Consider the following 66,104-nt stretch of genomic DNA (forward strand, 5'->3'; position numbering starts at 1 on the left):
TAAAATACAAAGTATTTCATCTTATTAAAGTGGAGTAATTTGTCCAAATTCAAAAATTTCATAAAGACCATTTCAAAATGTAAATTTAAAAGGAAGGAAAGAGATATAAGGTTGAGAATGGAAAGAGATATAAGAAGGATCTAGGCAGGGTAATGCAAACAGTAGAAGGCAAAACATCTTTGTTTTGTGTGAGGAACAAGAAGGTCAAATAGTAGTGTACTGATATAAACCAAAGTTCAACCCTCTCTGTGTTAAAGTATAAGGATTTCTTAAAACATTAATCTGCTCTTCCCCGTCAAGGTAATTCTTAGCTCTTACACCTCCTGGTAAAAAATAAAAGGTTGCTGGTCTCATCGTCCCGTGGGGTTACTCATTCTGTTACCCTCTCCCAGCGCGCGGGTCTTCTGTTGCTCTCACAGAAGCCCCGCCTCCCTGATGACGTCACAGCTGGTTCTTTCCAAACCAGACTCTGGCCCTGGACCCCTGGCCGGCCAAAAGCTGCTGGACCCGGTCTCCCCCACTCAGCCTGAAGCAGCCAGGCGGTCATCGCCCACTTCCCTAACAGCACGAGGGTTCCCTCACCAGAGGGAAAGGTTCCGACACTCAGAGTAAATACACTGATCATATTTAAAAATAAAAATGGGGAGATGTGCAGAGCGGAGATTTGAATCGTGGTCTGAGTCTCCCGTGGCTGCATTTGCACTGGGCACTGCCCGTGTGAAGGCGCAGGTCAAGATGGCCCAGTTGCTATGGAGACACCAGCCCCAGGAGGCCACATGCAAAGGCACACGGTAGTCCTCAGGCGGGACCTTGAGTTCAGACACCAACTCCCAGGGATAAAAGAATTCTGAGCATAACAAGAGGACCCTCATGTCTCGCCAGCCCTGTGTCCTTCGAATTGCGCGAGGTTTTGCAGGAGGCCTGAGGTTTTGGCCACTGGAGAAGTGGCTTTGCCCAGGTCACTGCAGGTTGCTGTCTCAGGGCTTGGGGATTTTTGTGGGTGGCGGGTGGTGGCTCTTTCTCACCCACAGGTCTGTTTCCTTGGTCCCCAGGCTGCTTTCTTGCCCCATGAGGCTCCTCACCTCACCTGCACTTTGCCCTGCAGTTCCTGAGGTGGGGAACAACACACGACCTTGGGTGCTTCCTCCATCCCTCAGTCCCTCTGTCCTTTGTGATCCCTTGAAGTTTCCAGAAGTATCTCACCTGGTCCCTGATGACTGCTCAGCTGCCTCCTGAGATCAGAGTCCTCCTTTATTCCGCCCCATTCTATGGAAGGAGGGACCCAGGCACTGGCCCCCTAGGCAGGGCTGCTTCCCCAGCTGGGGAGGGGCCCCGACTCCTGTCACCAACCCTAAGGGTGGCTTTTCCCAGGGGGCATACAGGGAAGGTCAGCTGAACTGGTCAGCAGAGTTAATGCCGTAGCAGCTTCTAAATCTGCCCAAACCTCACTATCAACTGGGGGCTGGTTAAAAAGACCCTTGCTGGGGTCCCTCTCAGGGGACTCCCAGGTGGAGGAGATTCTGTGTGCTGTCAGCCAGGGGCTCGAAGGCCTGGACACGGCTGTTTTCTCTCCCCCAGAAGCCTCCCCGCAAGGCAGCCTCAGCATCCAGTCCCCCTCCTGCCCGAGGAGCAGGCGTCCCTTTTCTGCCCCCGCCCCAGGGCAGCCTGTGAGGCCATCCGGGGCCCGCACGTGCATCAGCCCAGGCTGCGGGCACAACTCTTACGCAGCGTGTCCCCGAGGCTCCGGGGCTGGAAGTCCAGGGGCTGGACCAGAACCAGAGGCTCCCTCTCGGCCTGTGGCACCTCACAGGGACACCAAGCACCCAGGAAGGCTGCCCCTCCCTGTCCCACTCCGCACACTGGCCAGCGTCCACACGCTCTCCTTCCAGTGCCCCCAGTTGTTGCCCACGGGCACCCCTGAAACCCCCTGCCAGCCACCACCTGCTCTGTCTCCACAGCAACGGAAGTCCTTGGAAGAGCCACCTGGGTCAGTGGTTCTCCACGGGGGGATGCTGGCCCCAGGGGACATTTGGCAAGGTCTGTGGGGTGTGACTGGCCCAGGGGGTGTGCTCACACCCTGTGAAGTGCGGGACAGCTGGGCACACGCAGGGTCCCGATGCTGCCGGTGGGTCTGGCTCCCGACTGCTGTACCTGGGAGTGAGCTGAGGACCCCGGCCTGCTCTGTCCAAGTGGCAGCCCCGGTTCTGGGTCCACTTGCCCTCCACTGGGTCCAGCGTGGCCTGTCTTGGTGGACCTGTCCGTCTCAGCAACACTTTGCTGGTGAGATGTCCCCTCGCCGTGTCCCTGGCTGCCCTGGTCGCTGTCCATGTCCTCTCCCAGCTGCTGGGCTGTGATCCTCGGAACTCCTTCCCGGCACCCAGGTGACCTCCTCCAGGCCTGTGGGTTTAGAGCCTGTGGGGTGAGGGCCCCGGATTCACACCCCAGCTGGCCCTGGCCCTGAGCCCCTGACACAGTCCAGCTGTCCTGGCGACACCCTGTCCAGACGGGACTCGGGGACCCAGCCACGCAGCACAGCCGTGTCTCAGGAAGGGGCATCCCCGTGCACCTCAGACACCTGCAGAGCCCCCGCTCTCCCCATCCTCGGCCCCTAACCACAGCCTCCAATCCAGAACAATCCTTGGTGTTCTGCCAGGAAGGGCCCTGCCCAGTCCCGTCCAGGCCAACGGCTTGCCCAGCCCTGCTCAGCTCCCACCTGGGTGGCCAGTAGGCTCTCGCGGGTGCCCCCCAACAGCCCATCAAAGGTCTCCCAAGCGGGGACTCTGAGGGTGCCACCCCCTGGGAACCCCCGCCCCGTCCCCATGGTTTCCCTGAGCCGGGGCAGGAATGCTAACTCTTCACCCCGCAGCAGGGTGCTCCCGGCTGCCTGCCCGGCCCCAGCCATGGGGTTCCCTCCGACCAAGACCTTTGCCGGCGTCCACCTGCCCGAACCCGCCTCTCTTGCTGGCACTTGCAAACGTCCGCCCACTCCGACCCTCCGGCTCTGCCCAGATGTCACGTCCTCAGTGTGCTCTCCCTCTGTGCCGGCTGCGTTGGTCGGTGGCGTATTGTGCTGCCACCCTCTGGCCTGGGCGCTGGGAAGCAGACAAGTGCCACTCAGCAGGTGCTTAGCAAACATCTCTTGACATTTGAATACAATTTTTGAGAAGTCATGGTCCAATATTCCCCCAGGGTGACAAGGCAAGTGGCTTTTGTTCCCTGTGATAGGTAATGGCTCTGAGACCACCTCTGGACCCCTAGGGCCTGTCACCAGGAGCCAGCCCAGCAACTCAGTTCTGAAGGGTGGGTGGAGTCGGCAGAGGAACGGCCTGAACCCCTGGAGCAACGGGAAGCAAGAGCAGCTCAGATTTATTTTATTTACAGTATTAAGTAAAGCAGGATTAAACAAGATATAAGGTATAGAGAAATCACCAGCAGATTTGTCATTAACCTCACTCTCCAGCAGGTGCCTAACACAGAGCGGGTACATTAAGGCCAACTTAATGTTCACGTCAAGTTACTCACGTAAGCAAGTTACAGTGAAAGGCATTTCCCTCTTTTCATCCTGCTGGCCTTTGTTCACCCTTCGGTGTCAGACCTATTGCCAGCGTAGTGACTCTTTTCTTTTAAGCTAAATTTACTGAACTGTTAAGCAAAACATGCACTTACTCTTTAGCTCATATTATGTTTTTGATTTAACCTTAAAGGTCTACTCTATTACCTAAACAAACTCAGTTAAGACTAAGTCATGTTATTTACTGCCAAACAATCAGTGTGAGTACCTAATTTTATCCTGTTATTTTTTATGTCGTTGATTTATCCTCTACTGATTGTAATACATACGTGAGACCTAAGCCAGCGTGAACTACTCATAACCAGTTAACAGGCAGTGAGGGCATTTGATCTTAAGATACTATTTTTCTAGTTGTTTGTATATGTTGTTTCTTTGTTCTTTAGTCCTAGAGTTCCAGGGTGGCCCTTGACATCCAAGCTTTTGAAGGAAGGACAAATATTGGACATTTGTTCATTTACCATTAATATTACTTGTTCATTCACTATTTTCATTGCACACTCCTGTTTAGGGAAGAGGTGGCTCTGTGGGAGGTGGGTCCTCATACTTATTCACTTGTTTCCCTCCAGGTGGATACCACAAATGACCCCCAATCTTGTAAGCTAAGTCGGGCGGTCCTAGTACTGTGGGGACAACAAGTCTCCTGTTCTGTTTCTTAGGCTATTCGCCGGTAAAGCATTAACTGGGGCAGGTGTGCCACCCTTCCTGAACTGTGGTTTTCTGAAGAACGCCTCAATCTCTGTACTTTCAGACTTGTGTGTGATATTGGTACAGTTTTTAAAGTATCCCCCATCCTCCCCCAAGCTCCGCAGACTCATTGAGGTTAAATTCTCGTCACAACGATCCAGGGAATATGATTTGCAGTTGCGTAGTTATAAGCATGATACTGACAAGAAAACACCCAATTCCCAGAAGAGATGACAGCACAACTTCCTGGAAGGGGGCCTTGCCCAGCCCTCCCCCAAGCTCCCATGCTCGGACCTTCTCAAGCAGCGTGGTGGAAATGGTCCCCGCCAGCCTGTGAACGTGACCTTGTTTAGAAAAAGTCTTTGCAGTGGGGTGCATGTCTGTAATCACGAGTCAGGTGTGACTTGGGAGGCTGAGGCAGGAGGATCATAAGTTTGAGGCCAGCCTCAGCAGTGTAGCGGTACCCTATGCAACTTAGCAAGACCCTGTTTCACCAAAATAAAGATGAAAAGGGCTGAGGATGTGACTCAGTCGTAAATTGCCCCTGGGATCGACCCCTTACAAAAAAGAGAAGAAAAGAACACGCCTGTTTCTGTGTGCTTATGCAGAGATGAGCAGGCCGCCTGGATTTTCTGGGGCCTCTAGATTCAGCCATGACCTTCTGATCGGAGGAGGCAGGAGATCAGACGCACCCTGAGGAGGGTGACATGGGAAGACGCAGCAGACACAGGAGTGCTGTGGCCACACGCTGAGGACTGCCAACAGCCACCAGAAGTTGGAAGAGGCAGGAAGCCCGCCCCGCTGGAGTCTCGGGGGGACACAGCCCTGCACACACCTCGACCGTGGACTTCTGCCTTCGGAGCTGGGACAGAAGACATCTCTGCTGTTTTTAGCTTCCCCTATCTGCAGTGATTCTTCTCAGCAGCAGCCAGAGGAAACTCATGCATAGGGCGTGGTAAGTTTTCTCAGGATGGTTTTATTTCATGGTTTCCATGGCTGTTGAGGTCGAGCATATTTTAATAGACTTACAGGCTGTGTGGGTTTCTTGCTCATTTAGTTTCCTTTCTCTAATTAATTAATAAATTAATTTTGGCACTGGAGATTGAACCAGGGGTACCCCACCCTGAGCTACACCCCAGCCCTTTTTAATTTTTATTTTGAGATGGTCTCACTGAATGACTGAAGCTGGCCTCAACCTTGCCATCCTCCTGCCTCAGCCTCCTGAGTGGCTGGGATTACAGGTGTGCAACACTATGCCCAAGTTATTTCTCTTTAAAACATGGCTTTATTTAGATGGAATTCACATGACATGCACCCACCAGCTCCAGGTTCTGGGGGCAGGAGGCCATACCCACCTGTTGCTATTAGAGGGACCTCGGCAGCTCTGACACTATCCTGTGCCTCTGCCCCAGCCGAGTTTCCTTCCCACAGTCATACTGGCATTTATGTCTGAAGCTACTCAGTGAAGATCCTGGGCCAGGGATTTGTAGTAGCCTGTGGCTCCGCTGGGCCGGCTCCAGTCCTCACCAGGGTTTGCCTCGGACACCCTGCCAGCCCACGTCTCTTTCTGCTGCCCCGAGTGGGTGGGGGTGTGCTTGGCGTCTGGCTCAGGGAGGGGTGGGGACAGTGGTGGGGACTGAGCTGACTCCTGCTTCCCAGGATCCAGACACGTGTGAAGACCCCAGCCAGCTCTAAGCAGCACTGGCTCTGGGTCAGGAGCAGCCGCCCACCTCCTATTCTCTGCCTAGGTGGGTCTCTCAAGAACGGTGACAATGATGTTCACACAGTAAATAGGAGAATAAACGAATGAACTGTGCTTCACCTGGCGCCGGCCCCTACAGAGCCCCTCTGCACCTCAGACCCCTTCCTCTACCTCGGTCTCCCCGTCAGTCCCAGGAGAGGGGACAAGAAGGGCCACCATTGCTGACCAGACCTGGACGTGCTGAGCAGGAGTGAGGGAGGGTGGAGGTGAAGACATCTGGCAGCCTCTCTGAGGGCTTTCTTCGTGTTAGGTGACCCAGCCTGTCCTGCAGATGCAGCAGCTCGCAGCCCGGCTTGCAGCCGGCCCAACCTGTTCCCAGCAGGCTGTGCCAGGCCGGCAGTGGGAGGGAGCGGAGTGTGGGAACAGCCCAGAGCCAGGCCTGGGTGTGGGAGTCAGGGGCCGCCACACGCCCGCCAGGCTCCAGAGCATGGCGAGGAGCGGCGGAGGCAGAGGCCGGGTGAGACCGTAGGAGCAGAGTCGGGCATCTGGGGACAGCATGTCGGCCAAGGATCCAGGCTCAGAGCCTTCGCTGGGGTATGCAGGGCGGGGTGGCACAGCGGGTGGGGGCCTGCAGCTGGGAAGAGGAGTGTGGCCAGCGTCCAGGTTGGCGGCCCTGACGCGGGGCTCAGGGAGGGCGTGGTCCTGTCCAGCCCTGACTGCCGCACCCAGAACCCAGGGGTGGGGACAGACCCCTGTCCTTCCTACAGGAGCTCCCAGGCCTGGCGGGGCTGGCAGGAGCTGCCAGTGCTGTGTTGTGGGCAGGATGGGCAGGGGCTTCTTGGGTGGTGAGGCCAGAGCTGAGCCTTTGGTTTCATTCCCCGATGGCGGTGGGTTCTAGGGGTCCATTGTCATCGTGGCAAACCTGGAAGCCACAGAAGGGCATGGAGACCACAGCACACGTGGCACACAGTGCTGGTGGGGGGAGAGGGAGGGGGCGTGTGGATCAGGGTCAGCTGTGAGGAGGGCGAGTTAGGTGGCCTCTTGGAGCCTTGGTTTCCTCATCCTCGGGATGGGGTTAAGCTGCAAGGCTTAATTGAGATGCTGCTGCAAAGCACCCCATTCCAGAGCCAGCTGTGCTTCCCTCTGGCCCCTGTTCCAAGGTGAGCTCGCCACCCCCGAGCCGCCAGCTTCCTACCAGACAGGTCTCATCAAGCTGTTGCCACACCCAGGGACATCTAATTTCGTGAAATCCACCCCTACCGGGCCTTTGCACAATGTTGGCCCCAGTGCCTTTGCACACCCACTTCTGAGAGACCCTCCCCTGCCTCGGCTCTGGTGAGAGCTGGCTGGCGGACCTCTGATTGACCTGTGGAAGGAGCCGATGGCACATGATGCTCAGCACCATGGCATTGCTGACCTTGTCGTCAATGCCAGACTGCATGTGAGGGTCCTGCAGGGTTAGGACAAAGCCCCATGTGCCGTGGGCATGCTGTCCCAGATACCGGCACGGGCAGATTTGCCTAATGATGCGTTTCTCAGGTATTATCTCAAAGTATCTCGTTAAATGACACATGACTTGTTTTTCCCAATGTCATTAATACTCCACACCCGCCAGGAGGGTCTGGCGGTCACCTGTATGACTCGGGTCCAGTCAGCAGTTAGCCAGACGCTGCTCCAGTGCGTCCTGGCTCCCTGCCTCTGCCCCACTGGACCAGGGTTCTAGGACCGACTCAGGAGCCCAGGCCATTGCTTGTCCAGACTCCCGAGGCCCCACCAAGGCTCAGGGAGCTGCGCAGGAAGCCAAGGTGACAGAGCCCTTGACCCCAGGCAGGGGGACCGTGAGGGCCAGCGAGGGCATTCCAGGCCGTGTTCTGGGACAGGCCCTGGAGCCCAGGCTGGGAACACTCCCGGTCAACCGCGCCGCCTGCCGGCTGTGAGCCGGCCCGAGCCCCCAGCCCAGACCCTCCAGGAGGCTGTGCAGGGAGCGGCCTGGCCCTTCAGGGACAGGGGTCTAGGTGAGCTCCCCAGGCCTGGCTGTGCGGAAGGCATGAAGGAACAGGCCGGGTCCCCAGCCCCAGAGAGGAGCTGAGCCTACCCAGTGGACAAGTCTTCACTGAGCGCCTACTGTATGCTGCACCTCCTCAGGCCTTCCTGGGAGGGACGGCGGCTAAGAGGAGGCCACCACACCAGGAAAGACCCCATGCTACCCTGGGAGGAAGAGCGGGTCTCCAGCTGGAGTCCCCACATCGGGCCCAACTCCCTGCAGTGCGGGGAGCCGTCTGGCCTCTCGGAGTAGTCTCCATGGCAGACCCTGTCCACCGAGGGTGCTCCCCACCCGCTGACGAGGCCGGTGACCTGCCGAGGCCCCAGGAGGGAGGTGCTGAGCCTCCGGGGCACCCTGTGGGACCCTGAGATGCGCTGCTGCAGGCTGAGGACAGCTCATGCCTCACACAGACACAGACACACTCATCACTGAGGACCTGCGTGGACACAACCAGACCAGACACCTTCAGCACATCTGGGCACAGCCAGGGTTCCAGCGCCATCCTGCAGCACTGGCTCCGTGTCGAAAGGGTTCTGTCCCCTGTGAGAGGCTGCCCAGGCCCTGGGGCAGCTGGAGGACACCCAATTCTCGCTGCCCTATCCAGCAGGATGGATCCCTTTGAGGACACACTGCGGCGACTGCGGGAGGCCTTCGGCTCAGGGCTGACGCGGCTGGCGGAGTTCCGGGTGGCGCAGCTGGAGGGCCTGAGCCGCTTCCTGAGGGAAAACAGGCAGCTGCTGCTGGACACGCTGGCCCAGGACCTGCACAAGGTGGCTGGTGGGGAATCCAGGCTGGGGCTGCCAATTCCTTCCCAGGTCAGGGGTCACGTCCTGCACAGCATCACTGTCCCCTGTTAGAGTCTTTACTACCAAGGTGACTGGCTACGTCCCCAAATTTATTCCAAATGGGGAAACAGAGACAGTAGGGGCTAAGACACATGGCCAAGGTGACAAGGCCAGCGCTAGGTCACGTGGACAAGGTGACAAGGCCAGGAGGAGGCTGAGAGGGACTGGCACCCAGGCAGCTAGCTCCTGAGCCTGGCCTCAGTCCGTGGGCAGCCCTGGGGCCCCTGGGCTGCGGTGGAGACCCACCTGCAGGCCAGGGCCTGACCACTACCTCTCCTCGTCCGCCACAGTCGGCCTTCGAGGCAGACATGGCGGAGTTCATCCTGTGCCAGAACGAGGTGGACCTGGCCCTCAGGAGCCTGCACACCTGGATGAAGGACGAGCCCGTGGCCACAAACTTGGTGAGCCCTGCAGACCGACAGGCGGGGCACGGCTCTGGTGCAGGTGCCTTCCTCGGGGGCAGGCAGGCCAGGTTCTCACTGGAGACTCCGCACACAGGACCAGGCGTGTGGGTGAGGGTCTGGGTGGCCTGGGGGCGCTCACTGCTCCTCCTGCTCCCCAGCTCACGAAGCTGGACTCGGCCTTCATCCGCAAGGAGCCCTTCGGCCTGGTGCTCATCATCGCTCCCTGGAACTACCCCCTGAACCTCACACTCGTGCCCCTGGTGGGGGCCATCGCGGCAGGTGAGCGGAGCCTCCCGGGCTCCTTGCCCTCCCGAACACGGCCTCCGGAGTTCCGTGGCCGTGGTGGCCTGTGGGTACAGGCCCTGGCGGTGGTGGGGACACTGGCCTTGCCTACAGCTGCCCGTCTGCCTCTGCAGGGAACTGCGTGATCCTGAAGCCATCGGAAGTAAGCAAGGGCACAGAGAAAGTGCTGGCCGAAGTGCTGCCCCAGTACCTGGATCAGGTGAGGAGGACCCTGCCCCTCCAGGCCCCAGACCTGCCCTCGCCTTCTGGGAGGACCCTGTCCCCGGGGCCACCCCTGACCTGCCTGTCCCACCCGGCAGAGCTGCTTCGCTGTGGTGCTGGGCGGGCCCGAGGAGACCAAGCAGCTGCTGGAGCACAGGTTCGACCACATCCTGTTCACAGGTGAGGGCCGCCTGGCCAGGGCCCCTGCAGGGAAGAGGCAGAGAAGAAAGTAGGCAGGGTGAGGAGGGAAGAGGCCGGGGCCAGGGGCAGGGAAGGAACCGAGAGCTGGGTGGGTGTCCGCAAGGCACTCTGCCAGGACAGGCGGGCTGGGTCTCCAGGGAACTGTGGAGATTGGATCCCGGGTGGCTGGGCTGGAGACAGATGGAGGCGGGAGGCTCGGACGTGGGCTGTGGAGAGTCTCAGTGGAAAGAGAGGAAACAAGAGTCAGGGGCCCCAGGGCCTCCGGCCAAAGCCAGACGAGGAGGTTGGTCCTGACCATGTCCTCCAGGGAGCCCCTGCGTGGGCAAGATCGTCATGGCCGCCGCTGCCAAGCACCTGACGCCGGTCACCCTGGAGCTGGGGGGCAAGAACCCCTGCTACGTGGACGACGACTGCGACCCCCAGACCGTGGCCAACCGGGTCGCCTGGTTCCGGTACTTCAACGCCGGCCAGACCTGCGTGGCCCCGGATTACGTGCTGTGCAGCCCCGAGACGCGGGAGCGCCTGCTGCCCGCCCTGCAGAACGCCATCGCCCGCTTCTATGGCGACGACCCCCAGCGCTCCCCCAACCTGGGCCGCATCATCAGCCAGAAGCATTTCGAGCGGCTGCAGGGACTGCTGGGCTGTGGCCGCGTGGCCATCGGCGGCCAGAGCGACGAGAGCGAGCGCTACATCGGTGAGCCCCCTCCCCTGCCGCAGCCCACCGGGCTCAGCCCTCCTGGCTGGAGGGGCCAGGCCAGCTCCACAGCCTGGCGCCCGGGGCCGGAACACGAGGGCTCCCCATCGCTGTGGCTCTGAGCCCGTCGCCACCGTTCCAGACTCCGGGTCCGCTGAGCTCGACCCGGTTCTGGGTCCAGAGTTGGTGTGAGCTCCCGTCCTGCCGTCTGCTGGCCCGCGAGGCCAGGACCCCAGATCCTCAGATCCCCAGAGCCCGGGGTGCTGGCAGCTCAGGCCCTGGGCCTCCCTGGCCTGGAGCCTGGGTCCCGGCCCTGCTGAGTCCCCCTCCCCAGGGGTGTCCCCGCTACGGCCCTGGGCTGACCGTCCCTGTGCCTGCCAGCGCCCACCGTGCTGGTGGACGTGCAGGAGACGGAGCCAGTGATGCAGGAGGAGATCTTCGGGCCCATCCTGCCCCTGGTGAGCGTGAGGAGCCTGGATGAAGCCATCGACTTCATCAACCGTCGGGAGAAGCCCCTGGCCCTGTACGCCTTCTCCAACAGCACCCAGGTGAGCCGCAGGACGAGGGTGTGGTAGCAGCAGAAGGGACACAGTCCCTGTGGGACAGCCCCACAGGACTTCAAGGCTGGCGACCTCATGGCTCTGTTCCTGTCCTTCCCAGGAGTAGCTCCCTGGGGTCTTCTCCAGGGCCCAGTGTCCCTCGGGGTCAGTCTTCTCCATACACCTGGGTTGGTGGCACTGCGCCTAGCCCTGGAGGCACACACTACATGCAGGGGCCACCTGGGGTGTGGAGATGACAAGAGCGTGCAGTTCCCAGAATGGGCCTTGGTCCCCTGCTCAGCCCAGGGCGCAGCCTGAGGGCCCCCAGGGCACAGGGGTGGTGTTCCCAGCCTGACACACCAACAGTCCCCACCACCGCCCACACCCCTCACCCAGCCCATGAGATTCTCCTGTCTGAACAATGGTTTCAAGTACACTTTTTATTTGGGAATAACTGGATTTACAGAAGGGTTTCAAAGACAGTAGAGTTCCCAGGCGCCCCACACCCGGTTGCCCAGCCTCAGGGCCCTGTGGTGGGTCAGAACGAGGAAACCGCCATGGTTCGCCTCTGCAAGCACGCTCTGGCCTTCCTGGGACTGCGCCAGATTCTCCATGAGTGTCCTCCCGGCTCCGGGAGCTAACGGTGCATTCACTGAGCCTCTCAGCTCAGCGCCCGTCCGCGTGAACGTCCCCACCCAGCCTGTCTGGTTCTTCTCAGGACTCCCAGGGGCACTTGGCTTTGGAGAGAATGTCACAGAAGCAAGGGCTGAGCTGGGGTGGGGGGGGGCCTTCCCCGGACGGCAGGGCAAACTTCAGGCTGGGCCTGGGGGGCGCACCGTGAATGGAGCCAGGCCCGGGTCTGCTGAGGAGCACTCTGGGCACGGTGCTGTTACACCATCTGCATGTGGTATTTGTTTCTTGAATCCTTTATTTAGGAGAAGGGACTGTGTATTTCTTTGATTCTGTGGGCTACAGAATGTGTCACAGGCTTGGCGGTCCCTGGGTCCTGACCCAACTGCCCAACCAGCCATTCCTCCAAGGACCCTGTTGATCAGGCTCCCTTGACCTTGAGGAAACTGGACCCGGGTTTTGGGCAGGCGGTCATCTGGCCCTTGCCCTCCCTGACCACCAGCACTGGTCCCCCTCTACCTGGCTGTTTGCTGTTAAGGCTGGTCACGAGGGCCTCGGGGACTGGCGCTCCGTACAGCCAAGCTGCCACACAGTGACAATCCAGAGCCGTCCCCGTCCTTCTTCGGACAAACCCAGGCTGAAAGGACGGCCCTTCACTAAGTCAGCCAGGCCACGCTCAGGTTTCCAGACACGGGAACCGCAGCGTCGGGTCCTCGTGTCCCCGTGCTCCCTCCACACGGCCCCTCCCTGAGACTGAGCAGGCACACCAGACCCTCCCGGGATGCCTCCCTGACTACGCGGCACTCCACTGCCATGACACTGTGCACGTCCCCGGTGACACGTCTCCTGCCTCCCCCTTGGGCTGGAGAGTCTGTCCCAGCACACTGCACAGGCCACACGCAAGCGCTCGGGACACACGTCAGTGGTCTGAGGGCTGCGAGCAGCACAGGCCCCGCCTGTCCCGCCGTGCCCACCCTCAGCAGAGGTGGCGGCTCAGACCCTTTGTGAGGAGGCCGGAGCAGCCAGTTCAGCCTCGCACGCCTCTGCTCTCTCCCAGGTGGTCCAACGGGTGCTGGCCCAGACCAGCAGCGGGGGCTTCTGCGGGAATGATGGCTTCATGCACATGACCCTGGCCAGCCTACCCTTCGGAGGAGTGGGTAGGTGCGCGCCCCGCCCTCTTGCCGTGAGGGAGGGTGGCACAGTGTCACCTGACTTCTTTCTTGCCACAACTGCCTGAGCCCACCCTCAGCGGGGAGCCGCAAGGAGGTCTGCCCCACCGCAGCTCCCCTCCCGGCTGCAGGGGAAGCCTCCGGGCGCTGCACTCGGCACGTGCCGGTGGGCCCACGGCAGCGTTTCCACGGTTTTAAAACCCAGCTGTGGCACCTGTCCCCTGTGCACGGCTCGCCTTCCCCGACAGCACAACGTGGCGTCTGCCGTCTGTCCGCAGGCACAGCCACGGGGCTCCGCGCTCCATGCCTGGCTGCCCGCGGGTCCTTCACCCTCCTGCAGCCCCAGGCCAGCCCCTAGGCCAGTCCCTGCCCTCAGCTCCCATGTCAGCTGCAAGGCCCTGGCCTCCAGGTCCGAAAGCCACCGACAGGCCGTGTGACCTGGGGCAGCCACTTCCCCTCGGAGCCCACTTCCCAGCGAAAGGGTAGAGCCAGAGGAGGTCACTCCAGGTTCCGCCGCTCTGAGCACCAGAATGAGCAACAGCAGGCCTGGCGAGTGCACCCAGCACTGCCTGGACCTTCCTGAGGGTGGCCGGGGCCACGGCAGCACACGGCAGGCTGAGGCAATGCCGCCTGGCAGTGCAGGCCACGCTGAGGGGGCACACGGCGGCCCTGCCTCCCTGCCTCCAGCCTCCTCGAGCCTCGGCTCTCCCTGCGTCACTGACGGCCCCAGCCCCTCGTCCCTCTTCCTCTGCCTCTGGAGGAGAGGGGGTCTGCCTGCAGGCAAATCTGATCCGGCTGCAACCCTGAGGCCCTGATCAAGCCAGGCCTGACTGCAGCACCTTCTGGCCATCCCGTTCCCCACCTGCTGAAGCTCTGCTCTCTCCCTGCTCAGCCTCGATCCGGGCCCTGCACCTCTGAGGCCTCAATGTCCCCATCTGTCAAGTGGTACCTGCAGGTGGCCTGGCTCTCTCCGAGCTCCCTGCCAGCTGTGGGCTTAAGGCCAGGATAGCGCAGCTCCTGGGCTGGAGGGGAAGCCCGGCCTTAGAGTCCCACCTCCTCTGCCCCTGCAGGCAACAGCGGGATGGGCAGGTACCACGGGAAGTTCTCCTTCGACACCTTCTCCAACCACCGTGCCTGCCTGCTCTCCCCCTCGGGCCTGGAGATACTCAATGAAATCCGCTACCCACCCTATAGCAACTGGAGCCAGCAGCTGATCAGATGGGCCCTGGACTCCCAGAGCTGTACCCTTCTCTGAGCCTCGCCCACCTCCAGCACCCACCAACCCTCCATTCCGGGCTGCCAGCTGCTACCCACGTGCCAGTGGGCCCTGAAAGGCCAGGGTCCAGCCCAAGGTGTGAGGCTCCCACGCCTGGGGCTTTCTATTTGGTTTATTGTCTCCTTCATTTCAAGGATTTCCATTTGGGTGTTTTTTTAGAATCTTTATCTCTTTGTTGAAATGATCTTTTGCTTCCTGCAGTTGCTCTTTCAACTGCATATTGGTGTGATCATTCATTGCCTGCATGTGCTCTCTTATCTCATCCTTTGCTTCACAAATCATTTTAATTATGTATATTCTGAACACCTTTTCTGACATTTCTTCTAACATACTGTCACTGGATTCTATTAATATAGAATCTAGGTTTGTTTGGATCATTTTCTTCCCTCGGTTTTTCATGTTGTTCATGTATCTTCCCCTCTAGCAGTGCAGATCTGGGGTACTGCCATTTCCCCCCTCTAGGCTTATAGTGACCCTATAGGTTTCCAATAGCTTTTCTTTAAGGGGGAGATCAATATTAGCTGTGCCCAGTTCAGACAATATGCAATCCTAAACCCAATAGCCCCTATGAGAACGTTAACAATATTGTCATAATAAACAGAATGAGTTTATTATCTACAGTAGAACAAACAGATTTGCAATAAGGTCTGCAGTTTCTAATGGAGGATAAAGAGGATGGGAAGGGGTGTAGGATGTAGCTGTTAATGGGATAAGAAAAGAATATATAGAAGTTCTAGATTGTAGAAAGAATGAAAGTATAATCAAAAGAAGTTGGTTGTTACCATGTGAAAAGGGAGAAAGAGACTGAGGGAACAGGTAAACAAAAGGGAAAGAGCGAGAAAAGTAAAGAAATAAAAGCTTAAACTTTTTCAATAAGGAGGAAAAAAAATCTACACTTTAACAGTCATCTAGTATTCAAACCTGCCAGTCTTCAGTAGCCTGATGCATGAGAGGTAGCTGACAATGAGCTTCCAGTCTCCAGCAGGCGTCTCAGGATGAGACCTGCCCCACCTAAAGATGGGAGATACGGCTTCCAGGATTATGCAAGATGGCTGCTCTGGCTTCCAAATGTGTTGGCAAATGGGGAGCTGCAGGTGGGGGGTGTCGTGTGGTTGGCTGGAGGTCCTGGAGGTGGGGTGTGGTTGGTCTGGTTGGGGGACCCTGGAGGTGGGGTGCAGTCAGTTGGTCTGAGGGCCCTGGAGGCAGGGAGTGATGGGTTGGGCCGAGGGGTCCTGGAGACGGGGCTAAGTCAGTCCGGTCAGGGGTCCTACAGGTCCTGGTTGTTTTCTCAAAATGGCAGCAGACACATGTAACCAAACCTGCAGGTGCTGTGACAGTGAACTTCCAGGCAACAGCAGGTGGCTGTGCTCCACTGGCGGTCTGCGGTCAGTCTGCTGGCAGCTGTTGGACAATCAGCAGGTGAAACTTGGGTGGTGGGTGAAAGGCAGGTGATGGACAGGCCAGAGGCAGGCAAATGGCGGATGGAAGGCAGCAGACAGTGAGCAATCTGCACTCAAAAAGTAGTCGATATGCGGGCAGACTGCAGGTGACCGCAGTAGACAAATGGGGTAAACAGCAGGGGATGGATAAGCAGCAAAAACTGCCTCCCAAGAAACAGGTATCCTCTGCTTGAAACCCGAGTTACGGAGCCACAAGGAACACAGCCTTCCTCTAGTCTGCCATCTTGGATCTCTCACGCCTGGGGCTTTCTCTGAACAGACCCCCATGGCTGGTCCAGTCCATTTTCATACCAAGTCCCTCTGCAGCCTCTGATTAGACAGGTCTGGGAATGGAGACTCCCTCCCCAACCCCGCCAAGGTTGGGCAGATACTGGAACTGAAGAGGGCTCTCTGTCAAATCCATAAAGGTAGTTCTGGTCCCCAGTCCAGGGTCCAGTGTGTGATGTAAACTTCCGTCCTGCCATCTGCTGTCCCACGAGGCAGGATCCCAGAACCTATGAGCCATCCAGGCTGGCTGCCCATGGTGGCCTCCACTTGACCAGCACTCCAACATTTAGGGGGCCCAGACCCTTCGTGATGGCCCCCACTCCCCTCTGCCTGGCTATAGGATGTGATGTGTGGTGTGAACAGCCACATGCGTGCCTGTGTCTGGGATGTCACCGGCAGGGAGTGTGAGGTCACGTGGCAGGTAGACAGAGCACACTGAGGACTGGGCCTGGGGCATCCCACGGCCAGGCTTTCTAGAGAAGCTGGTGGGCAAGGAGAACTGAAGCCCACTTCCCAAGCCTGTGCCCACGTAGCCCCCTGCACTCCCAGGGCCAGGAGAGAGCACCCCCATTTCCCAAGCAGGAGATGAGGCCCAGAGAGGGCATCGGCTGTCCAGGTCACACAGCCTGTTGGGACTGGGGGAATCAGAACCAGGGGAAGTTCCCTCCCCTTCCTGGGGCTCTGGGCAGACACTTGGCAGGTTGCTTCCACTCTTCTCAGGGTCATACGAACACACTCAACTGGGACTGGAAGGTGCCATTTCTGAGCGCTGCTGCATCAGATTCCAGCTCCCCTCTCATTCTATCAACACTCCCCGAAATGGGGAAGATAGACCACAGCTAAGGGAAGTGAAGATTTCCAGCACTCCCTGCCGGTGCCCTTTGCACCTCCTGGTAGGGAGTCCTCGAGTCCCCAGCCACAGAAGGGTTAGCCCCCAAATAGCCGCGTTTGCTGAGCAGCCCTTCCCTCCTGTGAGGTCCTGCACGAGTCAGCAGGATCCCAGCAACCTGGGTGAGCCTTTAGGAGGAAGACCAAGGCTTCGGATTCACTGCAGGACCCAAAGCACAGCCGGGGCTGGGAGGCAGGGAGGCAGGGTCAATGCCGACTCCTTCCACTGCTGCCTGTTACCTGCAGGGGTGGCTCTGCACGGTCATTCCCCCTCCTAGATCCTCCCAGGCTGCCCTATCCATGGCTGTGGCCAAGGAAGGGGTCTGCTGAGGCCAGAGTCCTGGGGACTGGAGGAGCTTCACTACCCTCCAGCGACCCCAGCAAGCTGCAGCTGTCCTGATGAGCAGGCAGGGGTCCCACGGTCCACCAGGCGTGGGGACGGAGAGAGAGGGCAGGCCACGCGGGAGTGGCCTTGGGAGGTCGGCCTAGGGGACCTGGCCAGTGGGCCCGGTCTCAGAGCAGGCCAACATCAGACGTGGCAGAGCTGTGGGACGAGGCCTGGGGACGGTCCCCTCAGGACATGGTGTGGCATACAAGAGGCAGCGGGTGACCTTTCAGGATGGTCCACTGCCTCAGTCCGGCTTCTCTCCTCTGTGACCTCTGGACTATCCTTGTGTCCTACCAGCAGAGCCCAGTGGAAGGGACAGGCCCCAGGGTTGGGTGTAGGGGACTTCACCTTTGTTGTCCCCAGCTCCCTGCCCCTGAGAAGCAGCAGGGAGAGGATGAGGTCAGCAGAACACTCTGGCTTCTGACCAGTCCCACCTCTCATCCTCTGCGTACCTCACTGTCCACATCGGTAAATGGCTCTGAGGGTCAGTTCCCCAAACAGTAAACAGTTAACAGAGTCATTTCACTTATATTGTCCCTGGAAGTGACTGAAAATACTGGGTGAATCACTGAAGTCTTTTTTTAAAGCATCAACGAACCATAAAACTAGGACTCCACTGGGAGTGGAATCCTCGGGGACAGGGGTGACCTGAGAGTGACCCCGGTCCTCCAGGGGCTGCACAGACTGACACTGCTGCTGAGCTAGGGGAGGCAAGGGGTCTCTTACGTAGGTGGCCAGCAGGGTGCATGCCTCCATAGTGACTTTCAGCGGCCACCACCCTACTGTCATCTGAGCCCTAATAAAGGTGCCCCTCTGGGTGGACTCAGCCCCTGGCTAGCCACTGGCTCCTGTGCTGGACTCCAGGCCTGTCCACCCTTGACTGGACACCTGGCATGTGGCAAAGTCCAATCTGCTCTGAGAAAGGTTGCCATCCAGGTCTTGACAAACCTGTGCAAATAAATTCCCAAGGCCATGTGCAGCCCCCAGTGGGAGTTGTAAGTGACCCTTGGGAGTGGGGTTGTCCTCCCCAGAAGATGGACAGAAGGCCAAGACAGGACCCGCCTGCGAGACAGACCCAATAGACGTGGCAGTGAGGGGCAGAGCGTGATGGTGGTGGTGGGAGGAGACCCGGGCTTTGCGACCTTTGGGGCGAGGACCACACGCCCCCTGCTCTCTGCCCTCTTGATACAAGTACTTTCTGCTTGGAAATCCCTAGGCCCACAAATACCCGTCTGTCCAGCAGGCAGGTGCTGCAGTCCGTGGCCCGGGAAGCCCAGACACACCAGCAGGTAAGTGGCCACCTCACTAAGTCCGGCACCAGCTCAGAGGAGCACACGGAGGCGCAGGAGGCACAGGGTTCGCCTGGAACCCAGCTGCTCCACGGCTAAGCGGGGCGGCACTTGGCTCCCTATGCCAGACTCAGCTAAAATGGGAGCAGGGTCCTCTTGCAGTAGGGATGTGCCTCAGCAAAGCCATCTCCCCAAACTCCCAGCGCCCCCTTCTCAGCTTGGGATGAGGAGCATCCCTCCAGAAGGGGCAGGCAAACCGCTCCTCAGAGAAAGTGGAAGGTTGCAGAAGAGGGGCCTCACCTGGGACCCCAGGGGTGCAACTCTTCTCAACAGCGGCTCTGCTGGCTTGGCTACTCAGGCAGGGAGTCACCATCACTGAGCCAGCGCTGGCTACTGGGCCCAGAGTGCCTGCCTGTGCTCCACCATGCAGGGATGTGCTCCGTACTTGTGCCCCGGGCGCCCCTGCGCCGCGTGGCTGTGACTGGAGGCACCCATGGCAATGAGCTGTCTGGCGTCTACCTCGTCCGGCACTGGCTGCAGGACCCAAGCGAGCTGCAGAGGCCCAGCTTCTCCACTACGCCTGTGCTGGCCAACCCGGCAGCCGCCGCCGCCTGCCGCCGCTATGTGGACTGTGACCTCAACCGCGCCTTCACGCGCACCTTACTCCTGTGAGTGCCCTGGCCTGGCCACCAGCGTGGCCCGATGCATGGCCACGGACTGCAGCCCCACCACATACCTCCCTCCGGAGCCAGCAGGGACGCTCCTGCCTCCGATCTGGTCCCCCTCTGCCTGGGCTGCCTCTTCCTCTCTTTTCGGTGTAGAGAAATCCAGATCCAGGAAGCTCTTCGTTATGATCAGTTTCCCTCAGATCCGCCTCTGGCCTGTCAACCCACCTTGTGCCCCACCAGTGTGCGTGCTGTCTTTCAGTGGCTGGGCTTCGACCCCCTCAGGCAGGAGACTGGGGATGAAGACCAAGGGGTTGGCCTTAGCTTATTGGGGGACATGGAGGAAGAACTTAACCAGAGCCCCTGAGGCTAAATGAAGGGCTGCAAAAAGCATAGAGCCAGGCCAAGAGTGTCAAGGAAGGCTTCCTGGAAGAGGCAGTGTCTTGGCTAAGACCCCAAAGGTGGGCAGTGGCCAGGTGAAGAGGGCAGGGATTTTCAGTGGGGTCCATGCAAGGGCACAGGCCTGCTGGTGCTTGGGAAGTGTGGCCCAAGTGCCAGCATGAGGCAGGTGGGGGTGGGGGCCGGGGGCTCACACTTCAGGGGGAAGGGGGAACCAAGGAGGGGCGCAGCGCGGCAGCTGGAAGGAGGGTCCTGAGCAGCGCTGAGGCTCTCCTGCCAGCAGCCTGACTGAGCCTGGGGGCTGGGACCTCCCGTTCCCACCCCATAGTTCCAGGGCCACTCCCGATGACCCATATGAAGTGACAAGAGCTCGAGAGCTGGACCAGCTGCTGGGGCCCAAAGCCTCTGGCTCGGACCAGGCCTTCGACTTTGTCCTTGACCTGCACAACACCACCGCCAACATGGGCACCTGCCTGATTGTGAACGGCTCCCACAACATCTTTGCCATGCACCTGTCCCACCACCTAAAGGTAGCCTGTGCCCCTGGCACACGGTCCCCAGAGGGCAGAGAGAGGGAGGAGGAAGGGGCAGGGGGGACAGTGTGGGGTCTGCCCCAGCCCTTCCCCCTGGGCCAGATTCCGCGGGCTCCAGTTCCTGCCACCTGCAGACACTCCAGGACCTCTGGAACCCCAGCCCCCCAGAATGCAGAGCCCTGTTCCCTCTCCACACTTCTGTCCTCCCGCTCCCCTTCCCACCCAGCTGCAGTTCCCCGAGTTGCCCTGCCGGGTCTTCCTGCACCAGCCCCTGCAGTCGGCGGCGTCGGAGAGCAACAGCCTGGACTCGGTGGCCAAGAACGGAATGAGTGGGCCCAGGGCTCTAGGGAGGTGGGCGGGGCCCGGGCGGGTCGATAGGGGCGGGGCTAGGGCCCGGGGGCGGGGCTCCGGAGCCGGGCCCTGCGGCCGGGCCGCAACTCCAGGGACGCCCGCCCGACCCCTCCCCTCGCTTCCGCAGCTGTGGAGCTGGGCCCCCAGCCCCAGGGCGTGCTGCGGGCGGACGTCTTCTCCAGGATGCGGGCCCTGGTGGCCTCCGCGCTGGACTTCACGGAGCTCTTCAACCAGGGTGAGAAGCCGCAGGCGTGGCGGGGAGCCCGAGGTCCAGCGGGGCCTGGCTCCCGCGCCGGAGGGAGCGGGCGGCTCTCACGCCCGCCTCCGCACAGGCACGGCCTTCCCTGCCTTCGAGATGGAAGTCTATAGAAACCTGGGCAGCGAGGACTTCCCGCGCACCGAGGACGGGGACCTGGCCGGCATCGTGCACCCGCAGCTGCAGGCGAGTGTCGCGTGGGAGGCTCGTGGGGCCATAGCCTTGGGGATGCAGGGTCCCGGCACCGCATAATCAGGAGCTGGACGGGGGCCGGCCCCGGTCGCCACCCTGCCACTTCTGTGTCGCTGGAACCTCCACACTCAGGCCTGGCACGTGGGGCCACAGCGAGCCTCACAGATCCTCCTGAGGACGCGAGGGGACTCCCAAGTGTGGGCAGAGGGAGGTAGGGATGTGGAGCCGGCGACCCGGTGCGCCTGCGCCGAGCTGCAAATACCGACAGCTCTGCTCGCCGATGGATGAGTGGTGGGCAGGTTGGCAGTGCCCCCCTCTGAATGTTCCAGAATCCAGCAATCGGGCTTCTGCTCCTGGTAGAGGGAGGAGCCAGTTGCTGCCCAGCTCACAGGGTCACCGTGGAACAGGGTCTTGTGCAGTCCCGGGCCTTTGTTCCCAGCAGCGTCTTTTTTGAGGTGTTTTTTTACTTGTAGTGATCTTCCGGGGGAGGCCACCCCTTCAGTGTTGAAGGCCAGAGGGTCCCGAGCCCCACTGCCACCCACGTTAAATGACAGCAGTCATTTTAGGTGATTCACTTAAAGTACCATCATGTGCTACAACATTTCAGTAAACAGTAGACAGCATATAGGAATGTGTCCTGCAAGACTCCATTGGTTAGCGATGTCATAGCCGTCTCAGTTTGTGCAAATATACCCTGTAAACTTCCCACGATGACAAAATCAACTAATGTCACATCTCTTGGAACTAACCGCATCATTAAGTGGCACATAACCATACTGTGTTGTACTTACTATGTGCCAAAGACTTTAAGTACCCATTTAGTTTATATCTCAGAATGATAGGGGGAGATATTATAATCCCCATTTTACAAACAAGAAGTCGAGGAACAGAGAGGTTAACAACTTGCTCAAGGTCACACAGCTCGTTAGGATTTGAACCCAGGCTTTGAACACTGACATGTGTGTACCCATAACCACTAGACAACACTTCCACAATGACAACCATCTTTTTAAGGTATTGATGTCTCCATTTCTACACACAGAGCAGTTGGCACGTCACCAGACACATGTCACATGGGTGGGGGAAGTGAAGGGTGGCTGGTGCAAGGCCATGAGTGAGGGGAATCTCTTGAGTGCCACCGGCTGACCATGGGTCTCCTCCAGGACAGGGACTATGAGCCTCTGCAACCCGGTACACCCATCTTCCAGAAGTTCAGCGGCGAAGACGTGCGGTACGAGGGGCATGCCACAGTGTACCCCATGTTTATTAACGAGGCCGCCTACTATGAGAAGCACATTGCCTTCTTACGGACGGAGAAGCTCGTGGTTTCTGTGCCCCCGCTGCCCGCGCTGCCACCCCCACTCAGGGTCTCTAACCCAAGTGGCACAACAGGCCCAGTTTTCCCATCTGAGCAAGGGTCCTGAGGTACAGCTGCAGCCTCAGGGCCCCTGTCCCCCTGCTGTGCACCTTCCTCTCCCCCAGCCCCAGGTCAGTTTCCCATTATATAAAATGGTTTGTGTCCTCTGTCCTGCAAAGCCCGTCTCTGGCTTAGGAAGTGGATGGAGGAGGGGAGGGTTGACCACACGATCCCAGACAGGTCTGGCCGGCGGGGATATGCGGTGTGTCCTGAGCCAGTGTTGGCTGTCTCTGTGCCCACCATTGTCCACACACCTGGAGAAGATCCAGTAGTTTGGAGAACCTGGAGAGGAACTGTCCTGGCTCCAGCCCCCTGCAGTCCTGTGGCTGGAGGGTTGGTCTAGGGAGAGCAGAGCTGGGAGCTGCACACTTGTGTCCTGTCTGTGCCCACACTGTGCATGTCTGTGACATGCCCCTGGAGTGCTCTGGTGTGTACCCAGGAGCCCAGTGCCCAGGCGTCCTTCTGAGGGGTCCGTCCGTGGCTGGGCACAGAGCCCAGATGTGCATTTGCCAGTGCCGGGCAAGCTGTGTGGCTCGATGGAGTCCAGCTGGGGTCAGGGACAACCAGAACAGCTGTCCAGCTGCAGAGGCACCAGGAAGTCCTAGCAAGCCGGCCGAGGCTCCCCTCCACCGCCTCCACTGTCCCCAGGCTCCCGCGGGCGACAGTATCTGGTGCAGGGTCCCTCAGTCCCCATGCAGGTGCTCACAGAGCAGTTGTGGCAACACAGACATGGCGGGGCTGGTGGGAGTGCCGCCCACCCACAGCCACTCAAGCCGACAGGGGCGTGGCTGGAGAGCTGCGGTGCGGCGCCCTCCTGGCCCCCTGCCTGGCCCATCCGTCTCCCTGCGGCCATGGCTGCCACACCGCCTCCTGCTATTGAGCGGCCAGATGAGAAGGTGTGAAAGATACAGGGGCACCAGGGACAGGCTGGCAGGCAAGATGGATGAGGGGGCAGGGGGCCAGCAAGCGCCTGGGGGCACGCAGCCAGCAGGGGTGCAGAGTGCACACCTGCCTGTCTCCGTGGGAAGCTCGTGCCTGGGCGCCCTGCGTGTGGCGAGTCAGTGCGCCCTCGGGTTCATGGGGTGCGTGCTGGCATGTCACTGTGCAGTGTTTCCAGCACATGGGCCAAAATTGTGCGCTCGCATCAGGTACCCGCAGAACCCCAGGGGGGCCCCCTCCTGGGTGTCTAGGCCGAAGGAGCCTCTGAGGCGGGACGGGCCCCCAGGCCCCTCCTCATCTCCCACACTTCTCATCCACCACACTGTGAGGCCTGGGACGGGGTGGCATGGCCACACTTCATTGGATGGCCCTGGAGGTCACTGGGACCCTCTGCCTTGCACGGGGCGTCCCTGTGTTGCTGGGCAGCCCTCCACCACCCAGGGGCCAGGTCTGTGCAGGGATGGGATCCCCCTCCCTGTGGGATCCTTTGGGCTGTGCGTGCTGGGTGCCAGGGCACAGGGGACTGAGCCAGCACCCATCCCTGAGCTGCAGGGAGAAGAGGGTCCGCAGGGCTGCAACCCCGGAGCACAATCAGAGATGCGGCCCCCCTGCCCTTGGCCCCTTCGCACCCCATGTGCTTCTTTTCAGGAACTGGAGCCCTTGGCCACCAGATATTGTTGGACGACACTTTAGAGAGGTTGGGGGGTCCCCGCTCTGCCAGGGGTGCTCCATCCTAGAGTGGGCTGACCCAGGGCAGGCCAGCCAAGGCCGCAGCCTCAGTGGTCCAAGAGCTCCTCAGCCAAGGGACAGGCATCAGCTCCGGGGAAGCCGCCCCTCCGCCTTCCTCACCTGTGAACCTGCAGTCCCCGAATGCTGGCCCCTGGGCCAGGACCACCGGGAGAAGGGGACAGGTCAATGGAGGGGGACCTGTGGGTAGAACGGACACCCAAAGTCTGTGACCAGGGCAGCCTTGGAGTCCCCACTTGCACCCATCAGGACTACGGGGACCGTCAGCAAGCGCACCGACCCCAGCTCCAGGTTCCCCGGGCTGGGCTGAGGGCAGTTAGGGAAAGTGAGGCACAGGGGCTGCCAGGGACCTGCTAGCATTTCCCAGCGCGTGAGGCTCACCTGTCGGGAGGGCCTGAACCTCCTCCTGCCTAGTCTGGGACTCGGTGACACTCACAGCTGCTGCCCTTTGCGGTTCCTGCTCAGGCCTCTCCTGACCTCACACCAACAGGCCTGGCAGGGGCGCCTGGGGCAGGGGTCCGGTCCTGGAGAGGGGGCGCCACCTTTGCCATCAGCCCTCATCTACTGCCACCACTGCTCCCTCCCAGTTTCCCCAAGGCCCCATTGGCTCCCTGCCAGCCAGATGGGGGCCCCTGTGGACATGAAGCCTGTCCTCACCCCACTCCCACCTGCGCCTGGGCCCACTGATCAGCAATGGCTGGGGCTCTAGCTGGGGAGGGGCGGGAGCTGGGGAGGAGGACCAGGAGGGAGGGGGCTTCATGACGTCAGAACCGCCCACCTGCCCCTCCCGCGTGCACCGCCCCTGGAGCTGAACCAGCCCAGCCAGTGGCCCAGCCTCAGACGCTGCAGACAGAGGTGGCCTGGAGAAGACCCTGCACACCCCGGAGCCAGGGTCTCACCTGCAGACCAGGTGCGCCCCGCGAGTGCAGAACCTCAACCGGGGACGTGGACCGAGCTTGGTCAAGGAGGGAAGGACAGACCGCAGACTGAGGACCGTGTGCCTGAGGGCTGAGCTGCGGTGCTGGGTGAACAAGCAGACCTGGGCCAGTGGACCCCCCTCCGGCAGGCAGGGCCTCTTGGGTGGCGGTGACAGCCCAGCCCCAGCTGAGGTTTCTTCAGGAACTGGACATCCGGGCCATCCCCATGGCAGGTATGGTGTGCGCCACCGTCTGGGTCAGGCTCCAGGGTGAGTGAGGCCAGTGGGACCAGGGCCGACAGCGCTGGTGGCTGGGAGCCTCCCAGCTGCAGTTTTGCAGGTAGGGGTGGGGAGAGGCAGGGGCACAAAGCCGCTTCTGGGGGATGGGAGCCTCACGTGTGACCTGTATGTCCCTTGCCATCTCTGGACCTCAGTCCCCACCTGGAGCACTGGAGTAGGGGCTGGACAAGTCTCCTCCAACTTCCCTTCTCCATTTCTTGGGAAAGGTGCCGGCTTCTGGAAGATAGTGCCGAGGACATTCCCCCCACGGAGGTCTGGAAAGAGCAGAGGGAAACACATTGACTGGGATGGGTGGGGTGAGCCAGTGACCACCTGCACAGTCCCCAGGCCCAGTGAAGCCACAAGTCCCTCCCCTGGGGTCTGTAGCCCTGACCCTGGGGCTGGCAGGGGCTACCTGCCCCGGCAGAGCAGCTGGGCCACAGGCAGTTGCCCCTCAATGACCTGGCCCTCGGTGGTGGGGGACATCAGCCCATCTGATCTTCCTGTCCCAGTGTCCTCAGAAATGGCATGTCCCATCCCTTTTAGAGACCCCCCACCCTCCAGGCTGGGAGACCCAGGGGCTGCTCTTGCCTCTCGCAGAACTGCAGCTTCATCCCCACCAAACTCTCCTCCTCCTCCTCCTCCTGGCCCCAGTGACTGTGGGTCCAGTGTCTCTATGAACGGGACCTCTCAGGGCACCTCTCGCAAGGAGAATCGGACAGTGTTTGTCGATTTGTGTCTGTGAAACGTTTCGAGGTTCCTCAGGTTGAGCAAGGGTCAGAATGTCCTTGCCTTCCCCCCCCCAACGCCGTACTGACGACAACTGAACCCAGGGATGCTCCAGCGCTGAGCTCCATCCCCAGCCCTTGTTATTGTTCATTTCGACACAGAGTCCTGCTAAATTGCTGACGCCGTCCTTGAACTTGCAATCCTCCTGCCTCAGCCTCCTGAGTTGCTGGGATTAGAATCATGTGCCATGCCGTCCTTCCCTTTTAAGGGTGGATAATTTCCCGTTGCATGTCTATACGTTTTATTTGTGCATTCATCTGTCAGTGAACACTTGGGTCATTTCTACCTTTTGCCTACTGCGAATAAATGCTGCCATGAACGAGGATGTACCCATTTCTTTGTTTGGGTTCCTCCTTTTTGACTTTTTGGGGTCTAGATCCAGAAGCAGTATTGCTGGATCATATGGTAATTCTACTTTTAATTTCATATGCTCACCAGCAGCACACAAAGACTCGCCTCTGCACATCCTCACCATTGCTTGTTAACCTGGGTCCCTTTCTCCTTTTTCTGATAGCCATCTTAATGAGGATTAACCAGCATCTTACGGTTAGCATTTTATTTTAATTGCGTGGGTTGGGTGGCACAGCTCTTGGCCAAGACTTGCATCGGGCTTGCAGATTAAAAGAGAGCATGCGTCGGGGACAACGGTCCAGAGCAGAAGGTGAGAGAATGGGCTTCCGGAAGCAGGGTGTGTGGGGGTTCCAGGCTGTCCTGAGCAATCGTGGTGAACGGGGCTCTCCCGCAACTCAGCTCTCCTTAATCAGCACCAGCAGCAGGGGTTCCCGTGCTCAGAGCCCCTGCCTACTCCCTGCAGCCTCACGTGTGCATCATCTAAGAAGTGGGGTCTGTGCAGGGCCCACTGTGCGCCAGGCCCTGTGTGTCCCCACCAATCCTCACTTCAGCCCTGTGGGGCTGGTCTAGAGAGCCCCTGGTGACAGGTGTGGAACCTGAGGCTGGAGACAATAGCCAAGCTCTCAACCACAGGGTTGTTCAAAGGTTCCCTGGGGAGCAGGCTGTGGTGGTGAATCCTGTAATCCCAGAGGCGCAGGAGGCTGAGGCAGGAGGACTGATCCTAAGTTCAAGGCTGGCCTCAGCAATTTAAGAAAACTTTGTCTCAAAAAATAAAAAAGGCTGGGGGTGTAGCTCAGTGGTAGAGCACACCAGTTCAATCCCCGGGGAGCAAGCTGGGTCCTGTCTATCTCCGCTCTCCAGGAGCTTGCAGGGGAAAAGATTTTAAATGGACATTTCCCTCATGAGTGATGCTAACCAGGTGACATTGGACACAGGCCTGGTTCACAGGCCTTGCTGGAGGAAGGGCTTATGGGCACAGCCTGAGGGTGAGGGCTTGCTGGGAATGTGGCGCGATGGGAACGGGCCGTCGGGGGCCCACACCTCTGTCCTCTCTCCCCAGCCTTCCTGTCCGCTGGCCTCGGTGTGCTTGCACCTTTGGAAACCTACCCCTTGCCAGTGAACAGCTCCAGTTGGGAGCCCCAGCTGGGGACACCATTCCCGCCAGACCCTTGCACTAGCTCCTCCACAGAGGCCCAAGCTGTGGCCGAGCCCACTGGGCAGGGCCCCAAGAACCCGCGTGTGTCCAGCGTGACAGTTCAGCTGGAAATGAAACCGCTGTGGGAAGAATTCAACCAGCTGGGCACCGAGATGATTGTCACCAAGGCGGGCAGGTGTGGGCATGGGTGGCAGGGCAGGGCAAAGGGCCAGGGCTGGGGTTACGTGGGGCTACTGAACACCTCCCTTCTGCAGGAGGATGTTCCCCACCTTCCAGGTGAAGATCCTGGGCATGGACACGCTGGCTGACTACGCCCTGCTCATGGACTTCATCCCGCTGGACGACAAGAGATACAGGTATGGGGCCAGCTGGGGGCAGTGCAGATCCAGGGCGCAGCAGCCAGGAATCAGACCTGTGCTGCGTGGTGCTCGCCTTTAATCTCATCAACTCTGGAGGCTGAGGCAGAAGGCAAACAAGTTTGAGGCCAGCCTCAGCAACTTAGCAAGACTGTCTCCAAATGGAAGATCAAAAGGGGCTGGGGATGTTGCTCAGTGGTAGAGCATCCTGGGGTCAATTCCCAGTACTGAAAAAAAAAAAAAAAATTAGACATACAGGGCAAACAGCCTGACAGTGGGAGGGAGCCCAATTCAGTGGGCCAGCCTGGGGCAGGCACAGTGGTCTAGCCCAGGACAGCAAGGGTGGACTCCTACCAGCCAGGTACAGCCATGGAGACTCCAAGAGTGCTCTCAGAGGCCTCGTTCCTCATCTACAAGATGCCTGCCAGGCCTGGTGGCAGTGGTGTCGTCAGCAATAGCCCTGGGCCCCGGAGTCTTGGTTGGGCTTGGCATTGGTAGGGTTGCACTCACCACCTCCTCTGCTCCCCAGGTACGCCTTCCACAGCTCAGCCTGGCTGGTGGCGGGCAAGGCTGACCCGGCCACGCCTGGCCGCGTGCACTTCCATCCGGACTCACCAGCCAAGGGCGCCCAGTGGATGCGTCAGATTGTGTCCTTTGACAAGCTGAAGCTGACCAACAACTTGCTGGATGACAACGGCCATGTGAGGTCCTGGCTGCAATGGGGAGGGACTGAGCCAGGTGTTGGGGTCTTGGGCCTCCATTTGACAAAGCCTGGAGCCAGGGCTGGCAGGACTTTTGGTGCCCCATGGCCGTGGTGCCCAGTACCCTGCCCACTGATGATCACCACCTGGTGGGGGCTAGATGGCACAAAGGCCTGTCCGGAGTGGGAGAAGTGTGTGGAATGCCAGGCATAGCGATTGACACTTGGTGGAACAAAGATTTCCCACCTTCCCCAGGCTCAAATCCTGAGGCTGGAGGCAGATGGGAAGCCAGGAACCCAGCAGACACTGGATGAGGTCACAGATAGTGATAAATGACAGGGGTAAAAGGAACCAGGGAAGGTGCAGAGACAGAGGCTGAAGAGGTGATATTGAGCAGTGACCTGAAGGAAGTGGGGGAGGGATGGAGACTATGCATATCAGATGCTTGTTGGCCAGAGGCCAGCAAATGCAAAGGCCCTGAGGCCAGAGGATGTTGGGGCGATTGGGGGGCTGCGAGGGGCTCCCTGCACAGCTAGAGTGGAACAAGGAGGGGAAGTGGAGGAAGAGACCTGTGGTCAGGGCTGGTTGTTTGGGCCAGTCCCCCCATTGAGAGGACGCCTTCCCTCTCTGTGGGAAGAAGGAGGAGGTCTGGAGCAGGGCGCTAGGGCACACGTCCTGCCAGGGCCACTGTGTGGAGAAGGGGCAGAGGCAGCTGAAGCGCACAGGGGAACAATGACAGTTGCTGGCGGGCGGGGGGGTGGTCAGTTCTGGATGGTTCTGTAGGTAGTTACAGGGGTTGGATATGGGCCGAGAAAAAGGATGCTCAAACCCAGTGGGCCCTGGGACACAGGCAGGCTCAGGCTGGTGCCCCGGTGCTGGGGTGGTGAGCCTAGGCTCCGGCAGGGTCCGCGGCCCAGCCCCTCCGAAACCTCCCACAGATCATTCTCAACTCCATGCACCGCTACCAGCCACGCTTCCATGTGGTCTTCGTGGACCCGCGGAAGGACAGCGAGCGCTATGCCCAGGAGAACTTCAAGTCCTTCATCTTCACCGAGACCCAGTTCACAGCGGTGACCGCGTACCAGAATCACCGGGTGGGTGGGGCACAGCTTGGGAGGCACCAGCCGCCAGCCCATTTCCCAGGGTGGACACCAAGGTCTGAACCTGGCCCCAGCCCATGCCCCTCTTGCCCTTGTGCCCCAGGTGTCTGCCCCAGAAATGCCCCTGCCTCATGTCCACTGGCTCCAGAGTTCCTGGCCACAGGGCCTGGGTCCTGCAGCCTCCTGACTGGGGTCCCTGGAGGGCAGGGTGACCAAGTGTGGGCCCCACAGCCCTGCATGGGCTCGGGCAGCCCTGACTGCACCTTCTCCTCTGTAGATCACCCAGCTGAAAATCGCCAGCAACCCTTTTGCCAAGGGCTTTAGAGAGAGTGACCCGGACTCCTGGTACCGTGTGGCCTCTGCTGTTCCACTCAGCCCAGCCCCCAGCCCCTCCCCCTCCAGACATCTCCTGGGGCCTCCCCTGTCACCTGTCCCGCCTTCGGATTCTGACCCTGGTTCCTGGTCCTTCCACTTGACCCCCGCCCCATTCCTGCTTGCCCATCTTCAGGCCTGTGGCCCCACGGCCCCTGCTCAGCATCCCAGCCCGGAGAAGCAGCAGCCTCAGTCCCTGCCTGCTGGCAGGCTCCACGGAGCAGGAGAAAGGTGAGGCCTGGGTCACAGAATGGCGTGCAGGGACTAAGGTCTGCATGGGCCTCCAGGAAGGGACTTGATTGGCAAATCCACTGGGTCCCTGTGTGGCCAGACAGGTGGCCAAAATTCCTAAGATGACATGAGGCCCAGGAAGAACAGGGCAGGGACGTGGAGCTAAGAGCAGAGGTGAGGGTGCTGGCAGGCTTCCTGGAGAAGGCAGTTCTCAAGCCAGGGCTGGGAAGGATTTGGCCGAGGGAGAAGGTGGGGAAGAAATTCCAGGCAGAGAAGAAAGCAAGGGCAAAAGCTGAGATAGGCCAAGACAGGCAGGGCAGGGGCCGGGGGACGTGGGTGAGAACTGAGGTGTGAGGGGAGGCTGGGGGTCTGCTCAGACCATTTCCTCCCCAGACACCAACAAAGCTTCAGCCTCCACCTCCAGGACCTCTGTCCGGCTCCACCATCAGCTGCTGCCCTCCCCTGAAGCCCTGCTGGCCCAGGCCACCTACAGGCCCCTTGCTTACCAGGGCCTGTATCCTGGAGCCTCAAGCCATCTTGGGATTCCAAGGGCCCGACCAGCACCGTACCCTCTCCCCAACGTCCGGACTAGTGGAGATCAGGGTGGCCTGACCCTCCCAGCTGGGCTGGGGCTGCTGTCCCCCACCGCTGTGCACCTGGGACCTGGCCAGGACTCTCAGTGATAGCACAGCCCTCCTACCCTGGACCCCTCACCCATGTGGGAGTGTCTCCACCCACCCCCTGCAGCCCCACCTGTGCAGAGGCCCCTCTCAAAGGAGAGCAGGTGGCTGGAAGCCCTGTCCCTGCTACCTGCCCTGCCAGAGCCAGTCTGGGACCCACCAAACTTGGAACCAGCCCTCCTGTTTCCACCCAGCAATCTAGACTCTTGCCCCCTCCTGCCTTGGGGGTGATTCCCCCAGACTCCTCTCTTACCCCTCTCTTACCCCAACATTAAACCATTTGGCATGGGTGAGTAGAGCACTTCTGTCCTCCAGGATCATGGCAGAGGGACTCAGGAACTCCCAGACCCGACTGACAGTCCCCACATCCACTCTGTAGGCATCCTGAAGCTCAGTCCAGTGGCAACCACATCTCTGGGAGTGCAGTGACGTAAAGGCGGGGACACCATTCAAGTCACAGAACTGCACCTAGCCCTGTGAAAAGGTCCCAGTCCTACTCCTGCTTTGTGCCCAGATGAGGACCAAAACTGTGGCTCAGAGAGGCAATGAACCTGCTCAGAGTCACACAGCAAACATTACCGACATCTGCCATTCCACATTTAAATACTGTGTGAAAGGCTGGTGTGTTCTGGCTCTTGAGGGAGCAGGGTCTGGAGAGAGCTGCAGAACCACAACAGGCAGTGGCCACAGAGGCCAGGGTAGGGATGGGGGTAGTGATGTGAGGACCAATCAAAAATCAAGACAGGAAGGGAGAAGACCCCTGGAGGCTTGGGCTGAAGTCCATTCCAATGGAGGATAGGAGTGGGAGCAGGCAAGCTGCACATGGGTCCACCAACTCATCCTCAGCCTCCTGGATGGGGGACCCCCGACTCTGCAATCCTATAGCTCCTTCCCTTCAAGGGAGAGATGGACACCGCTGGGGCGAGGGACCCTGGACCCGACTCCAAACTCCCCGAACCCAAGGTTGTAAGGGCCGAGGTCTGCGAGTTCTGCGTCAGGCCGCGTCTGCTCCAGTGGGTCTGGGAACACACTCAACGGAACCTCGGCGTTCTCGGGGGCGGCGTGGGTGGCGGGATTTCTCCACAGGCTACGCCCACACCCGTCCCACCCGGAAATCCCGGCACCTAACCACGCCCTTCCGGTTACGTCCCACCTTGAGGCCAAGGCCTCTCCCTCAAGCCACGCCCCCGTCCCGTCGTTAAAGAGATTCTGCCCAGGCTCCGCCCCCGATTGCTTCCCAGGCTCCGCCCCGTCGCCCTCGCAGTGACGCCGAGCTGCGGCTCTCCGCAGGCCCCGCCCCTCCGCCCTTCGGTTTTGGACCCGCCTCTTTTCGCTGAGGCCCCGCCCCTCCCAGGCCCCGCCCTCGCCGGGCAGGCGGGCGCCCTAGCTGTCCGCGGAGCCGGGAAATGCAGCTCGATTGCTTGTCTGCGGAGGACGAGCGGCGCTGCAGGCAGCTGCTGGCGAGGACCACTGCCCGGTTCCGCGCGCGGCCCGCGGCGGCCGCGGTGCTCGTTCCGCTGTGCCTTGTGCGCGGAGTCCCGGCGCTGCTCTACACGCTGCGCTCCAGCCGCCTGGCAGGCCGGCACCAGGGGGACGTCAGGTACACTCCCGGCTGCGGGAGGCCGCTGAGTCCCGGAGACGGCAGGGACCGTGGGCAAGGCACTCAGCCTCCCTGGGCCTGGTTCTCCGCCTTTGTAAAATGGGTCTGGGAGAAACGGTTTGCCTACGACGGCGGCGAGGACTCAGCAACCATTGTCCCCTGCGTCGGCGCACCACCGCCAGCCGGGACTCGACCGGTTTCCTCTCTCTAAAAAGGCAGGACTCTGCCCCCTGCCGGCGGCTGTAGAGAGTCGAGTCCCGGAGCCCAGGAAGCGTGCGGGAGGGGCTGCCCAGCCTCGGGCCTTGGCTCCGCCGGCGGTGGGAATTGAGGACACCCTGGGGTCAATGTCAGCACCACTGGGCCACCACAGGCAGAATTCGGGGTCTGAGCCCCAGGATCTTGCCCCTGATGCCAGACCCTCATATCCTATCCTGCACTGCCCAGGGCCCTCTCCCTTACCTGCATTGATCTGGGAGGTAAACTGGCTTCCCCAGGTCATGTGACTTGCTCCAACCCTCACAGCAAACTAGGGATAGAGGCAGAAGATGCCATGGTGGGCTTCTAGCCTTCGGTCACTGCCCACTCCCCTGCCCCTTCACGGCCCCAAAATACAAGGACCAGACTCCCTGTGCCTGTTCAGTTTCCCAGGCGGCAAGTGTGACCCCACTGACCAGGACGTGGTGCACACAGCCTTGCGGGAAACCCAGGAGGAACTGGGCCTGGCCGTGCCGGAGGAGCATGTGTGGGGCATCCTGCGGCCTGTGCATGACACGGTGAGCCACCAGGCCCAAGGCCACCCTCACTCTGTGCCCCCTGGACACGGAGCCAGGATCCCAGGGACCAAGAGAGTGGTCACAGATTCCTGCAGGCTTAGGATATGGAGGAGTGCTCCAGCACCTGCGCGGGAGTCACGTGTTCTATCCCCACACAACCCTTGGGGGAGGGGACAGGGGAGAGCCAGCTCTGCTCAGCTGGGAACAGGAAACGGGAGGCTTCCCAGGAAGGGCAGGGACCCAGCTGGGTCTGAATGGCAAGTGGGAGATTTGAGATTTAAGGGTAATAAAGATAATGGCAGGGCTGGGGGGATAGCTCAGTTGGTAGAGTGCTTGCCTGTCAAGCACGAGGCCCTGGGTTCGATCCCCAGCACCGCAAAAAATAAATAAATAAATAAAGGTAATGGCAGGTGGATGAAGCAGGGGTGGGGGAAGCAGTGTGCAAAGGCATGAAAGGCCTAGTGCACTTGGGGCCCTGAGACAGCGTGGATGTACTGAGGCCAAAGGCAGGGGTCCTGAGGCCAAAGGCAGGGGTCCCCTAGACCTGGCCATGCCCACCAGAGGCAAGGCAGGTCCTCCTCCCTGACTCCCCACCCCAACCCCAGAGCCCCACCTGGCCATGCCTCCCCTGAGAGCCTGTCCTTCTCCCAAACCAGAGAAAGGCCACAGTGGTGCCAGTGCTTGCCAGTGTGGGCCCACTGGATCTGCAGAGCCTCAAGCCCAACCCCAAGGAGGTGAATGGGGGACACTGGGGGCTGGCCTGTCCCACGGGGGAGGCTGCAGTGCCCAGCCCTCCCTCCACCCTCTCCCTGCCTCCTCTCACAGGTGGATGAGGTGTTTGTGCTGCCCCTGACCCACCTGCTGCAGACACAGAATCAGGGCTATACCCACTTCTGCAAGGATGGCCACTTTGGTTACACGCTACCCGTCTTCCTGCATGGACCACACCGTGTCTGGGGGCTCACAGCTGTTGTCACTGATTTCACCCTGCAGCTGCTGGCCCCTGGCACCTACCAGTCCCACCTGACCAGCCCTGAGCTGCTCAGAGGCTGAGGGCCTGGCCCTAAGTCACTGCCTTCGCCCTGCAAGGCCACTGCAGACCTGAATAAAGAGTCTTCAGAAACTTGGGGTTCCTGCCTCTTCTGTATGGAGGCCCTGACTTTGGGCAAACCCCTGAGCCACTGGCAAGGGCGCCTCAGTCCGCTCACACTGTCCCCACAGCAGGGGACAGTTCCTGGGTGCCAGGCATGTGGAGTCGTTTCATTTCACCCTCCACAGCCCTGTGAGGCTGAAAGAGATTGGAGCTCGGGGGGGACACACTCCCTGCTGAAGGCCACCCCAGGCTGACGTGAACATCTGGCTGCACCTGCACCTCCTGTTCTCTGTGCCTGGCTCACCTCCTGTTGGGCTTTGGGAGTCCGAACTCTGGAGCCTGCACTCTGGATGTCACTGCACAGTCCCAGCACTGCTGAGACCCTGTTGCTTGGCAGGTGGTGTGGAGGCCACATCTGTGGTCCAGCCAGATGCCACTCTGTCCTTCAGAAGTGGAGGTGCTCACTGAGACCTCAGACCAGGCAGGTCACGTGGATCATAGTGGGACTGCACATTAATCAAACACAAATGATAGTGGAATTATGCATCAGTTATGTAGACCAGGGTTCTGTAAGAGGTGAGGGGCTGGGCTGTCTGCGTTTGGCACCGTGGTAGAGGAAGAACTCTTTGGCAGTACCAGGACAAGTAAGATAAAACTCCATTCAGTACCGAACTCTTCCTGAAGAGGAATGGTAATTCCAAACTCCAGCAATAACGCGCTTCAGGTAGGGCTCGATCCAGGGCTTTGGGGTCTCTCCCTTTCTCTTTTGAACTGTGCTGGCCTCATGCGCAGGGGTTGTTTCTAGTCCAGAAACATGAGAGATGAGAGGGCACAGCACCAGCATCCCATCAACAGAAAACACCTCTCTCTCCTGGCTGGTCTAAGCTGGGACTGCACTTCATTAGCCTCTCTGGTCACATGGCACATTGGATTTAAAGTTTATGGATTGACAGGGCTTGGGGTGAATCCCTGGCACTGAAAGAAGAGAAGGGTGGCCCCTACCAAACATCTGAGGGCATAGCATCTACAAAATGGGTTACGGATTTAGCTGTAAGACCGGAAGTGGTGAAACTACTCACACCACAGAGGAGACACTCCAGGCATCGATCTGGGCAATGATTTCTTTTATAGCAGCCCCGAAAGCTTAAGCAACAAAAGCAAAGACAAATGGGATAGCATCAAACCAAAACGCTACACAGCCAAGGAAAACAGTCAAGAGTGAAGCAACACCAGGAGAAAATGCGGGTAAGCCCTACCCTTGGCATGGGGCCAAGATTCAATTACACAAGGAAACAACAGCCCACCTTAAAAACGGGCAAAGGCCCTGAACAGACAGTTCTTAAAAGAAGACACACAATGGATATATGAAAAAATATTCAACATCTCTAAGCATCAGGGACATGCAAGTCAAAACCAGGTGAGATCTTACCTCACACCTGTCAAAATATCGATTTTTTAAAAATGAAAGAGGGCCGGGGTGCAGTTCAGTGGCAGAGCACTTGCCTAGCCTGTGCGAGGCCCTGGGTTCCATCCCCAGCACCTCAAAAAACACAACAAACAAAACCCCCAAGTAAACCATGAAAGATAAGTGTCCAGAGTAAGTGCAGAAAAGAAAACTATTAAATACTGTTGGTGGGGACATAAATTAGTATGTGTAGCCATTTTGGAAAACAAAATGTGTGGAGTTTCCTTTGAAAACCAGAGAACTACCCACTCCCAGGTATGCACCCAAAGAAACCAAAACTGGCCCGTCAAAAAGATGCCTGCATCCCTTGGGAGGGGCCTGGAGGAGCCCCCTGGGAAGGGAGAGGGAAGGAAGCCAAGCCTTGAACCGCAGCTTCTCCACCTTGGGACCCAGGCAGCGGTGGCTTGACTGGCTTGGCTTGGCAGAAGCGCTGCACTACAGGAGCAGTCCCCTGCCTCTCCCGCTGAGGCGAGGTGGGGGCGGGCGGAGGGGAGGCCTCGAGGAGCTGAGGCAGCTGGATGGCAGCTACACAGAACTAGAGAGGCAGGTGTCGTCCTGGTGGAAAACGTCTACAAATATGTCCGAAGCACAGGCTGCTCAAGAGCAAGGTCAGCGAGCGCAGCTTCTGCGGGAAGAACCACATGCCAAGGGACAGATGAGCTCGTCCAGAACCTGGATGCCAATCACGACAGACCATCAGCTTGGACGAGCACTGGACCTTAAGAGGCGGCGTCACCTGCCGCATTGCCCACCCGAGCCGCCAGCAGAGCAGCAGCTCGGCCCTGCCAGCCAGCCTGGGGGTTCTTCCCAGGTCCCTCCTCCGCCTCCTCTGCCCTCACCCCTTTCCTTGCTTCTCCTCCAGACCTTCTCCTTACCCTTGCTCAGCAGGGGCAGGGGAGATGTCAGGGCCCCCTTGTGAGTATCTCAATGTGGGGGTGCTTCCCCGGGGGGTCTCAGTCCCTGGAGCCAGCGGGCCCTAGGGGACCCCTGTGAGATCTCAGTGCTGTTTGGGGCCCCCGAGAGTTTCCTCGCCTGTTCAGTCTGTTCACTCTTCCCATGCCTGATGCTTTTGTCCGTTTCCTGCCTGATTCTGGGCCCTGACCTCCAGAGGTCAGCTTGCTGCTTGAGGCCTCCCTGCCTCTGGTGTCAGCAGTGGCAGGGACCTCTCCCCCCACAGCCGTCAGCTGGCAGAGAAGCGTTTCCAGGGACTCCCCCCCACTAACTGCCTTTGTGTCTGCGAATGAGCTAAGCAGGACTGAGCCTTCTCCCTCTTCTTAGCCACTAAAATGATGGTAATAAAGGCTGGATTTGGAGTTTGTATCCCTCTTACCTGGTCCTTTTATGGCATTCATTAAACCCTTCACACTCCTTGGGAAAAAAAAAAGATATCTGCACCCCACATTCACTGCAGTGCTATTCTCAATAGCCAGAATACAGAATCGACCAAATGAATGGATAAAGAAAATGTGTTATATACATTTCAGCTTTAAAAGAGGCAATTCTGTCATTGGACCCAACAGGGACGAAGCTGGGGGGCATTATGATAAGTGAAATAAGCCAGGCAAAGAAAAGTACAGCACCATCTCACTTTCATGTGGAATCCAAGAAATCTGAGCTGGCAGCTAGGTGTGGTGGCTCCGGACTTGGGAGGCTGAGGCAGGAGAACTGCAAGTCAAGGCCAGCTTGGGCAACTTAGCGAGACCCTGTCTCAAAATAAAAAATTTAAAAAGTCCTGGGAATGTAGTTATAACAAGACATCCAATGTACCCCATAAATATCTACAATTGTTATTTCTTGCTTAAAAATTGAAAGATCAACCAGGTGAGGGGATGCTGGGCAGTTAAAGCCAGGGAGCCAGATGGAGGGGGCCAGGTCAAAAGTCAGTCCAGGCAGAAGGTGCTGCTGGGTAATGCAGGGGAGGCCGAGGGAAGAAGAGCAATGTGGAGAAGAGAAGCAGGGGGGCTCAGCACATAGAGGGCCACCACGAGGTCCAGGGGCCCCTCCTTGGTGAGGAGACAAGGGGCACTTCAAGGAGGGGTTGGGACTGTGCTCCCAGTCAGGAGCGTGGGGAGAAGGGTGTTGAAGTGACCTCGAGCAGGCCACCTCATAGGGTCTCCTAGGGCCGGCTGGCTCCAGGGACTGAGACCCCCAGGGAAGCGGCCGCACATTGAGATACTCACAAGGGCCTGCTCCCCACACAAGCCCCCGTCCCGCCCCCGTCCCACCCCCGTGCGCCCCACGGGGCTCCCTCTTCCCCGCCTGACCGGGCCCTCCTCGCCTCCTCTCCTGTCCATGCAGCCCCACTTCCATGCACCTCGCCACCCCCTTCCTCACCGCTGGCCCCCAGCGTCCTCACCTGCCAGCAGGACCGCATGACCGCGGTAAAAATAACTCCTTCTGACGGCTTGTGAGCCGAGGGGCAGTGGGAGGGGGAGCTGAGCCCCGGCACCAGGGAGGGGCCCTTGGGGCTGAGGGCGGGAGGTGTGGCCTCCTGGTTCCAGCCCTTCCCCTCCCTGTCACACCCCTGCTCAGACAGCACCTCTGCCGCCCCAAGCGCACCCAGCACCAGCAGCTGCGACCCGAACCCAGCCGGCCCGGCTAAGGAGCCTGGCGGGCCGCCTCCAGGCTGGAGAGCTTGACCTCGGGACCCCGCGCTCTGTCCTAGACCGCCGGCCATGGCCTCGGCGATGCGTCCTCGCCCCGTCTTCGTGGCCGGGTGCGTCCCCCCAGCCCCCAGTGCGCCAGGGTCCCTCTGAGCCCCGCCCGCATGTCCGAGCCCCCATGGCGGGCACGGCGCCCCCCGGCCGCCGCCGGCCCCAGCGCGTGAGCATGCAGGAGCACATGGCCATCGACGTGAGCCCCGGCCCCATCCGGCCCATCCGCCTCATTTCCGACTACTTCCCGCACTTCTACCCGTTTGCTGAGCCCGCGCAGCGCACCCACGACCAGCGCGCTTGGGGGACCCCCGCCATTCTTTCTGCAACCCCGCCGCAGCCCGACCCAGAGCAACAGGGAGACTCGGACGACAGCAGTGAGTGGGGGCGGGGCAAGGGGACACCCCAGGATGGTGCTGGGGTGTCCCTAGCATCCCTGTGGAGGGTGGGCAGGTGAGCCGCTGGCCGCTGACCCTGCCTGCCACCTGCCCTAGCTGCCCTGGGCACCCTCGAGTTCACGCTTCTCTTTGATGCGGACAACAGCACCCTGCACTGCACAGTCCATCTCGCGAAGGTGAGGCTGGGGACAGGGCTCCCTGGGACAGGGGTGGGGCCGCAGGCCTACCCCACATCCACTTCTGTTCCCAGGGTCTCAAGACACCGGCCTCAGGTTCTGTTGACACCTATGTCAAAACCAATCTGCTGCCAGGAGCCAGCAAGGTGAGGGCAAGAGCCAGTCTTTATTGCTGCTCTCTGGCAGGTCCAGCCCAGGGCACCCACCTGGCCCCAACTTGTCCCAACCTCCAGGGCTTGGACCTGAGTTGCTGGGACCAAGGAGGCAGGGCAGAGGGCCGGGAGGGTTTCTGATCCACCCTGCCTGGTCTCCAGGCCAGCCAGCTTCGGACCCGCACCGTTCGGGGGACAAGGGGACCTGTCTGGGAAGAGACACTTACCTATCACGGCTTCACCCGCCAGGATGCTGGGCGCAAGACCCTACGGTGAGGATCCTGCCTGGGCCACCTGGGGCAAGGTAGGGGGATGGGATTTGCTCGACCAAGTTTGATTAGGGCCACCCCCAGACTGTGTGTGTGTGAAGATCCTCGGCTTCGGCGACGGCGGCGGGCACCACCCCTGGGGGAGCTGCGGGTACCCCTGAGGAAACTGGTGCCCAACCGAGCCAGGAGTTTCAACATCTGCCTGGAGAAGCGGAGGCTGGTGAGGGGGCTGGGGTACAGGGTGGCACTGCAGGGTCAGGGGCCTTGTGTTGGGGGTTGCTGGAGGAGGAGCAGGGAGGGGCACCTGAGCAGTGTCCTGCTGAGGTAACTGGGCCCTGCTTTTTCAGACCAAGAAGCCCAAGAGCCTGAACACAGCCCGAGGCATGTCCCTGTATGAGGAGGTGAGTGAGGCAGCTGAGCAGGGCGGGGTGGGCATGCCAGTGGCCCAGGCCGAGGTGGGTCAAACAGAACAGAGGTGGGATGGAGGGGTTTGCGGCCACCTCTCACAAGCCCTGTGAGCCCTTGTAGCCCTGGGAAAACCCAGTGGCAGGGCAGGTGGAGGGCGACTCCCTTGCCGTGGCAGCAGGGGGACTGGGGAACTCTGGGGCAAAGCAGAATCCCTCGAGGCACAGCCAGGCCCAGACCTGGCAACCTTGAGGAAGAGGTTGAGAGCTGGGGTGGAAGGGCGGGGTGAGGTCAGGGAGAGGGCAGCTGGGCTGGGCTCCCTGGCAGCAGGCTCTGCCGCTGCGGTCAGTGTGCGTGCCCTTCCTGTGGCTGGTTGTCCTAGACAGGTCCTTGTTAGGAGGTAGCAAAGGTAACCAGTGGGCTTCTTGGACCCCATCTGAGCCCAGGGACCTAGCAGAACTCCTAGCTCAGCAGGGGAAGGCATCCCTAAGGCCAAGGGTAGGCCCTCCCTCTCCTCTGAGAACAAAAGGGCCTGGTGCCCTGCCCCTAGTGGAGACCCGAGTTGCTGCAGTTGCCAATTAAACCCAGGTGGGTGAGGCCCTAACAAGGTGGTGACACCACCAAGCACCCTATGACACCTACCTCCTGTCCCAGTGCCCAGCACCTGCTCACCGAGCACTCCAGTGTTACTGAGAACTGCCTGTGACGTGGTGGCTGGGTCTCCTGCAGTCACTCTACACAAAGCACAGGAAGAGACACTCTTTCTGGCATCCTCCAAGCTGTGGGCAGCAGGGTCCCAGAGTGTGGCAAAGGGCCTTGCCCCCAGAGCCATGGGGTAGGTTTTGGAATTGAAGAGACCTGTTGTCCTTGGGTACAGAACAGCCTCCAGAGCTGCCTCTGTGGTACCAGGCTGGTCCTGCAGGCGGTGGTTGTGGGCGCTTGCTGGACGCCACACAGGAAGCGCCTGTTGTTTGGGGCACTCCAGAGACCATCATCTACCTCCCCTCCATGACAAGGATGTGCTAAATGAACCAGTAAGCCCCTCTCCTCAGGCCCTGGAGGGCACAGCTGACCGTAAGGTCCTTTCCAGGGTGCCAGATGGTTGCTGTCTGGGGAGACTGCCATACAATTAAATTGGCCGCTTCTCTGCAGCTCTCCTATTTGGGGCCTGGACACTGGTGGGGTGGTGGACTTTGGCTGGATGGGGTCTGACCAAAGCCTACACCTGCAGGAGGAGGCAGAGGCAGGGGCAGCTGGGGAGGACCGTGGGCGCATCCTGCTGTCCCTGTGCTACAGCTCCCAGCGGGGGGGCCTGCTGGTGGGCATTCTGCGCTGTGCCCACCTGGCCCCCATGGACGCCAATGGCTACTCAGACCCCTTTGTCCGCCTGTGAGTGCAGTTGGTGGACGGGTGGGCAGGAAGGGCAAGGTGGCGGCTCCTCACCTCCCAGGGCCACATCTAACTTGCCCACCTCCCCACCTCCTCAGTTTCCTGCATCCAAACTTGGGGAAGAAATCTAAATACAAGACCAGTGTTCGGAGGAAGACCCTGAACCCCGAGTTCAATGAGGTGAGCCAGGGCTGAGCAGGTTCCAGCCGCCCTGGTCTGGACCTGTTTCTCAGACTGAAGGACTCGCCTGCTTGCTCCTGCCCCTCTCCCTGCAGGAGTTCTTCTACGCAGGCCCCAGGGAGGAGCTGGTCCAGAAAACACTGCTGGTGTCTGTGTGGGACTACGACCTGGGCACGGCAGACGACTTCATTGGTGAGCAGGAACGCAGGGCACTGTGGGGAGTCCCATGGGCTCCTGCCAACCCTGATCCGTGTCCCTGGCAGGTGGGGTGCAGCTGAGCAGCCAGGCCAGTGGGGAACGTCTACGCCACTGGCGTGAGTGCCTGGGCCATGCAGACCACCGGCTGGAGCTGTGGCACCCGCTGGACGGTGTGCCCCCCCAGCTTGGTGACTAGCCAATATGGGGCCCTGCTTGCAGACCTGCCCCACAGTGGCCAGGACACCCCTGGAGCTCGGAGGATCCAGGGGACTCCCCCACCTGCTGTGCCCATTCCCGTGACCCAGGGATGTTTCCTCTCCCTCCACATTCACCCCACCCCAGATCATAAAGCCAAAATAAACATCTTCTGACCAGAGCAGTTCGTCCTTCCTCTGGCCGCGTGCCCCACCTCCCCTGCCATCACCTACAGGGCAGACAGATGCTGTTCTGTCTCCCACCTTCCAGGGGCCTGTGCTGAACCAGGCTCCCAGTCTGGACTGCACCCTGTTTCCCACACTGAGGGAGGGGGATGTGATCACATCTGAGAGCAGGACTGAGGAATGGCAGCGGATGGCAGGGTGAAGAGCAAAGTCACAGATGCAAAGTCATGTCCTGGGAGAGTGAGTGGCACTTGCTTTATTGTCCAGCATCCAGACAGAGGAATGCGAGGTGCAGGCAGGGGTTCAGGCTCAGGACGAAGCCTGCCGGGCCTGGTGCTGCTGGGCAAACCGCTGCATCCGATCCTCAAGCTCTGGACGGAAGTGGCGGATCAGACCCTGGGAGAAGGGAGGGAGGTACTGATTGAAACAGAATCCAAAAATCCCCGCCAGTACCGCCCACACAGTGACACATGGCAACCCATTGCGTACCTGTACAGGCCAGGCGGCCCCATCACCCAGAGCACAAATGGTGTGGCCCTCTATCTGCTTGCTGATCTCCCACAGGGAGTCGATCTCCGCGGGCCGAGCGTCCCCCTTCACAAAGCGGGCCATCACCTTGTTCATCCAGTCCACACCTGGGGCCACAGCAACAGGAGAGGGCCTGATGGTCTCCTCAGCCAGGGCACAGGGTGGGGTGGCAGCTAAGTGCAGCCGAGGCCAGCACACCCCCACCTGCCCAGGCGCTCACCCTCGCGGCACGGGGTGCACTGGCCACAGCTCTCATGCTTGTAGAACTCAATGAGGCGGGCGATGGCTTTCACGATGTCTGTCTGGGAGACAAGGGACAGTGAGCAGGTGCCCCCAGCAGCACCCCCTCCCCCGGGGTTCTGGCATGCTCCAGCCTCCAGGGCACCCTCTACAGGGCGGCCTCCCTCCCCTGCTCACTCCCCACAGCAGCTCAGGCTGTGACAGCGGGGAGCTGGGTGGCCAGAGGGTTCTCGAAGGGGCCTGGGGAGGGGGCAGCGACCAGACCAGCACAAGGAGCACAGCCAGGCGTCAGGGCCCACCCTTACCGAGCGGTCCATGACGATCACTGCGGCCGTGCCCAGGCCTGTCTGAGCCTGCACCAGGGCGTCGAAGTCCATCAGCACCGTCTCACACACGGACTTGGGGATCAGTGGGGTGGACGAGCCGCCAGGAATCACAGCAAGGAGGTTGTCCCAGCCACCAGTGACACCCCCTGGGGCCCCAGGTTAGTCCCCAAAAGGGTGATGGTCAGGGCTGGGCAGCACACCTGCTGAGTCCTGAGCCTGGACCTTTGTCAGCCCCAGTCTAAGGTCCTCCCACAGGCCTCTTCATGGACGCCCCCCGCACCCCCCCAGGGCTGGCCCCCAGCCTCACCAGCATGCTTCTCAATGAGCTCCTTCAGCGGCACAGACATCTCCTCCTCCACGGTGCAAGGGTGGTTGACGTGGCCAGAGATGTTGAAGAGTTTAGTACCTGAGTTGCGTTCTCGGCCAAAGCTGGCAAACCAGGCACCCCCTCGGCGGCAGATGGTGGGAGACACAGCCACTGTCTCCACATTGGCTACGGTTGTGGGGCAGCCGAATACTCCTTCAGGGCAATGAGAAAAGACAGAATGGGCCAGGGTTCCTGCAGGGGGTCTGTCGGGTCTTGCTCCTGGGCAGGGCTCCTGCTTTCAACCCTATCATTCTCCCCCCGCCACCAGAGCCAGACTCAAGGAGCCGTATGGTCTGTTCACCACCACACCGCTGGCTCCGACAGCAGATACTGTGAAGGCACAGTTTGGAAGGTGCTTGGGTGTCTAATACGGGCTGAAGCAGGATGAGGGGCCCTGGTGTCACTGGAGAGTCTGTGTGTTGTTCACCCTCCTCTCTCCATCTAGCCTGGAGTGCACTCAGAAATACCTTAAGAACCACTGAGGGGGAATCCAAGACACAGCCATGACAAGCCCAGGGCTGGGCAGGGCCTTACCCACATCTGCGGGGAAGGGTGGCTTCAGGCGTGGCTTGCCCTGTTTGCCCTCAATGGACTCAATCAGAGCCGTCTCCTCTCCACAGATGTAGGCCCCAGCCCCTCGCACCACGAACACATCAAAGTCATAGCCAGAGCCACAGGCGTCCTTGCCAATCAGACCTGCCTCGTAGGCCTCTCGGATGGCTACCTGTGGGACAAGGGTGTCAACGTTGTAAGTTCAGGAATCCTGGAGCCATAGAAGGCTTCCCAAGGTGTGTCTCTGGAGCATAAAGGAAGGGCCCAGAGAAGGGGGCTTTAGGGACCAAGTCCTGTTCGGGATACATGCGGAAGTGGTCACCCCTTTTCCAGGTGGACCCCTGACAGACCAGTGCTTATAACTAAGAACAGCGGTGCAGGGGAAGGGGCATGTGAGCGCACACTGGCCACCTTCTGTTTGTTGATGCTCCCCTTTGCCCACCTGCAGATTGGACGCCTCATTGTAGAATTCCCCACGGATGTAGATGTAGGCAGCACGGGCGCCCATGGCCCGGCCCCCCACCAGGCAGCCTTCCACCAGCTTGTGAGGATCGTGGCGCATGATCTCCCGGTCCTTACAGGTGCCTGGCTCCCCCTCATCTGCATTCACTACCAGATACTTGGGCCTGTGGGAACCTGCAGGTCAGTCAGGCTATAGCCCCCGGACTGAGCCCTCCGCCACATGCCATCCCTGCTCCACCCAGAGGCCTCAAAGATGTCTCCACCAACAGTCCATCCCTCTCCATCCTCCCAACATGTCCCCAGGAGCTCTGCTTCCTCACCACCAATGACAGGAAGCTCACTGCCTATTCCATCTTTGGGCAGATAGGACCATTGGAAAGATCTTTGTTCTGCTTAGCCCAAAAGTCTCTCCCTGTGATTTCCTTTGAGAGCCAAATTCGGCTCTTGGTTACAAAGAGCCTTCCTCAATCCACCACATCTCTGGGGTCAAAAGAGGCAAAGTAGCTGATTTTTATTATTTACTTTCTGTGTGTTAACCAAAGTACAGGTCAAAAGCCAAATAAACATTATCTCCAGCAGGATACCATTATACCCATGAACAAAAAAGAAACATGAGGTTCAAAATGACCAGGAGACTTCCCAAAGCTCTAGAATGCCTAGAAGGCAGAATTGGGATTCGGACAACTGAGCCTGCCTCAATCAACATCTGAGTGATTGATTCTGCTACATCACTGTTTCCCCTGAGGAGTCAAGAGGACTGGAAGTCCTTCCACTTCCAACTGGGAATATATTCTTGCTTCATTCATCCTATGATTTCTAAGGCAACAGCCCCAAGGCTCAGGCAAGCCCCAGCCACCCACAAGGTCTGCAGCCAAGTCCCCCCCACACACACCTGCCATCTGACGGCTTGTTCATGAAGCTCCACTTGAGCCCAGTGGGGAAGCCAGCACCTCCACGGCCCCGTAAGCCTGATGTCTTGATCTCACCCAGGATCCAGTCGGGCCCCTTCAGCAGGATCTCCTTTGTCTTGTACCAGTCACCTCGACTCTGGGCACCTTTCAGCCTAGGCAGGTGGGGAAGGGAGTGAGGGGAAGACCCTGCCAAGGGACACAATAGGCTAAGGACAGTGTCTCACCTCCAGTCATGACGGCCATATAGATTGGTGAAGATGCGGTCTTCATCCTTCAGTGAGCCAAATGAGGTTTTCTTGGGTGCTGTCTGAGAAGACTGAGTGTCAGGAGACCCAGCAGAGCTCTGGGAACCAAGAGAGGTTGGGCCAGAAGCTACCACTTCTTGGGTCCTCCTGGTTAGGAGGGGCTGGGCCAGGGAGGGCAGAGGCCTAAGACTCAAAACTCTGAAGCATCACTGCTACCACCATCACTTACTTAAGCACTTGCTGCACAGAGATACTGGCCTAAGCATTATAGCCTGAACCTCAATTTACCCTCATAACAACGCTGAGATAGGAATGATTTCTTTCATCTTGCAGAGGAGCAAACAGATTCAGAACAAATGGAACTTATGAAAGGTCACACAGCCAGAAGTAGCAGATGGAATCTAAGTCTCTGCAAGGCCAGGAACCATACTGCCTCCCAAAGCCCAGCATGATAGCATCTTACCAACGCTGCTAACAGGCGTTACTGATGGAAAGAACTGCCTCACCGGGACTGGGACAAGGCGCGATGGAGGGGGCCCGCTGAGAGTAAAACTGAGGGGCGGGGACTGGAAACTACGGTGACCTAGCGGAGAGTACCCAGGAGGAGGGCGAAGAGGACCTGACTTCCAGGCTCTTGTCCCCTTAAAAGCGCTTCCCAGGCACTACAGGGAGCAGAGACTGGAGGAGGAACCCGGAGACAGCATCCCTCCGAAGCTGTCTTCCGCATCTACAAGAAGGGGCGATGCCCGCTTCACACCCTACGAGGCTGCAAGGAACCAACGCGAGACCAGGATGCTTCCCAACCCGCCCAACGTCCCACTAGGCCGGTTAAACTAGGGGGCCGGACCGGGCGTCGGCCTCCGGCTGCACGGTGCCCCTCTACTTCCTGCGGAGCCTGGGGAGAAGGGGAGGGCTCTGCAGAGGGCACCACAGACCCCAGGCACCGCGCGGAGGCCCGCGGACGCCCCGGGCCCCAGCCAGGCCGGGCCTCACCGTGTCGCTGCTCAAACGCACAGATACCCGCGCGGGGAGCGACCCGCCGAGCAGTCGTCGTGCCGCCAGCATCGCGGGGGCCAGGCCGGTCACCTCCGGCTGTCACCTTCACCGCTCCGAGGCTGAGGAACCGGCGCGACAGAGACGCTAGGCGGCGCACAGGAAGCGCGTCACGCGCCCGGGACCCGCGGCGCGCCCAGGCACCCCCGCGCCCCCGGGCCCCGCTCTCGGCCCCGCCCACTGGTGGGCGGGGAGAAGGCAGGAAGTGGCCTGGCTGGCTCTGGGGCGTCTGGGAGATGTAGTCCCGCCGGCCGCCGGCCGCCCTCCTCCCTCCGCAGTCCCGCATTTGCCAGCCCGCTGCCGGAAGCGGTGTGCTCCCTTACCTGCCCGCTCTCCTGCTGGCCGCCACCTTCCAAACACCTAGTAAACAAACCTGTCATGTGATTTCCTACTGGGTCCTGGTGTGCTCCAATTCCTACAGGCTCTGCGTTTAATGTGCACTTGCTGTGTGCACGTGGTGGGGGGGAGGATTAGGGTGGGTTGCAGCCGTATCCTTCAGACTCGGAGGTCATGGTACTGTCCCAGTCCCAGTCCTACCAGACTGAGCCTCCGCCCGCATCCCGTGCATCTGCGTTCAGAGAAAGACTGCTCATTTGGTCGCAGAGTGCCCGGCCGGCTCCAGGGCAGGCGGGTTCTTCGCGGGGTCTTCTCAGGGGGTGCGGCTACAGCCCTGGTTGGAGTGAGGCAGAGCGATGAGGTGGTCTGGAGGTGGCCCATCCCCATGCCGCGCTGCTGAGCTCTCCCTTGTCAGGAAGATCCAGCACCTGCCGTGCCTGCTCAAAATCCTGGAATGGCCCCTCCTGCCTTTGGAATCAGGCCCTGGCTTGACTTTTAAGGACTCTGCTCCCCTCCGCTGGGATCCCCGGCACCCCTCCTGGCCTCATTGGCTTTAAGGGGTTTTGTGGCCGTCCCCCTCATCCAGTTTTGTCCTCGGTCCTTTTTCTTGGTAGTCTAACTGTGGTCATTTTCAGTTCTCTGCAGCCCTCGGCTCTGGGACCATGCCCTGGTCCCCGTGTCAGGCTCTTTTTGACTGACTTCCCTCCAGGCTCAGTCTTTGAGTCCTCATGGAAAGGAGCCCTCTCCTCTCTTCTCTTGGGCTGTAATCGTCCTTTCTTATTCCTCTAGAAATGTGCTATTGATCGACAAGACATCCACACCCGCTTTCTGGTGTGCTCCCCACGACACCCCTCGATGGTGTTGACTCCATTTTGTATGTGACAAACTTTGAGGCTCGGGAGGTTCCTCCCTTGTCCCTGGAAGGCTGTGGCCGGTGGACTGGCCTGCCTTCCTTCCCAGACTGCTCGTACACAGCAATCGCGCAGCACAACTGACAGGCTTGACAGTCCCTGTGGACGTCAGTGATGCTCCCCAGAGGCACCAAGAGCACCTCCACCCTGTCTGAAGTTTCACAGATGGTAGGGCAGTATTAGCCCAGACTCTGTCTTCTGGGCAGGGAAAGAGATTGTCCAGGCAGAGCTGAGGATTACACAGCTAATCCAGGGCTCAGACCTGAGTCCATGGATCCCTCCTTTTGGCGCAGAAGAAGGGGGGCAGGATGCAACCAGAGGGCGAATTCCTTCCTTCTCTTTCTCTAAGTGGGTCAAGGGGACAGAGGCTGCAGGGCGAAGCAGACTGGAATGCTGGAGACAGGAGATGGGCATGGGCTGATGGAAACGGAGACCGAGGGGCAGAGGCCCCATGTTCCTCCAGGGCCCGGCTCTGTGCCAAGCACTGGCCTGTGTTATCCCCTTAATCCTCCCACGCCCGGCATGTGGGAATGATGAGCCCTTGTTTGCAGAAGCAGTGCATTTGCAGCGCCTCGGGGCCTGCCCGAGATGGCAAGTGTTCCCCATTTGGTCCCCCTTCACCTAGAGCACCTACTTGCCAGGCTCCTCAGGTGACGCGGAGGTCCCTCCAGTTCCACCTTCTAGGCACTGTCCTCTATGGTGTGCCCAGCCCTGACTCTCACCTCTTCCTCAGCACCTATCTCACCCTGTCTCCCTCTTTAACCAGCATCCAGGCAGGAAGCCAGGAAGCATCAAGGAAGCCTCCTGATCCCACAGGTCCCAGATCACCACACCTGCCACAGCCTGTTAATGTGTCATCGGATCTGCCTTATTTCTCACCTGGAATGTGCAAAGCCTCCCTGGGCTCTCCCAGCCTCAATTCTTGGTCCCTGCAAACACGGAACCAGCAGACACACTCTAAATTTCAGAAACATTTTGCCTGAGACTGTGGCTCTCTGCTGTCCTCAAGACAAAACCCAAGGCCCTTGGCCTGGTGTCCAGACCTCCAGAGCCCCAGCTCCAGTGGCTCTGCCCACGCCATCTGGGTGCACCTAGGATCTGTCTTCTACTCCCTTGGCCACTTCTTGCTCTTCCTGAGGAGCCTGGTGGCTGTCGCCTCCCCCAGGAAGCTTTCTTCAACCACCAGATCAAATCTCTAAATCTCTTGGTAACTAGCATCACAAGCCCATGCCTGATCAGGTCGGGTGTGTGTGTGTGTGTGTGTGTGTGTCTCTCTCTCTCTTTTAATTTTTTAATTTGTCCTAATTAGTTCTTCAACCCCTGCACAAAGTTCACTGGAAGGGCTGATTTGATACTATAATTGAATTTTATATTTGGAAAATGAAAATTTGTTTTCCTTAGTTGGAAATTTAAGAATTACCAGAAAACCAAAATAGTTACATGTTTTCTACCACTCAGGCTTTAACCCATTGTCATTTTGGGGTGTTTGCATTGTTTTCTGGGTGATTTTAAAATGCTTTACAATCGCATATAAATATACTGATCCCTAAACATTTAGAGCTTCACAGAAAAAACTAAAAGTCACTCCCCCCATCTTTAAATTTTTTTCAGTACCAGGAACTGAACTTAGCCATTGAACCACATCCCTAGCCCTTTTTATTTTTTATTTTGAGAGAGGGTCTTGCTTAATTGCCGAGGCTGACTTGGGATGCGATCCTCCTGCCTCAGTGTTTGGAGCCGCTGGGATTACAGGCGAGCCGCCCGCCCACCCACCTTCCCCCCAGCCCCCACCACTCACCCAATGGCCTGGGATCTTGGCAACACCTTGCTCACATTACGGAAATTTCCCTCCAAGAGCCTAGTTTTACAGTGTTGAATTTCAAGGACTACATTTGAGTTATGTTTTTCTTCTTTAATCCGTGGTGAATAACATCAGTCATTTTACTAATCTTTTGAACTGTTGTTGACCTAAAGAGAAGGCTGTGTGAGGTTGCCGAGGTCAGGATGAAGGCTGACTTAGCTCTGGGTCGCTGTTCTGGATGAGGGTGACTTGTTCTCTCTGGAGGACCTGGTCCAGTTTTGTTTCAGTGTCTTGATCGCCCCTTAAAACTGGGCAGGCAGTGCCACCTTTTTCGATGTGCTGGGAGTGTTTGTTGAGGAAAGCTTGTCCATTTCCTGAATCATGACCAGGACTGACGGTGCCACCTGGCGCTGGCACCTCTGCTGACCACCGCTTCTACTTCTTTTATGATTACTTGTCTGTTTCCTTGAGCCAATTTTGACCAGAAAATTTAAAAAGGACATTCTCTTATTGGATTATTTCTTTTCCTAATATGAAACATTTCTCTGTCTCTTTTCCCCACATTTTTAATTGGCGCATTTTAGTTGTACATAATGGTGATATTTGTTGTTACACATTAGTAGTACATGCACACAATAGAACAATATAATTTGACCAGTTTGGTTCTCTAGCACTTCTCTCTCTCTCCTTTTTATATTTTTACTTTTTTTTTTTTTTTTTGGTACTGGGGATTGAACCTAGGGGCACTCTACCACTGAACCACATCCCCAGCCTTTTTATTTTTTATTTGATATAGAGTCTTGCCGAATTGTTGAGGCTGGCTTTGATCCTCCTGCCTCAGCCTCCCAAGCCGCAGGGATTACAGGAGCACACTACTGTACCTGTCAGTGTCTTTTAATAATTTTGTCTGGAGGTCCTTGTTCTCTTGCTATGCATGCTTTCTTTTAATTTGTATTTGGTCAACTCTTTTTTTTTTTTTTTTTTTTTTTTTTTTTTTTTTTGTCTCTTTATCTCCGTCTTTTGAACTTCACTTTGTTTTACTCTAACACAATCAGGGTCTGCCCTTTCAAAACAGCCGAGCTGTTTCCCTATATTGCTTTTGCCACTGGGACTCATATCCGCCATATATTGTGTTTTCTATTTAGCGTTCTTTCACTTTACTTCATTTTTCCTCTATTTCTTTGTCTTCTGTTGAATTAACTGAATTTCTTTGTGCATCTACTGTGGATTTGGAAGCTTTACATTTTGCTTCTATTTTTAGTGGCTACCCTGAAATTTTTAAGTCAGACCTAAATTTCACTTCCAGGCAAAATCTGGCTAATATCTCTGTCCTCCTGCTGAATATGAAACAGAAACAGTATGCAGTTGTCCCTTGGTGTTCATAGTGGACTGGTTCCAGGACCCTCAAGGACAACAATGTCCATGGAAAGTGAAACCCCTTATTTTAAATGGTGGAGTATTTGCATATAACCTACCTACACATTCGAGTATACTTTATTTTTAAATTTTATAGAAATATATATAATATATTAATTGTAGGTGGATACAATACCTTTTTTTTTTATGTGGTGCTGAGGATCAAACCTAGGGCCTCACTCGTGCAAGGCAAGTGCACTATCACTGAGCTACAACCCCAGCCCTCCTGTATGTGTGTGTGTGTGTGTGTGTGTGTGTGTGTGTGTGTGTGTATATATATATATATAATTTTTTTTTTTTTTTTTTTTTTTTTTTTGGCGGTGCTGGGGATTGAACCCAGGGCCTTGTGCTTGACAGGCAAGCACTCTCCAAACTGAGCTACATCCCCAGCCCTCAGCCCTCCTGTATACTTTAAATCATCTCTAGAATACTTAAAATACCTGATGCAGTCTAAACGCCAGGTGGATAGTTGTGCTACAGTGTTGTTTAGGAACTAATGTCTCCACAAAGCTGAATATCAGTACTGGTAGTTGTTCAGCAGAGAGGCAAAAGTGTTTTTTTCTCAAATATTTTCCATTTGCATTTGGTTGGATCCTGGAATTCAAACCCACAGACAGAGGGTCAACTGTATACCACTTCTCTCTCCCAAATTCCACACTCCTGGTCCTGTTCCATGGTTGTGTGGCCTTTCTGGAGGCCTGACTTCAGGATCTCAGCTTCGGCGGGGCATCGGCTTCCTGGCTACGACCCAGGAGCTGGCTGTCACCTCTGGCTGCGGTTTTCTTCCCGTTTCCCTCCTTTAGAGAGAGGTTTATTTCAAGACTATACAAAACTCTCTTTGCATTTCTCTGTGGCCCAGAATTCATTATTCAGATTTCTTTGTAATGTGTTTGAGGAGGACAGAGTGGGTCTCAGGCTGGACTTGTCTGTCTTCAACTAGATATCTCTAATTTTTGTTTTCATGAATTTAAATCAGAGGAAGGAAAGTCATGGGTTGTGGCTGGATGGGGTGACCCTGCTGGCCAGGCCTCCTCCTGGCTGTGGGCTGTGAGGCCCACTCCCTGACATTCTGCCAGTGTCTCATTGTCCCCCAGTGGCCAGTGCTGGTCCTGACACACGACATCACCTGCAGCTGCTGTCAGATGATGGACCACTGAGCTCTCAGTGGGCACAGGTCCCAGGTCCCCATACAGCGCCCATGAGTCACCGCTCCTGGCACCTCCCTGTGGCGATCAGACGCCTGGCAGATCAGGTCTGGGAATCTGCAGTGTCTCCACGCTGGTCCTCGGCCCATCCCCCAGCTGTCCTTGGCATTCTGCCCCACGCTCTTTGTCCCCCAACACAAAAGCACAGTCTCTTTGTTTCTGCCCACCATAGCCCTTGACGGCTATTTGGGACAACAGCGAGAGGAGCTTCCATGCCCTTCCACGAGTCCCAGGCTGTTAGCAATGTGAAACTCCCCTTTGCTGCTCCTTAAAGGTCCGATTTTTAGAGATTTTTAGAAAAGTCAGACCCTGTTTATAAACCAGGGAGAGGAGGAACCCCCTGCTGTGTTTATTATTAGAATCAGGTTGAGCCTTTCCGCTCCAGTTCCGTTTTCTTCCTCCTCGCTCACTTGGCTCCTCGCAAAACTCAGAGCCACAGAGGGCGACAATCAGAGGGGCTTCCGTTGCTACACTGGGTTGTGAGGCCCTGGCCAGTATTTATGGCTCCTTTTTTCCTTTATGTATTCCATGTGCCCCTGACCCCAGCCAGCCCCTCAGCTGCCCTTATTGTTGGGTGACTTAGTAGCATCAAGATGTCCCAGCTTTCCAAACTGATCTATATATTCACCGCAAATTCCAACCGATGCTCCTTCAGAGCTTTTCCTGGAACTGGGAATTTGCAACTGAGACCTGTGTGGACGTGCAAAGAACGGAGAAAGGCCATGCCAGATCCGGAGTGCGAGATGGAGTGGGTGAGGCCGGGGCTCTGATGGAGGGGCTTCGCGACTTTTTTTTTTTTTTTTTTTTACAATTTTTTTTTTTTTTGTCAATGGACTTTTATTTTATTTATATGCGGTGCTGAGAATTTTTTTTTTTTTTTTTTTGAGGTGCTGGGGATTGAACCCAGGGCCTTGTGCTTGCGAGGCAGGCACTCTATCAACTGAGCTATATCCCCAGCCCTGGTGCTGAGAATTGAACCCAGGCCTCACACATGCCAGGCAAGTGCTCTATCACTGAGCCCCAACCCCAGCCCCTAGAGGTGCTTCTTTATCACCATTTGCTTGATGTTCCACAATTTTTCACTTGGATTTCTTCTTTGTCAAAAGTAATTTTTACAAACGTACAGGTGTTAGAGTGTTTTACGTGCTGGCTTTGTTATTTTCAGTTTTATTGTTTTGTGATGAGAGGTTGCTGCCTGTACTATTTCTCTGTCGCACTCTTTGGAACGTTTTCAACTCTCTTCCAGGCGTGATCTGTGGTTGTCATAGAGAACGGCCCCCGAGCAGTTGGAAGGCTGGTGCCCTCTGTTTTTCTGTTGCCACTGGAGGCCTTCGGCTCCTTGTCAGCGTTTGGCATGTGGATGCCCGGGTATGTGATTTGGTGACAGGAACTCATAATTGCAGTTGCTTTGTATGTCCCTGCTTTGAGGAGGATGGGGTGCACATTTGGCTTCTTCCTGATCTTCGTGGGGGATTCTCACAGATGGGTGGGAACCCCTAGGGGTGTGTTCTCAGACCATGTCCCCCTGTCACACTGTAAAGATAGAAAGAGCCCGCACCTGTGTAAACAAAAGCCTCTTCCCTAATTGCCCTCAAACCCCTCATAAAAGCTGCAAAGAATCTTCACCTCTTATCCGTAAAGGCCAGGCAGCTGACCTTGCTGGTGCCAAGGCAATCTTAAAAGATAATGATAACACTCCTCTCGGAGACTCAGAACTTAAAATAACATCATATATATAATTTTATGTCAGCCAATTAAAAAGAACACTGTAAAACTTTTCGCCTTTCATTATAAATAGGCCTGTTGAACAAAGGCTCGGGGCCTCTTAGCATCACCGGGTTACCGTGTGAGCAGAGGACCAGGCTCGAGCTTGCCAATAAATGACTCTTTGTTGCTTGCATTGATCGTGGTCTCTGGTGGTCTTTGTGGGGTCTCGAGCCGCTGGGCATAACATATGGGGGCTCGCCCGGGATACCCCAAGCCCACCTAGACACCTGATCATAGAGTCATAAGTGACATCATTGGCCGGTGAGTAAGGCATTGCCGTATTTCTGTCTGGATTGCCTGCAGGTTCTGGTTCTGGGCTGGCAAAGTCCTGGCGGACGCGCTATAGGACCCCAGCAGGGTCTCGGGAGACGTCCCCTCGACCCATCTGGGCAGCCTGTGTGCTGCATCTGGGCGACTTTGTCGCGTCTGGGCGGCCTTTGTGCTGCATCTGGGCGACTTTGTCGCGTCTGGGCGGCCTTTGTGCTGCATCTGGGCAACCTTTGTGTTGCGTCTGGACTTTTGTTTTTGTCGACAAAATACCAACTAGCCAATTGTAATCTAGCGCGCAATATATATATGTCTGTCTGTTTGTGCATTTGTGTACTGTCCTGTATGGTCTTTTCTCTTGCCTCCTATTAGAATTCTTCGGTGTGTTAGTCCACTACTGTTCTGTTTCTCATTCTTAAACTTCTCATCTCCAATCTGGAGGAAGATGGGTCTATAAATCTCCTGACGGAGAGGAGAAATACTAACCAATGGTCAAATTCACTTCATCCTTTTGGAATTATACAGGAAACAGGATTTCAACCGGATAGACAACCAGCGGAGGCTCTCTGCTGTAACGACATCTCCAACCCACGCCGGCGTCGTCTGATCCAATTTCTTTTTTATCTAACCTTTACATTTCTCCTCCTCTCCATAGTGGGATATCTGGTTGCTGTAGAAATGGGCCAAACTCAGAGTACCCCTTTGGCCATAGTGGTCAGCCACTTTGGGGAGGCTCAAGCCAGAGCCCGCAATTTGTCAGCTGAGATCAATAAAAAAAAATTTGTAACCCTTTGCAGGTCGGAATGGCCCACCTTCCAAGTGGGATGGCCCCCAGAGGGAACCTTCAACCTTCCAACCATCCGAAAAGTCAAAGAGAAAGTCTTCCAATCAGGGAAAATTGGCTACCCAGATCAAATTCCATATATTCTGACCTGGGAAAGCTTAGTAGACAGTGACCCTCCAACCTGGCTTTCTCCCTTCCTACCGCCACCGCCCTCCCCCACAACTGAAATGCTTGCCCTAAAGAAGTTAGGCTCCTCAGAAAAGCCCACAGCTCCTCACCCCATTCTCCCAGAGGAAGATTCAGACCACCTTTTCTCTAACCCCCCTCCGTATATGCAAGCCCCTATTCCTCCTCAGGACCCAGGACAGGAGGCTGCAGAAGAAAGAGAAGCTGCTGCAGCCGGAAATGAAGAAGAAAGAACTGGCTCGGGAGGGCCGGCAAGGAGAACGCGAGGCCGAGTTCAGCGGGCAGCCTACCCCTCCCAACCAGAAGCTCCAGATTCTACGATCGCTCTGCCGCTCCGAGAAACTGGGCCGCCAGACAACGCTGGCAATACCCGGCTTCAATATTGGCCCTTCTCTACGAGCGATTTATATAATTGGAAGAATCAAAATGCTAAGTTTTCTGACAATCCTAAAGACTTAATTTCCCTTTTAGATAGTGTCATGTTTACTCATCAGCCTACTTGGGATGACTGTCAGCAGCTACTCCGGATCCTGTTTACGACCGAGGAGCGTGAAAGAATCCAGATGGAAGCCAGAAAGTTGGTCCCAGGGGACGACGGACAGCCTACTGTAAACCCTGACATAATTAATGCTTCTTTCCCCTTGTCCAGGCCGCCACAAGATGAATGGGACTACAATACGGCTGAAGGTAGGGAGAGGCTCCGGGTTTATCGCCAGACTCTAATGGGGGGTCTCCGGGCCGCAGCTCGTAAGCCCACCAATTTGGCCAAGGTATACTCAGTAATGCAAGAAAGGCAGGAATCACCTTCAGCTTACTTAGAAAGATTAATGGAAGCATTTAGACAATACACTCCTATGGATCCAGAGTCACCCGAGAATCAGGCAGCAGTAGTAATGAGTTTTGTTAACCAGGCAGCACCGGATATAAGGCGTAAGTTACAGAGAATAGAGGATTTAGAAGGGAGAAGTATTCAAGACTTAATGAGAATAGCCCAGCGGGTATTCAACAACAGAGATGCACCAGAAGAAAAACAGCTTAGGGCTACTAGGGAAATGACTAAAGCATTAGCAGTAGCAGTGCAGGGCGGGAGGACAGAGAGAGAAAGAAACAGACTCCCGAGCAATCGGCCACCACCTGGGGACTCCAGGGCACATGAGCTGGGTCAGAATCAGTGCGCCTACTGTAAAGAGGAAGGTCATTGGGCTAGAGAATGCCCTAAAAAAAGAAACCACAGATCTAGAGATAGTAGAGGAACGACTAGGAGATCATCGGTCCTGGTCACCCGAGATGAAATGCACGATTAGGGGCGACGGGGTTCGGAACCCCTCCCCGAACCCAGGGTAACTCTGAAAGTGGAGGGGACTCCAGTGCAGTTTTTGGTGGATACAGGAGCTCAATATTCAGCTTTGACTGACCCTCAAGGAAAGATTTCAACAAGCGCCTCGTGGGTACAAGGGGCTACGGGGATTAAAAAGTGCCCCTGGACGACCAAAAGAACAGTAGACTTGGGAACGGGAAAAGTGTCCCACTCATTCTTAGTCATACCCGACAGCCCCTATCCCTTGCTGGGAAGAGATTTATTAACCAAAATCGGGGCCCAAATTCATTTTAATCCCGAAGGCGCCCAGGTAACAGATGGACAAGGAAAGTTGTTACCTATGCTAACTCTTACTTTGGAGGATGAGTATCGGCTACACCAGCAGCCGCAATCCCCTGATAAAAACATTAAAGACTGGGTACAGCGGTTCCCAGACGCTTGGGCAGAGACTGGAGGAATTGGGCTAGCTAAACATCGGCCTGCCCTCTATATAGAGACAAAACCAGGAGCTAACCCCGTTAGGGTTAAACAATACCCCATGACCAGGGAGGCTCGGACAGGAATAACCCCCCACATCAGGCGACTGCTGAACCAAGGGATACTACGACCTTGCCGGTCGGCATGGAACACCCCCCTGCTTCCAATACGGAAGCCCAATTCAAACGAGTACCGCCCAGTACAGGACCTAAGAGAGGTAAACAAAAGGGTGGCGGACATACACCCTACTGTGCCTAATCCGTATACACTTCTGAGTGCGCTTCCTCCTTACAGACAATGGTATACGGTGCTGGATTTAAAAGATGCCTTTTTCAGCTTGTCTCTAGCTCCAAAAAGCCAAGAGCTATTTGCCTTTGAATGGACGGACATTGATATGGGTATCAATGGACAACTCACCTGGACAAGATTGCCGCAAGGATTCAAAAATTCTCCCACTTTGTTTGATGAAGCTCTACATGAGGACTTGGGTGAGTTTAGGAAAAACCATCCCAACCTAACCTTGTTACAATATGTAGATGATCTCCTTGTAGCCGCTGAAAACTGGGATGAATGCATCCGAGGAACAGAAAATTTACTCCAGACACTGGGCAACCTGGGATATCGGGCATCAGCAAAGAAGGCCCAAATCTGCAGACCTGAGGTAACGTACTTGGGCTATCTCTTAAAGGGAGGAAAACGATGGTTAACTCAAGCCCGAAAAGAAACTGTTCTAAGAATCCCAAAGCCTCAGTCCCCACGTCAAGTAAGGGAATTCCTTGGGTCAGCTGGCTTCTGTCGACTATGGATTCCAGGGTTTGCAGAATTAGCCAAACCACTGTACGAGGCCACAAAAGACAAGCAGCCCTTTAATTGGACAATAGAGGCAGATAAAGCATTTCAACAAATCAAGGATGCCCTCTTGTCAGCCCCGGCCCTGGGACTCCCCGATGTTATTAAACCGTTCTTTCTCTATATAGATGAAAGTAAAGGGATAGCAAAAGGAGTCTTGACTCAATACCTAGGCCCCTGGAGGAGACCAGTAGCATACCTGTCAAAAAAACTGGACCCGGTGGCTGCAGGCTGGCCCCCATGCCTACGTATGATTGCTGCCACAGCCCTAATGGTAAAAGATGCTGATAAATTGACTATGGGACAAGAATTACATGTGATTACTCCACATGCTATTGAGGGAATCCTGAGACAACCTCCAGATCGATGGCTCAGTAATGCTCGGCTCACACATTATCAGAGCCTATTGCTTAACCCTCCCAGGATTATTTTTCAGGCACCCTCAGCTCTCAATCCTGCTACGCTGCTGCCTGACCCTGACCTGGACACACCCATACATGACTGCTCAGAAGTCCTAGCCCAGGTTCATGGGCTTAGAGAAGACCTGCAAGATCATCCGCTGCTCGATGCAGATGCAGTGTGGTTCACGGATGGGAGCAGCTTTTTACATCAGGGTCAAAGGTATGCGGGCGCAGCAGTAGTAACTGAGACAGAGGTAATCTGGGCTGAGCCCCTACCAATAGGCACCTCTGCCCAGAAGGCAGAATTAATAGCTATGACTAAGGCTCTGACGATGGGAGAAGGAAAAAAATTGACCGTATACACGGATAGCCGTTATGCCTTTGCAACTGCCCATATTCATGGGGCTATTTATAGAGAAAGGGGAATGCTAACGGCAGAAGGGAAATCTATTAAAAACAAGGAAGAAATTGTGTCCCTGATAGACGCCCTTTGGTTACCCAAGAAATTGGCTATCGTACACTGCCCTGGGCATCAAAAACCAACTGATCCAGTATCTAGGGGCAATTGTTTAGCAGATAAGATGGCACGAGAGATAGCCCTTCAGAGAGACTTGATTATGGTTGCTCAACTCCCAGACTCTGGCCCACGAACCCTTCCAAAAGACCCAACCTACACAGAAGAGGACTTATCATGGATTCGCCAGCAGCCAAAAGCCCAATACTTAGACGGATGGTGGAAAGACTCTGAAAGCCGGATAATACTTCCAGAACTGTTGGGACAGAAAGTGTTGTGCAGGCTCCATCAGACCACCCACCTGGGGACAAGAAAATTACAGAACTTGATGCAGCAAGCAGGAATTAGAATTAAAGGTGTGCAGAATAAGATAGAACAGATTGTCAAAAGTTGCAGGGTTTGTAAGTTAACAAATGCAGGATATAGTAAGTGGGAATCAGGAAATAGATTAAGGGGAGATAGGCCGGGGGCATATTGGGAAGTTGATTTCACTGAAGTAAAACCTGGAAAATATGGGTATAAATATCTATTAGTCTTTGTAGATACTTTTTCAGGATGGGTCGAAGCCTTTCCCACCAAGCGAGAAACAGCGCAAATAGTGGCTAAAAAGATTTTAGAAGACCTCCTGCCAAGGTATGGATTTCCTGTAATGATAGGGTCGGACAATGGGCCAGCGTTTACTTCCCAGGTAAGTCAGGGGCTGGCTACAGTACTTGGGGCAAATTGGAAACTACATTGTGCTTATCGACCCCAAAGCTCAGGACAGGTAGAGAGAATGAACAGAACTTTAAAAGAGACCTTAACTAAATTAACCATGGAGACTGGCGGTAACTGGGTAGCTCTCCTTCCCTATGCCCTGTATCGGGTGCGTAATTCTCCCTACAAGATGGGACTCACCCCTTATGAAATCATGTTTGGGACCCCACCTCCAATACTCCCTGATCTGACTGAGCGGCTCCTAAAAGAAGAAAATGTAGATGATTTTGAACTTTTATTTTCCCTCCAGGCCCTGCAGAGGGCCCACAGAGAAGTTTGGCCAAAGCTCAGAGGCCTGTACGAGTCAGGCCCGCCTCCTGTTCCTCACAACTTCCACCCAGGGGACTGGGTCCTAGTGAAGCGACACCGACAGAGTAACCTGGAGCCTCGGTGGAAGGGCCCCTACATGGTCATTCTGACTACACCCACCGCTCTCAAAGTCGACGGCATCGCCTCCTGGATTCATCACACCCACGTTAAGCCGACTGAACCCCTTGCTGACATTGTGCTTCCTGCCCTAGACGACTCAACGTGGAGAGTGGACAGGTCCAAAAATAACCCACTAAAGATCAAGCTTTGCCGCCACCGACTGTGATTATGTTCTTACTTTTGCTTTGTTATTTTGCCCTGGCCACAACCGTGGCTGTGGCTCCAGTTTTTGGAGCCACCAACCTCAGCCCACATCAGCCTTATGAAATCACCTGGGAAGTAACTAACCCGGCGGCAAGAGTTCCCAGCCTGACTGTGACTGAATACCACCCTTTATGGACATGGTGGCCTGACCTGCAAGTAGACCTTTGCACTTTAGCAAATGGGGCTTTTTCTGTGGGAACAGGCACTATTAGCGTTAATGAAGAATTACACCTAAGTAAACGGGCCCTTTCAGATACAGTAAGTGGGAGAACAAGGAGATTTAACTGTGTTTATACTCGGGGGAGGGAGGAACTCCAGCATCTCCCCTTCTATGTGTGTCCTGGTTATTCTCACCAGAAAGAATGTGGAGGGGAAGAATCGTATTTCTGTGCTAAATGGGGATGTGAAACCACAGGGCAGGCTTATTGGATAAAAGCCTCTCGTGATCTAATTGAAGTCAAGAGAGGTGAAAAAGCCTCATGTAGCAGTAATTGTAACCCCCTGTTAATTACCTTCACTGATAAGGGGAGGCGGGACAAACAATGGACAAGAACCCGGTCATGGGGGTTACGCCTCTATGCTGAGGGACCTGATTTAGGGGTTGTGTTCACTGTTCGGATGATTATAAAGCCATTCACCCAGTCATTAGGGCATAACCAAATTTTACGCCCCCCAGCCCGAAGAATTCCAGTCATCCCCCCTACCCGAGGTCCAAAAATTATTAAATCAGTTACCTCACGACCAGCCACCCGCTCCTTAAGTGCCCCCTACTTAAGGATCACACAACCCCACAAACAGTTGATTGTAAATCCAATTCAAACAGAAGTCCATCCCCTTCTGAGTCTTTTGTCTTGGTCCTTCATGGTGCTCAATGCCACCCACCCAAATATGACCCGGTCCTGCTGGCTCTGCTATGACACTGTTCCCCCGTATTATGAGGGAGTAGCAGTACAAGCGCATGTTACTATCTCCACCAGCCTCCAGGACTGTCGTTGGCGATCCAAACAGTCCCTAACCCTAGAGCAAGTGTCCGGGCAAGGGCTCTGTTTAGGAAAAATGCCCCATGCCAGCCGATCCCTCTGTCACTCGACTTGGGGAATCCAACCTCAGGCAGAAAACTCTTTTATAATACCCCACAATGATACCTGGTGGGCTTGCTCCTCTGGACTCACCCCCTGTGTCCACTGGAGTGTGTTAAAACGGTCAAAGGATTACTGTGTTCTAGTCAGATTGGTTCCGCGGCTAATTTACCATGAGCACCAGAGTTTTATGACTATGATTGAACAAGGATGGGGCCCGAAACAGAGCCCCATTCGACAAAAACGGGAGCCTATTACTTCTCTAACTCTCAGTCTGCTGCTCGGAGCTAGCCTGGGAGGATTAGGAACTGGAGTAGCATCCTTAGTCACTCAGAGCCAACACTATTCTAATCTAAGAGCAGCAATAGATGCGGACATAGAGCGTTTAGAAGATTCAATCTCTCATTTAGAGCAATCTTTAACTTCCCTAGCCGAAGTGGTCTTACAGAATAGAAGAGGTTTAGACTTAATATTTTTACAACAAGGAGGCTTATGTGTTGCCCTAGGGGAAGAATGTTGTTTTTATATAAATCACTCTGGGACAATCAAGGATAATATGGCAAAAGTCAGAGAAGGACTCACAAACAGAAAGAAAGAACGAGAAGCTCGTCAGAACTGGTTTGAATCTTGGTTCAATTTTTCCCCTTGGTTAACTACTCTAGTGTCTGCTATAGTGGGACCCCTAATATTGTTGCTACTAGCTGTAACTATAGGACCTTGTATAATCAATAGGTTAATTGCTTTTGTTAAACATAGAATAAATACGGTACAACTAATGGTGCTGAGGGCCCAATATCAGCCCGGGAAGCAGTAAGGGTTAAAACTAGAGAGACCCAAGATTGGCTCTCTAAATGTTCTTGGAAAGGGGGGAATGTAAAGATAGAAAGAGCCCGCACCTGTGTAAACAAAAGCCTCTTCCCTAATTGCCCTCAAACCCCTCATAAAAGCTGCAAAGAATCTTCACCTCTTATCCGTAAAGGCCAGGCAGCTGACCTTGCTGGTGCCAAGGCAATCTTAAAAGATAATGATAACACTCCTCTCGGAGACTCAGAACTTAAAATAACATCATATATATAATTTTATGTCAGCCAATTAAAAAGAACACTGTAAAACTTTTCGCCTTTCATTATAAATAGGCCTGTTGAACAAAGGCTCGGGGCCTCTTAGCATCACCGGGTTACCGTGTGAGCAGAGGACCAGGCTCGAGCTTGCCAATAAATGACTCTTTGTTGCTTGCATTGATCGTGGTCTCTGGTGGTCTTTGTGGGGTCTCGAGCCGCTGGGCATAACAACACAATGTCTCTGCCATTGCACCTCAAGTTCCTGGGTGTGTGTGGGCTGGTCGTGTGGATGGTGGGGACTGGGCACAGAGCTAAGCTGTTTCCCAGCATCCTTGCCGCCAAATGGGGCAGAAGCAGAGTGTGTCACTCCCAGACCTGGGCAGCTGGGAGCAAGTGTGTCACCTCTCCCTCTCTCCTCTGGTAGGTAGTGATACCGCCGTTTACCGGTGACGAGTTCTGCTCCTTCTAATGTTGAAGATTGAACACTAGAGAAGCAGCCAAGGCAAGCAGATTAAGCAGGTTTTATTTAAAGCTAATAATGCAGACTTCTCCCGGCAGGAAGAAGGGGGCCATGGCTGATGTTCTAAAGTCCCCAGAAGTGAGCGCACCCTACATCTTTTATAGGTTAAATTCTCTTTTGTTCTCCAGTTCTCTCCCCTTCTCTCTCCTTCCTGCCTACGTGACTAGGCCTGGTTTTGCATTAAGTGAGAAGCCAGGGGCAGGGGGAGGGCCAAGGTGCTTCAGGCAGGCAAGGGCCCAGGTGGCATTAATTAGCAGCTCCTGGCTTGCAGTTCTTGATAAAGGCGGGTAAATTTGGTAATCAATGGGCTCCGGAGATCCTTGACATTCCATTCTTCCAGGGGCAGTTTCCAACTTCCAGAGGCCAATAATTTTATGGCCTCCATTTCCTCGATTTGACCCGATCCCCTATTTCTACACTAACTACCTGTTCCCAATTCTGGCTTCAGTAGTAGTCAGTAATGAGTAGTGGGATGCTAACCAGTAGGGTCACGGGTTTTCTTTAAATGACTTTTAAGGCAAATAAATAATCAAATAACCTGTAGAACAACAACAGGTGCACAAACCTGCGAATAAACAGGTAGAAACAAAGGGAGCTGATTAAGAAAGAGGTCAAGAAGGAGGATCAATGAGCCCTTCTCCTGACAGGGTCTACTGGAGCCAAGGTCAAGTTAGGATTTGTGGCCACAGTTTCTCAGTGTGCTTCGGAAGAGAAATCTAGCAGCACAGGCACACTGAGCTTCATTTTGCCCAGCCACTGACCCCAATACCCACATTAGCATAGGATGGACTTGTCCCTGGGCAAGATGACCACAGTCACGGTTCTGAAAAGGACCTACTAGTGAAGCCAGAATTAAGGACAGGTAGTTAGTGTAGAAATCGGGAATCGGGTCAATTCGAGGAATGAAGCCATGAAGCCATCTGCCTCTGGAAGTTGGAGATTGTTCCTGGGAGAATGGAACATCAAGGAGCTCCGGAGACCATTGATTACCAAATTTACCCGCCTTTATCAAGGACTGCAAGCAAGGAGCTGCTAATTAATGCCCCTGGGCCCTTGCCTGCCTGAATCACCTTGGCCCTCCCCCTGCCCATGGTTTCTCACTTGATGCAAAACCAGGCCTAGTCGTAGGCAGGAAGGAGAGAGAAGGGGGGAGAGAACTGGAGAACAAAAGAGACTTTAACCTATAAAAGATGTAGGGTGCGCTCACTTCTGGGGACTTTTAGAACATCAGCCATGGCCCCCTTCTTCCTGCCGGGAGAAGTCTGTATTATTACCTTTAAATAAAACCTGCTTAATCTGCTTGCCTTGGCTGCTTCTCTAGTGTTCAATCTTCAACATTAGAAGGAGCAGAACTCGTCGCCGGTAAACGGCGGTATCACTAGGATCAAAAACTCCCGCGCCCCACGTCAAGGAGGAGATGAACACTTGATTGGCAAAGAGTGCAGAAGGTGGGCCTGGGCCCTCAGCAGACAATAAATCCACCCAGAAGCAGCACTGTCCCCTCTGTGGTCCCCACTCCCTCCAGAGAGAGCTTCAGGCTTGAGCCTTACTTTACTTTCACTCATGATAAAGTTCTCCTGCTTAACTTCCTGACTTTAAATTTTCTATCGTCGGAACATAAGAACTGAGGTCTGGAGCTTCAGGTCACCCCTCCCCTGTGACACCTCTCTGTCCTTTCCAAGGATACTTGCAAGGAATGAATCTGGGCTTAACCACACAATTCTCACAGAGAGTCCCCAGCAGTCAGTCAGACTACAGCTGCATGGGGTCACTTTGAGGGTGTCCTCTTCACCTGGCTGGCACCTGCCACCTGGGCTGGGAGAACAACTGGAGATGCTTTGCATGTCTCTCCTCTCTCTCTCTCTCTCTCTCTTCCCTGTCCCTGTGTGGTAGGCAGCCATGGATGAATGTCACAGACACTGCCAAGCCTGAGACCTGCCATCACTTCCGCTGCACGGTCCTCCCTAAGGCCACACAAAAGCCCGCCTGCTTCCCCGGGGAGCACAGAGGTGCTGCGCTGCCCCAGTGTTTGTGAACATGTTTAAAATGCACCCCACCCAGCAAAAGTGATGCAATTCCAAATTCCTCCGCCCTCGTCATGTGTGACCAGTTTGTTTTTCTGTCCCTGGAAGGCTGCAGGGTCTTCATTTTCTTCCGGGTGCCTGGAATTTCATGATGTGCTTCTGATCAGTCTTGGGTTCTTTTCCATTCCTGGTCTTTTCATTCTGGAAGCTCACGTTCCTCAGCCTAGAAGCTGAATCGTATTACTCATTTGATCATTTCCTCCCTGCTCTTTGGTGTTCTGCTTCTCCCCTCCTTTCCCTGGACCTCCTCAATAATACTCCGTTTTTCTTACCGTTTATCTTTTGTACTATTTTTGCATTTTTTTCAACTTTATCTCCTGAGATTTTTCATTTCTGCTCTCCTATTTTTAATTCCCAAGGTTGCCTTCATTTCCTCCAAATGTTCTTTTTGATAGCCTCCCTCTGGTCATTTTTTAAAATTCCCCTGAAGATGATTAAAATTCATTTCGCGCAGGCGCACTCACAAGTGCATCCCGCACGACCTCTATCTTCTTGGGACACCTCCTGTTTGTTTGCTATCTTTTTCTTTCATGTTAGCGCACCTTTCATTTGGCTGCCGTCGGTTGTCCACTGATATCTGGCACACTGGGAATTTGCAGGAAACTGAAGGGGAACCTCTGCAGAGAGAGGGGCTTGAAAACCTCAGGACAGGTTTGTCGGGTACACACCTGGCCACTGGGCATCCGTGTGTCTGTCCAGGAGGTAGGAGGCGAGAGTGCATGCCCTGGAAGCAGGCTGCAGGGTGGCCTAGGCAGACCGAGGGGCCGGCATTCCTGACCCCGGATGTGGGAGCGCAGGTGGTGTTTGAAGCCGAATTTGGTGTGTTGGCCGGGATAGAAGGAGAACCCATTGACCCGGCTGGCTGGGTGGGAGGTGTCCACCATGAGTGCCCCTGATGGTTTGAAGCTCTGTTTGGAAGCAGGACCCAATAGGCCAGC

The 66,104-nt window shown here is 56.6% G+C and overlaps 6 protein-coding genes and 2 long non-coding RNA genes across 13 annotated transcripts; 5 read left to right on the plus strand and 3 right to left on the minus strand.

Moving 5' to 3' along the window:
• Positions 1–6,422: 6,422 nt before the first annotated feature.
• LOC306640927 (aldehyde dehydrogenase family 3 member B2-like) lies at positions 6,423–14,668 on the plus strand. The gene is made up of 10 exons (XM_079105658.1): positions 6,423–6,551; positions 8,609–8,771; positions 9,137–9,247; positions 9,409–9,529; positions 9,667–9,752; positions 9,853–9,934; positions 10,263–10,649; positions 11,031–11,197; positions 12,876–12,975; positions 14,058–14,668. The coding sequence occupies exons 1-10, from the start codon at positions 6,514–6,516 to the stop codon at positions 14,240–14,242; spliced, it is 1,440 nt and encodes a 479-aa protein (XP_078961784.1). The 5' UTR covers positions 6,423–6,513; the 3' UTR covers positions 14,243–14,668.
• A 3,555-nt stretch (positions 14,669–18,223) lies between these two features.
• Positions 18,224–22,477, plus strand: ACY3 (aminoacylase 3). 3 transcript variants are annotated; one of them, XM_079102900.1, is made up of 8 exons: positions 18,224–18,261; positions 18,483–18,555; positions 19,096–19,223; positions 19,948–20,149; positions 20,379–20,481; positions 20,631–20,738; positions 20,836–20,945; positions 22,115–22,477. In XM_079102900.1, exons 1-8 carry the CDS (start codon positions 18,239–18,241, stop codon positions 22,373–22,375), a joined length of 1,008 nt encoding a protein of 335 aa, XP_078959026.1. In that variant the 5' UTR covers positions 18,224–18,238; the 3' UTR covers positions 22,376–22,477. The 3 variants fall into 3 exon arrangements, with proteins under 3 accessions (XP_078959026.1, XP_078959025.1, XP_078959024.1); XM_079102899.1 differs by lacking the exon at positions 18,224–18,261 and having other exon boundaries at positions 18,320–18,555; positions 18,986–19,223; XM_079102898.1 differs by lacking the exon at positions 18,224–18,261 and having other exon boundaries at positions 18,503–18,555; positions 18,889–19,223.
• A 1,303-nt stretch (positions 22,478–23,780) lies between these two features.
• TBX10 (T-box transcription factor 10) lies at positions 23,781–31,050 on the plus strand. Of its 3 annotated transcripts, none has more exons than XM_079103198.1 (8): positions 23,781–25,204; positions 27,450–27,720; positions 27,800–27,901; positions 28,431–28,602; positions 29,541–29,696; positions 29,980–30,047; positions 30,211–30,305; positions 30,699–31,050. In XM_079103198.1, the coding sequence occupies exons 1-8, from the start codon at positions 25,198–25,200 to the stop codon at positions 30,986–30,988; spliced, it is 1,161 nt and encodes a 386-aa protein (XP_078959324.1). In that variant the 5' UTR covers positions 23,781–25,197; the 3' UTR covers positions 30,989–31,050. The 3 variants fall into 3 exon arrangements, 2 of the variants coding, with proteins under 2 accessions (XP_078959324.1, XP_078959325.1); XM_079103199.1 differs by having other exon boundaries at positions 30,683–30,914; XR_013757682.1 differs by having other exon boundaries at positions 29,541–30,047; positions 30,683–30,725.
• Positions 25,231–32,263, minus strand: LOC306639545. Of its 2 annotated transcripts, none has more exons than XR_013757683.1 (4): positions 31,250–32,263; positions 28,256–28,614; positions 27,815–28,128; positions 25,231–26,991 (listed from the first exon to the last, which is right to left on the minus strand). It is a non-coding gene; the product is annotated as an uncharacterized lncRNA (long non-coding RNA). The 2 variants fall into 2 exon arrangements; XR_013757684.1 differs by having other exon boundaries at positions 25,231–26,869; positions 31,250–32,204.
• Positions 32,264–32,320: 57 nt separating this feature from the next.
• NUDT8 (nudix hydrolase 8) lies at positions 32,321–34,481 on the plus strand. Its single transcript, XM_079103201.1, has 4 exons — positions 32,321–32,585; positions 33,226–33,358; positions 34,015–34,092; positions 34,184–34,481. The coding sequence occupies exons 1-4, from the start codon at positions 32,392–32,394 to the stop codon at positions 34,409–34,411; spliced, it is 633 nt and encodes a 210-aa protein (XP_078959327.1). The 5' UTR covers positions 32,321–32,391; the 3' UTR covers positions 34,412–34,481.
• A 1,077-nt stretch (positions 34,482–35,558) lies between these two features.
• LOC306639546 lies at positions 35,559–38,392 on the minus strand. Its single transcript, XR_013757685.1, has 2 exons — positions 38,273–38,392; positions 35,559–37,619 (listed from the first exon to the last, which is right to left on the minus strand). It is a non-coding gene; the product is annotated as an uncharacterized lncRNA (long non-coding RNA).
• A 45-nt stretch (positions 38,393–38,437) lies between these two features.
• Positions 38,438–42,212, plus strand: LOC306639543 (double C2-like domain-containing protein gamma). Its single transcript, XM_079103200.1, has 10 exons — positions 38,438–38,947; positions 39,065–39,144; positions 39,219–39,290; positions 39,459–39,568; positions 39,650–39,785; positions 39,913–39,966; positions 41,205–41,359; positions 41,458–41,539; positions 41,635–41,731; positions 41,803–42,212. Exons 1-10 carry the CDS (start codon positions 38,698–38,700, stop codon positions 41,931–41,933), a joined length of 1,167 nt encoding a protein of 388 aa, XP_078959326.1. The 5' UTR covers positions 38,438–38,697; the 3' UTR covers positions 41,934–42,212.
• A 135-nt stretch (positions 42,213–42,347) lies between these two features.
• Positions 42,348–46,901, minus strand: NDUFV1 (NADH:ubiquinone oxidoreductase core subunit V1). The gene is made up of 10 exons (XM_079103197.1): positions 46,742–46,901; positions 45,728–45,810; positions 45,485–45,655; positions 44,573–44,756; positions 44,113–44,302; positions 43,519–43,731; positions 43,191–43,357; positions 42,866–42,947; positions 42,607–42,752; positions 42,348–42,513 (listed from the first exon to the last, which is right to left on the minus strand). The coding sequence occupies exons 1-10, from the start codon at positions 46,811–46,813 to the stop codon at positions 42,427–42,429; spliced, it is 1,395 nt and encodes a 464-aa protein (XP_078959323.1). The 5' UTR covers positions 46,814–46,901; the 3' UTR covers positions 42,348–42,426.
• Positions 46,902–66,104: the final 19,203 nt, after the last annotated feature.

This window comes from Sciurus vulgaris, assembly GCF_902686455.1.
Source record: "Sciurus vulgaris genome assembly, chromosome: 11".
Classification (NCBI taxonomy): Eukaryota; Metazoa; Chordata; class Mammalia; order Rodentia; family Sciuridae; genus Sciurus; species Sciurus vulgaris.

Excerpts from the sequence above, each read along its gene's own strand:
- LOC306639543 (XM_079103200.1), top strand. The coding sequence starts at position 38,698 with ATGGCGGGCACGGCGCCCCCCGGCCGCCGCCGGCCCCAGCGCGTGAGC. Across the intron at positions 39,145-39,218 it reads GCACAGTCCATCTCGCGAAG|GGTCTCAAGACACCGGCCTC; the intron begins GTGAGGCTGGGG and ends TTCTGTTCCCAG. Across the intron at positions 39,291-39,458 it reads TGCTGCCAGGAGCCAGCAAG|GCCAGCCAGCTTCGGACCCG; the intron begins GTGAGGGCAAGA and ends CCTGGTCTCCAG.
- TBX10 (XM_079103198.1), top strand. Across the intron at positions 28,603-29,540 it reads TGCTGGATGACAACGGCCAT|ATCATTCTCAACTCCATGCA; the intron begins GTGAGGTCCTGG and ends AACCTCCCACAG. Across the intron at positions 30,306-30,698 it reads CTCCACGGAGCAGGAGAAAG|ACACCAACAAAGCTTCAGCC; the intron begins GTGAGGCCTGGG and ends TTTCCTCCCCAG.
- ACY3 (XM_079102899.1), top strand. The coding sequence starts at position 18,988 with ATGTGCTCCGTACTTGTGCCCCGGGCGCCCCTGCGCCGCGTGGCTGTG. Across the intron at positions 20,482-20,630 it reads GGTGGCCAAGAACGGAATGA|CTGTGGAGCTGGGCCCCCAG; the intron begins GTGGGCCCAGGG and ends TCGCTTCCGCAG. Across the intron at positions 20,739-20,835 it reads CACGGAGCTCTTCAACCAGG|GCACGGCCTTCCCTGCCTTC; the intron begins GTGAGAAGCCGC and ends GCCTCCGCACAG.
- NDUFV1 (XM_079103197.1), bottom strand. The coding sequence starts at position 46,813 with ATGCTGGCGGCACGACGACTGCTCGGCGGGTCGCTCCCCGCGCGGGTA. Across the intron at positions 43,358-43,518 it reads GCTCATTGAGAAGCATGCTG|GGGGTGTCACTGGTGGCTGG; the intron begins GTGAGGCTGGGG and ends CTGGGGCCCCAG. Across the intron at positions 42,948-43,190 it reads TGATCGTCATGGACCGCTCG|ACAGACATCGTGAAAGCCAT; the intron begins GTAAGGGTGGGC and ends CTTGTCTCCCAG.
- LOC306640927 (XM_079105658.1), top strand. The coding sequence starts at position 6,514 with ATGTCGGCCAAGGATCCAGGCTCAGAGCCTTCGCTGGG. Across the intron at positions 9,530-9,666 it reads GGTGGGGGCCATCGCGGCAG|GGAACTGCGTGATCCTGAAG; the intron begins GTGAGCGGAGCC and ends CTGCCTCTGCAG. Across the intron at positions 11,198-12,875 it reads CCTTCTCCAACAGCACCCAG|GTGGTCCAACGGGTGCTGGC; the intron begins GTGAGCCGCAGG and ends GCTCTCTCCCAG.
- NUDT8 (XM_079103201.1), top strand. The coding sequence starts at position 32,392 with ATGCAGCTCGATTGCTTGTCTGCGGAGGACGAGCGGCGCTGCAGGCAG. Across the intron at positions 32,586-33,225 it reads CGGCACCAGGGGGACGTCAG|TTTCCCAGGCGGCAAGTGTG; the intron begins GTACACTCCCGG and ends GTGCCTGTTCAG. Across the intron at positions 34,093-34,183 it reads TCAAGCCCAACCCCAAGGAG|GTGGATGAGGTGTTTGTGCT; the intron begins GTGAATGGGGGA and ends CTCCTCTCACAG.